The 69,013-nt window shown below is 61.5% G+C and overlaps 1 protein-coding gene across 2 annotated transcripts; it reads left to right on the top strand.

Moving 5' to 3' along the window:
* Positions 1–22,290: 22,290 nt before the first annotated feature.
* On the top strand, positions 22,291–63,557 carry FOXO6 (forkhead box O6). 2 transcript variants are annotated; one of them, XM_064471206.1, is made up of 3 exons: positions 22,291–22,689; positions 22,883–23,993; positions 58,609–63,557. In XM_064471206.1, exons 2-3 carry the CDS (start codon positions 23,553–23,555, stop codon positions 60,019–60,021), a joined length of 1,854 nt encoding a protein of 617 aa, XP_064327276.1. In that variant the 5' UTR covers positions 22,291–22,689; positions 22,883–23,552; the 3' UTR covers positions 60,022–63,557. The 2 variants fall into 2 exon arrangements, with proteins under 2 accessions (XP_064327276.1, XP_064327275.1); XM_064471205.1 differs by having other exon boundaries at positions 22,291–22,773.
* The last annotated feature ends 5,456 nt before the right edge of the window (positions 63,558–69,013 follow it).

The raw sequence follows: 69,013 nt of genomic DNA, 5'->3' as shown, positions 1-69,013 counted from the left end.
GCCAGCTCTGGGACAACCTGCCTGGCACCTACCCCTGCTCTCGTGCTGTGTGTCCCAGCCCTGCTCCCAGCCGAGGGCTTGCCAGGGGGTGCTGGCTGCGCTGGTTGCAAGGGATGGTGCTGTGCAGCCAGCTAGGATGTGCTGAGTGGGGCTGGATGTATGGTTGCTGTGGGGTTTGTTTCTCTGAACGGTGCCCAGAGCTGGGGCGGCCCTGGTTTGCTCATGGGCACAGGGCAAGTGCTGGAAGAGCAGGCGGGAGCCTCAAGGTGCTTCACAAACCTGCTTCATCCACCAAGACCTTGGCTCTGCTCCATCTCCCTTGCCACCCTGCTCTGTCTGGCATGCTTGTCTGTCCCTCTGCCATTCCCATCTCCTCCTCCTCACCCTGTCCCTGCCTTCCATCCTTTGGGGCATCCCAGACCGGTTTCTGGACTGCCTTACACCATATGCTGGTTCAACACTGCTCAGTGATGTCCCTAAGAACTGCTCCCCAACCACTCAGCATCAGCATCAAGAGGAGCACAGAGACAGGCTGGTTCATCAGGGAGCTCCCAGGCAGAAAAGCCATCTGGGTCAGGGGATGGGGTCCACTGCCGAAGGTCTACTTCGTGATGCTCCCCATCCCCAGCTCTGGTTCATCTCCTGTTCCTTCTTGCCTTCCCCACCACTAATTTTGCCTCTTTCTCTAGCCCAGACCCCTCTTCATCCTGACAGGGAGGTCACAGCCTGCAGCCACCTGCCAGTCCTTCTCCTCTACCCTGATCCTGGCCTTGGCCTTGCCAGTCGGGTTGTTGACAGGTGAGGCTTTTTCCTGCAGCCGACTGGACCCTGCAAAAAGAAATGCCTGGAGATGCAGGTGATTGTGGGCAGCATCCTCTGAAGAAGCTTGTGCAGAGCCCTCCCTCCTCCTTTGCAGCTCTGCCACTTCCCCAGCGGCTCTGGCATGCTCTGCTCTTCCCTTCCCACAGTGTGTGCAAACCTCACCCTGGGTGATTCCTGCATGGAGGGTGTTTTATGGGGGAATTTTGGGGTGGAAGTGGGCCACGTGCTTGGAGCTGCTTGCTCCTGCCTAATCGTGCCATCTCCAATAATACCCTCTCGTGCTGTGCTGGTGCTTGGGGCTCCTTGGGATTGAAAACCCAGGGCTGCTGGCAGCTTCTCCCAGTGCTGGTGGTGAGCTGAGCACTTGTAAATCCCTGGGGTTCTGATTAATTCTTCATGGTGTTATTTAACTGCTTGTCAGGGGGTTCACATGAACGACTCCAGAAGGATGAAGACTTTACTTCAGTGCACTCCAATGAGAGCTGCTGGTTTTGGGCAGTGCTGTGAGCAACCACTTCTCCACCCGGACAAGTGGAATAGGGACATTAAAGTCCAGAGCTCCTGGTCTACATGAGGCCATGTGAGCAATCACACACACATGGAATTTTTCCTTCTTGTGCCTTTTAGGCCAGTTTCCTCCAGAAAACTCCGAATTTTGATCCCAGACTGATGCAGACTCTGAAGTCACCTGGTTTTCAATCTCTGGTGAACTTTAATAGTCCCCCTGGTCCTAAAGGAGGTGGTAAGTCCCCACACACGCTCCTCCCCAGGCACCTTCACTTTGCCCTTCCCCGCCACCCCTCCAAAGCTGTTCCCACTTTGCAGCCTTGTCTGACTTGCAGGTCTCTGTTTTTTTCCAGGGTTGAGGTGACCAGTTCTGGACCTGCTCTCTGGGGTCTGGTGGTCTGTGCACTGTACAGGTTTGCTACTGAACATTATGCTTCAGCTGCTGCTGTCAGATCTCAGGGAGTAGTAAATACCTGTGCTGGAGGAATGGGATATTCCTAGGAGAAGGATATGGTCACAGCATTCCCTTTCTCTTCCTAGCTTGCTCTGCTACCTCCTGCTGCTCAAAAGTTTTGGGTGAGATCCCAAACAGAGCCTGAGTCTCTTCCCACCAGCTGTCCCCTTCTCTGGCTCGTGGGGAACCACCACATGCAGGAGTGCAAGAGGAAGGGGTGGGTGAGGAGATTTGAGATGGGAGAGCACTGTCCTGCTGGGGAACCCCCATCCACAGCAGGGCACCCGCTGGCTCACTGCTTTCTGGCTTTCATCGAGGCTGAGCCCTGCTTGGCTCGGGCACCAGGAAGACCCATGATCTGCAGGGTTTGAGGTGCTCAGGTCTTTCCAGGTGTTCTCAGCTCCACGAACCCTCAAAGAAAGGACTAGATGAGCTGTGCAGTCCTCCAGTGCTCTGCAGCAGCAGGAAAGGTCGGGGTTCAGACCAGTCACTTCAGACCAATGGCTTGAAAATCTATGTTTCTGTGAAATGCGGATCTCCCTTCTTAAGGACACATGACCTTGAACATTTCAATTTGATCTGGGGAAGGGAAGAAGGTAAGAAAAAGCATCTGACCCAGCAGCAAGGTGAGCGTACCCCGAGGAAGGCAGGTATGGTATTAGCTCCTATCTTTCTGCTATTGCCCTGCCAGAGGTTTGTGCCTGGCTCAGGATCTGGGAGATGACAGAGCTCTTAATTCAGAAGAGAGAACAATTAACAAGAAATAAAATACCAGTGAGCCTTGAAAATCACCTGGAAGATAATAAAGAGAAAACAAATCTATCCCTTTTCTTTGAGAGCTCTTCTCAGCTCAGCAGATTTATTGTTGCCTTTTGAAATTTTAACTTGTGAGGCCAATGCGCTGACTTCCATTACATTAAAACTTTTGCTTTTTGTTCCCTAATTCGAAGCAGAAGGGAAGCTAAATCACCAGGTAGTAAAAGCTTTGCATTCGACAGGCGCTGCTGTGCAAGGAAAGATTTCTTTTGCAAGGTGTCCTGTCTGCTGGGTGGCATGCGATGCGAGGGGGATTGCCTTCCTCTGGTCCTGCTGCTGAGAGGGGAGGAACAGCAGCCTTTTGGGGTCCCTGAAGTGAGAACCGCTCTGAGCATCTGCACCAGCATTTCTGTGTCAGAGGGAAGTGGCTGACTTGGCCACGTTGGGCACCTTCAAGAGTCGGCTGGACAGGGTGCTGGGACATATTGTCTAGACTGTGCTTTTCCCAGAAAGGTTGGACTAGATGATCCCTGAGGTCCCTTCCAGCCTGGGATTCTGGGATTCTGTGACTCTGTGATGTGTAGTTTCCAGGGCACAGGCTGGTTATGGGGAAGTGCCTCCTGAGGTGCATTGGCTTAGGACACCCATGCTTGTGTGGTGAGGTGGTTCTCTGTGAGACGGGAGTATTGCCCTGTGCTTGCATGGGCGTGGGGTCTGATCCCACCCCATGGTGAAGAGGTCTCAGTCAGCAAAGACAAGGTGAAGGAAGATGCTGTGCCTGGCCACTCATCTGCTGCAGGACCCTAGCAAGACACTTCTGTCAAGTTTCATCTACAAGAGGGACCAATAAAAATCTTTTTCCTTGAGTGTTTTGCAAACTTTCCTCCCTTGCCACAGCTTGGTGAGGCCTCAGAGGGATGCCCGTGGTAGTTCCCACGCCCTGCCTTCACCCACTGCGTCCGAGCACAACCATTACCCTGGTTGTCCATTGTACATTCAGAGGGGACCCAGGGCCCTGCGGGCACATATGGTATCTTCCATTGCCTTCAGAAGACCACAGGAATCCAAAGAGATACGCAGGATGCTCCGAGGGGACAGCCATGCGTTCAGAGCCCGATATCAGTGCGTGGCAGCTGAAGGCTGTAAGTGTGGTGCATGCCTGCATGTTGTCAGTGCACAGGTTTCCTGCGGTCGTTAGATTTGCTGGGGGTAATTGATGCAAATTGCTGAACCTGGTGGCAATACAATGAATGCTTCATTAATGAGGGGATGTAGACCTGGCAGTCTGTGCCAGTCTAACAAACAGGAGGCATCATATGGACAGTCTGGGACTTGCAGATGTCCCACACTGGCAGGGAGGAGCTGTGTCCCTTAGCACATCCTTGGGGCTGCCTCTCCCTGCTGCCTGTCCTGCCGGCCTCACCCGGGTGGTGCCTACAGCCCGTCCAACTCAGGACAGCTTGCTCCTGCTTTGCAGGACAGTCACAGCTGTCCAAAGCAAGCACAGATGCTCCCACCTCTAGCACAGTCGTGGCTAATTCCTGTGGGGATATTTTGGCCAGGATTCAGGGGAAACTCCCAAAGGCGCAGGTTCCCCACCCCCCTCCCCCCCCAATGCCTTTTTCCATGTGCTAGACACCAGTGTGCATCCCGACACCACCTTGGTCTCCTCCGGTGTCTCCTACCCCCGCAGCAGCGCGGTGCAGGACAGCCCCAGCCCAGTGACCAACTGCAGCAAAACAGCTCTGAGGCTCATCTGTGGGCGTTGGTGAGAAGGTAGCCCGCAAACAAAGATCAAGCAAGGGCTGCCAATTTTGTTTCTAGCTGGAGTCTAAAAGTCTTTAGAGTCAGGTCCTATTCCTTTCCACGCTAAGGATGTTTCACCTGGGAAACAGGTTCTCCTGGCCTGGGAAACCTGGTGGCCACAGTCCTGCAGGTCTCTTGAGTTGCCCATGTGCCACGTGGACCTGCCAGCACCAACCAAGGGTGATGCCTGAGCTTCAGATTTCGTCAGGGTGTAAAGGGAAGCGAGATGGCACAAGCAAGTGTTGTGCAACCATGTGGGGTTACTCATGGTCAGATGCAGCATCAAGAACCTGCTTTTCATGAGGAACTTGACTTGCTAATGAGCCGTGAATCTGGGTCAGGCATTTCCCACACTGGGGATGGGTGGACGCGGGCATCAGCACCCTACCAGGGAACCTGGAGCCACAAGGCAGAGCAGCCAGATTGTCTCTGGCTGCGACAACCACAGGTGAATTTTTGCAAAGGCCCTTTGGCTTCTGCCTCCTGCCAGTTTCAGCAGGTCGGGTGTGTGTGTCTCTGCTGGCTGAGAGCAGCCACGGTTGTGAATCTGGCCCTGAGATCATCACAGAAACTTGGCTCTTAACTGAAGGTGCCTGATGCACAGTGCGTGCAAGTCCCTTCAGGCCCTGGCTCCTCCTGGCACACCACTGAGGGTCACGGCTGCCCCTCTCCCAGGAGCAAAGCAAAAGCTGCTTTGGAGGTGACGCATTATTTTCTATAATGCAAGAAAAGTCAGCTGGACTAGCTGTCCTTCATGGGGTTTCCCTGGGCTGGGGGAGAGGTTGACCAAAGCTGTGTCACCGATCAGTCTGTGGCCCATGTGATACAAAAGGAGGTGCTGCCCCAGCTGAGCGGAGCAGACACCTCCGCGGGGCTGCTGCCCCGGTCACTGCAGTGCCCGTTTGATGGCCTCCAGCCGCGGGGGTGAGACGGACTTTCCCTGGCACTGCCCTCCGCGTCCCCGTGGGGTGCTCCGGCACTGAGCCCCCAGGGCTGCACCACTGTAACCGTGGGGAAACAACCCAGGGGAGGGTCTTCCTTCTGCTCCCTGTCCTGCGCCAGGGAACGGCTTGGGTGCTCTATTCCAGTGGCGCTCCACTCTTTGACCAGAATTTCAAAAATTAGGCACAGCAGCTTGTTTCATTTGTATGCACGTCTGGGCACCGGATTTGAATATGAAAATGGTGCGTTAAACAGGGGCTGAAGTACAGGCAAGTGTAATCAGATCTTTACATCCCGTGTGCCCTCGCCTGATTTGCAGGTTACTCTTTCCTTGTAGTCCTTTAATTCCTTGATCCAAGCAGCATATTTAGTGAAAATCAATGTAAATAAGGCTCCTGTGGTTCTGCCTCTCCCCATCAGAGTCCAGCACTTGAGTCAGATGGACCAAAAACCGCTTTCAGCCACTTATTTATTTTTTTAAATGAATCCAGCCTAGAGCAGGATTACATGGATTAGCAGCCGAGCATTCCCCTGCCTACAAAACATGCACAGCCAACCAGCCAGATATTCACTGATGGGAACCCTGTCCTCCAAACACGGCATGTATTTACATGGCCTCTTGGCTGCTTGCATCCAAGCCCATCTGTTCGGCTGATTCGGGGTCTGCCCGTCCTCCCGGGCTGCTTGGACCACTGCCCTGGGGGGATGCCAGCCAGCCTGGTGCAGGCGGGCGGGCAGGAGAGGCTATAAGTTTCTCTGTCTGCAGGAAAGCTCTCCTCACCGGCAGCCTTGCATGCCCACAGGGGTCACGGTGCAAAGCAGGAGACCTGCTCGGAGCAGGGGGTGCGGGAGGCGAGGACTCCAGTGGAGCAGCTGGTGCTTCTACCAGCAAAGCAGGTGGCATTTCTTAGCAAGGAGGCCCTCCCTGGTGAAACATCTGCAGATTTGGGAAGGAGGATGAAGCATGGCCTGAAGTTATCAGATCAAAACCCAGGCTAGGAGGGATGTATTGGGCTACAACAGAACTGGTGCTTTTCCAGACCGCTGAAGGCACCTGAGCACCTTGTGTGGGAGCATCACTGGGACATGATGTCCAGCATGCAAGGCTGTGGAAACAGGTAGGAGGTCCCCCACCCACAAAGACAAATCCCGGTGGGTCCTGCATGGGAGAAAACACCTCAGCTGCTGTTGTTGCCCACCCACCGATGACCGAAGGAAGGATTTCAACCCAGGCCTGAGCACTCTAAAGGGCTGGGCTGGCTCTGAGCCTCACAGAGCAGCACAGAGGGAGCCGGAGACATCCTCATGTGCTGGGAACCCCCTTGGCTGAGTCAGGCGGGTGGGATGGCTCCACGTGGCGTGGGGCAGGCAGGGCAGGCACTGTGTGGGCAGGATGGACAGAAGCTGCAGGGATGTAAGCTCCTTGAAAGGGCCTTGCTCCTTTGCTGCTGGGAGGATGCTGAGGTCCTGAAAGCACTTGCAATGTGTGGCAAAGCCTGGCTGGCCTGCAGGTCCCCCATTCCCCCTCCCCCTGCAGGGACCTGCACAGCCTCGAATGCTGATCCCACGGCTCTGCCTACTGCCAGCTCTGCTTTGCTCCCTGCCTGTGCCTGCCCGCCTGGCATGGGGTAAGAACCATGGCAGAGAGGGGAGCTGCCCAGCCCAGTCCCCGTGCCAGGGAAGCCCGCTTGGCTAAACAAGTTTTCACTGACACCATTTTTTTTCCTTCAGTGGAAGACTTCCAGCAATTTTAAAATTGCTCTCTGCGGAGCAGAGTGAGGCCAGCTCCCTGCCTGCTCCTTGCTAGGAGCAGACAGCTGGCTCCTGCCCTGAGCTGGCCTCCCAGGCTGAGTGCCAAGCGGGCAAGACGCGGGTCCCACGCTCCCATGCATGCGAGCAGGGTGCCCATGTAGCTGCAGAGGGCTGTCACGGCTGCATGCTCCAGCCTGGCTCTGGAGTGGGAGTGGGGCTGTGCTGGCAATCCCAGCCCAGGAAAGGATGCTGCACCCTCAGAGGGAGACCTGGCTCAGACCCCGGCTGCAACTCGCCCCGGGGGATCCCCTCCTGCAAGCCCAGAGCCCAGGCTCTGCCCAAGGGGTGGCACCTTCAACTATATGCTGGTGCTGACGACCTCCATCCTCTCCAGTGATGCCCCGGTGCAGGCTGCCTGGGGGGCTGCATCCCTCCCACCCACACAACCAGACCCTCTGCGCAGGACTGCCCTGCAGCCCTGACCAAAGGAGCTTCCTAGACCATACCCCTGGGATTAAAGGATAATTTTCTAGAGGCAGATGGGTGGGTGGAGCAGAGGTGAGAAGATCAGAGGTGGTTGGATGGAGGAAGGCAGAAATAACTGCTACATTTGACAGTTTCCCTTGTTAATGCATTGCTGGTGGTTCTTGCCTTGCTCGCACCAGGAGTGACACAGGCCCCTTCTACCTTGATCAGTGCAAAGTTTAGATGTGAACGAGGCTGTGATTCACTGAACAAGCACGAGGAAAAGAAAGTATTGAGCAGCGTTGTCATTCAAGATGCATCATTCCTCCTTCACCGAACAAGGCAGGAGCGTGTGCTAATAATCTGGGATCTTGTAATTAAATACCCTGCAGCCTGAATATGTATAAGAAGGTACAGTTACGGTTTCGTGGACTATCTCACTTGTGGCATTTCTGTGGGTTGGAGTTGCTTTGCTCTGAAGCTTAAGTGCTCATGTAGGGCTTGCTGTATGTGGCACACTATCAATCACAGGTGTGAAAAATCCCCCAAGCCACCAGAAAATGGAAACAATCTTGAATGTTCCTGAAGTGAAAGCAGAAAGCCATTCCCAAGACATTCCTTCAACGCCAAAATGGCTTTTAAAGGAATCCAGACAGAAGATGTAATAAGGGAAAAGCTGTACAGAAAAAGAAAACCTCATCACCTGCAGCAACACAGTAAGATAGGAAAATTCAGGGTGGAAGGGACTCTGGAGGTCTGTCATTCAACCTTATGCTTCAAGCAGGGTCAGACCAGGTTGCTCAGGGATATTTTTTCAAGACCAGTCATGTCTTGAAGGCCTCCAAGGACAAAGTCTGCACAGCCTCTCCAGGCAACCTGCTACGATGTTTGACTTTCCCCATGGTGAAAAAATTTTCCCCTATATCCAGTCCAAACTTGTTTTGATTCATGTCTGGTGTCTTTTGTCCTCCTACTGTGGACAACTGTGAAAAGCCTGGGTCTGCCTTCTCAATGACCAACTTGTAGATGGCCTTGAAGATCCCCCCTTGAAGCTTTCTCATCCTCAGGTTGTTCCCTCAGCCTCTCCCCACAGTGGCACATGCTCCAGTCCCTGGACCATGTCGGTGGCGTCCTCTGAACTCACTCCACTTTGCTGATGCCCATTGGTAGACCCAGAACCAGAGGAGGTATCTAGCTGCATCTGAATGACTGTTGAGTAGAACGAGGTCCAAACACCTCAGCTCCTTCATGAACACCTCCAGCCGTGTGGTCTGCATCTCCAGGCACGTCTCCTCCCATCACGACAGAGGTGTGCACAGGAGGAGGTGGCCACAGAGGGCTGTGTGGGAGATCCTGAGGACAACTGGTGAAAACCCTGGTAGGTGAGGGCTAAAAGCACCATCCTGGAGGCTGGCTGGGCAGACCAGCAACCAAGGATGTCAATGCCATTTCCAAAGAAGGTGACAGTCCAGGGAGATGATTTGTCCCCTCTGGGACAGCGCCTGGCACCCCTCAGAAAGGCTCCCTGGGGGAGTGGGAAGAGGTGACACCAGCCAGGGTGGAGATGCTCGGTGTGGGGAAATCAGCATGGCTGCGGCTACTCCACAGAAGAGAGAAAGTGCAGCACCACCCTCCCTGGGCGTGGGGCCAGCGGTCTCTGCACGAACAGGCAGTGTCCCGCGCGCAAGGCAGACGGCGTTTACTGGAAGGACACTGTCAAAAGCGTTTGAAGAGCTTCTCAGCCCTTTCGTGCCTCCTTGGAGGCATCTGCCCGCTTGGACATACACGCCGCTGCACCAAAGGGACCTTGCCCGCCATGATGGTTGTTGACTCAAACTCCAAATAAATACGCTTTGAGCAGTGTTTGCTACATAATTCCTCAGGTACCCACACACTCTTCTTGCACCAGCTGTAATGGGATGATCCAGGGCATCATGAACGGCCTTTGACATGTGTTTATAGCTAATGCTGAGATTTCAGAAGCGGCTTTGGGGGATGAAATGCTTAACTCCCACCCAATGCACCATATCCATCTTTCTTATCGGAGGAACAGTGACAATGTCCCACCAAACCAGTACAAACTGGGGCTCCTGTAACTCTACTTAATGTGTGGGGAAACATCTGGGAGGCTGATGGCAGCTGTGCTGCACATGGTGGGGGGGGTCGGTGCAGAGATCTCCCCATGTCTTCAGATGAAATACAGTGCACTATTATTTTCCCTGTCCAGGGGTTTACATGCCACCTTCAGCAGATACGGCCCATCGGTGTTGTCTTCTCTGGTGCCCGCCACACTTGCTGAAGGCCCATAACTATCTGCTGAGCTTTCCCATGGCTCTCCTTCAGACCCCTCTCTGTCCCTGTGCTGCCTGCAACCCTGAGCACGATGAGGCAGATGATCTGGAGGACCCCTTGCTCCCAGTGCTCCAAACATTTCTGTTTGGACCCATCAGCTGTCTCTTGCCATGTGCTGGGATCTCCTGGGAGTGGGGCAGGTCCTGCTGTGTTGGACATCACATAGGTGCGATATGGCTTGCAAGGGGAAAGGGAGAGTAATTGCATGGTGCTGAGTTCCTCCACGGCTGTGTTAGCTAGCCATAAATAAGGTTGCGTTGGCGCTGCCGGCTATGTTCTGTTACAATACACAGGGAAATGGGTGGGTTTTTGCTTTGCCTTTTGTAAGAGAAACATGTCATTTCTCCACTGATGGCCTGGCTGACCTCTTAGGATGTGCCACCAACTGGGAGCTGCCCATGCCTGAGCTCTTGGCCGTTTCCTCTGAGTGAGGACATAGTTCACATCAAGTCCCCTCACGGACAGGGACTTTCCTGTGGATTCCCATCCTGAAGTCTTCTGACATAAATAAGGTACCAGGTGGGTGTCAGGGTGGAGGCACACGAGGTGGAGGGGTGGTTCAGCCCGTACGCTGTCAAGAGGAGGAGTGGGGATGTTGCCCCACTTGGACCAGGTCAAGATCTTCTGCTGAGCAGGGGCCGAGTGCTGCTGGAGAGCTCAGGGGGCTGCAGGAAAGGCTGAGGTGGGTGTTCCGTGCTGGGGCAAGAGTTGCGGCGCACACCTTCACTGCCAGCTTCCCATCTCATGTGCGTTGCTTAACCAGTTTGTCTACAGCAGTCCAGTTTCTACCTTTTCATCCCTGGGTAGTGGTGCATGCAGTATTTAAATGCAGATTACTTGGCACCAAAACACTTCATCTCATACTCGCTGGTGCTTAAAGAGTTCTGTACATTGTCCAGCTTTTAAGCAGCTAATTGCAGAGCTATTGGCATGTCTGCAGTGCATCGGAGGCTCGAGACATACATTTTGTTGTAGGCCTGCAGAAGATTAGATAATCCATCCAGCTTTGCTGACAAGAACAGACTTTGACACAGACTCCCTAGCTCATTGCCAAGCCGAGCCCCTGATAGGCAAGAGGAGGGTTTTTAGGGAAGCGGAGCCTTTGCACCAAGCCTTGGAGAGAGGCAAAGCCCCAGGAACACAGTGTGTAAAGTCAGACGTCAAGGAATTCTGGGTTTCCACCACTGTTTAGGGAAAAACAGGCACAAAATGACTCCCTCTAAATTCACTCACCACCCAGGAGAAGTAGCTGAGCTCCTCTGACCCACAATACATCTCCAAAGCGCCAGCCCCCAGGGAGACGCCCAAGTTGTCTGGGGGAGAAGTGGGCTCCTGGATCCTAATTTACCTCCTTCACTCTGTCAAATGCCCATGGCAAGTGGAAGAAGAAGACTTATTCTGAGGTCCTAGCCTGGCCAAAGCTGATGGCAAATGTCCTGGTTCACCAGGGCCTGTGCTAGAAACATCATCACCACCTAACCAGGGTAGTTTACCACCACCAGGAAGGGTTTCCCCATAGTTGCACCCCCAGCAAAAAGCCCCAGACCGGGCAGGACATGGTGCCCATCTCACCCACTTTTCCTGGCCCTTGGCTCTAGCCCATAACCCCAGAAGTAACTGGCCACCAGTCCTCTGCGTGGGAGAAGGACGGGTGGAGAGCAGAACATGGGCTCAGATCCAACTTGAAGGATTACCATCTGCAGCTGGCTGGAGGCGACGCTTCCCAAAGGTTGGGTCAGGAAGCCTGGGCCATCCTGGCCCTTCACTGGGCTATGCGATGCGTGACCCCCCCCCGTGCTGCACCCCTCCCAGGCAGCTGCTACGGCACATCTCCGTGCGCTGGGTGCCAAGGGCATGCCGGGTTTTGCAAGGGGATTGCACGGGTCAGGGTTAGCATGTGTTGGTGCATGTGTGGAGTGAGGATGAGGTCTCAGAGGTCCCTTGTCCAGGAGCTCGCCTGTCACCCCTCTGTGCTGCAGCAGTGCCCGTTCATGCACCGCCCCTTGCACAGCACATCTCTTGCAAGTTATACCAGGGTTAGGGGAAACTGAGGCAGGCAGGAAAGGAGCGGGCTGGGGAAGGCAGAAGGTCTGCATTGCTGCAGGCTGGAAGTGAATAGCAAGTGGCACGAATTGACCCAGCTGTCCCCAAGGCAGTCAGGGAGCAGGGGTCCACATCCACCCGGCTTCTCTGTGCAGGGTAGGAACTCCTGTGCCGGGACCTGAGGGCTAAGGCCGTGCTGTTTATTTGCAAAGCTGCTGGAGAGGAGCTGGCGGGTAAGCACAGCTCTGGGATTCGAGCCACGTCTCAGACAGGGTTGGGGGGGGGCAGGCTTGCTGCCGGATGGGTTTGCCTTTTGGGATGTCTTGGGACGGGTGGCTTGTGCATGGCTGAGCAACCGGAGGAGACGCGCCTGTGTTGGGGTGTCCCGGGAGCTGCGCTCTCCTCCGGCGCTCTTGGAAAGCCTGGAGTTTCTTCCTCCCCACGGGCAGGGGCAGGGAACTGCATGTCCTCTCCCGGCTGACCTCTCCTGCTGGGTCAGCAGGTCCCCGCTGGCCCGAGCCACAGGAATGCTGGAGCGCAGGCCGTTCAGATGCCGCGCTGGTTAACTTCAGTCCGAGTGCTGCACTTGTTTAAAAATATCCTCTGACAAATACCTGCACAAACGGGGGGGGGGGGGGGGGGGGGAGAAAACCACACCTAACCCTTTAAAAAAAAAAGGCATCTGTAATTTTCCATGGGACAGAGGCACATTATTTGGCGTCCCTGCCCGGGAGCTGCTCCGAGTCCCTTGCCCAGCGCCGTGGGGTTTGCAGCCAGCGGGGCCCCTCCGCTGCATCCTTTGCAAGCAGGGCTGAGCTGCAAGGCTGGAGTGGGAGGGAGCGTTGCCTACCCAGCGTGGCCCCGCGGGGTGAGGCTCGCAGAGATGCGAGCACCCGCCTAAGACTTCCCGGCAAGCCTCTGGCACAGCAGAGCAGGGAGCGGGTCCTGCGCTGACCCGCTCGGCCGCACCCTCCTCCCCGCCTCGCACCGGCTGTTTTCCACTCGGGGTTGCTCCCCGTGCTCCAGCCGGGCTGGCAATGCTGGCAATGCTGGCGCTCGGCATCTCGCCTTCCTCCCACGCGGGTGCAGGTGCTGCCCGGCTGGCAGCCGTGCTCCGTGGGAAAGGGCTTCCAGGGGCTCCCAGTGGGGGCTTTGGCAGGTGAGGGATGGTTCCTGGCATAAACCTCAAGTCCAGGTGCGTGGTTTGGAGGTGAGAAATGCCTCTCAGCACCATTTATGCCTACTAAAGCTCTGGCTGGGTTTTGTGGCACTGGGGCTATGGGTGAGAAACTCCCAAAGCATGGCCAGGCTGCCCATCCTACTGGGAAAAGGAGGGGAAGCAGCAGCCCCACACAAGGGGAGAGTGCAGCCCCAGGAGAAAACCCAGTGGGGACCAGGCACAGGGTGCAGACGGACCAGGACAAGGCTCTGGGTGCAGGACTCAGCCCCATTTGGTGAGCTGGAGGCAGCCCTGGGGACAACCCCACTTTGCGGACACCCACCAGCCCCTGGGCTACAAGCACCGGCTCAAGGGGAAGAGCCACAGGGCTGCCCAGGGAGGATCTGTGTGTCTCTGCCATGAAGCACAGCCCTCCACCTCACCCAGGCACAGCAGAGAGTCCCGGGGCACTGGGAGACACCCAGGCATCCAGCATCTGGCCCTCCTATGCCTCGCCAGCGCAGCCCGGTCTCCTCCGCAGGCTTGCCTGGGGCTGTGGCATCACCAGTTGCATCTCTGCCTCTGGATGGGCTCTCCCACCCCTGCCCGGTTCTGCTCGGACCTCCTGCTCTCCTGCACCCGAATCAGGGCTGCCCGGGGGAGGCAGGACCCTCGGGCAGGATCCTCGGCACCAGCTGAGGGGGGTGTGTGGGCGTGGGCATGGACACAAGCCCATTGCAGAGCCCCAGGAGTGCAATGGCTCTGGCAAATCTTCCCTCTGGCTTCCCAGGATCAGTGCAGTGCTGGTGCAGTGATGCTCTCAGCTCCCTGCAACTTCGGGGATGCAGCACCCACCCGGGTCTGGCGCTGTGATGGGCTGAGACTCCCAGGACCACCATAAGAGCCAGGTTTGTGCCTTTGGTGGAGGCACCCTCCCTCCTGCAGCACAGCGCAGGCAGCAAAGCCCAGCAGAGTGTCCGTCGGCCGCACTGAGAAGTGCTCCAAGCGGGCTGGACACTGACCCGTGTTCATGCTTGCCCCCACACCGTCCCCCCCACACCTCACAGCACATGCTGATGAAAACCATGTTCCCCCACCATAGTGACCGGCAGCGCTGCCTCCCCCACAACCCCCCCCCACCCCGCCCCGGTCGCTGGCTCGCTGCCCCACGCACGCAAGGGATGCTTCATTCCTGGCTGATGACCGAGCCGCCTGCCCAGAGCGTTTGCTCTCCAAGGGGCAAAGGGAGACGGCCGGGCTGTGCGGCTGGCGCGGCGCGGGCACGTGGCCGGCGCTGCGGAGCAGCGGGAGCCCAGAGCTCTCCTCCAGCGCTCCCCGGGGAAGCAGCAGAGAGCCTTGGTTCTGTCCGCGTGGCACGGGGCTGGCTGTCCCCATGCAGTGGTCGGCATGGCTGGGAGAAGGTCCTGAGCACTGCAGCTGGGTGCTGGGTGCTGGATCCCAGTCTGTGCAGTAGACAGGACTGGGTGGCTGTGGAAGGGCATGGGAAGACCTGGATCAAGGGGTCTTCAAGGGTCTTGGGTGATTCTTGTCCTCCTCCTGGCTGCTGTGGGTACACACGGGCCTCTCTGGAGCCCATAGAGACAAGGGCTCTGCTTCAAAAGGGGACACAGCGCTGCTGCCAGAGCAGCGTGGCCCAGGGCAGGCAGAGCAACCTGGCCAGGGATGGAGCCTGTCCCAGCTGGAAGAACCAGGGCCTCTGGGCAGATGTATGCGTGTGTTTGCGTGGAGCATCTGCGTGCCCGTGTGCGTGTGTGCATGGACATGTACATGAGGGTGGGCACATGTGTATGAGTGCGTGTATGGACGTGTGCATGTGGCACACGTGTGTGTGCACATGGGATTGCATACACGGGTGTGTCAGCAAGTGTCTGTGTGCACATGTGCATGCATGTGTGTGTGCCCATGCTCCTACAGCCTTGTTTCTTTGCTCCGGGGTCCTGCCCACCTCCCCTCTTGACAGGCAGGGTGTGCATAGCCCCCAGACCCTTCCTACAGGCATGTAGTCCTGCTCTCTCCCTTGGAAATGCAGGTATTTATATGCGAAAATATGGAACCGTGTTCAGTCCCTACCCAGTGACCTTCAAAACCATCCAGCAAATGCAGCTTGGACCGCGAGCCCAGCCAGATGGCCCTTCTCAAACATGCTGGCCGTGCAAACTGGGGCTTTACTTTTGATTCCTGCTCCTGCTCCAAGGCAGGCTCGTGAAACAGCGTATTCAGTATGTGCTCTGGGAAGGCAGCCACGCAGCTCTGCTCCGAGGAGGAGGCGGTAGGGAGAGCGCCAAGCCGGGGTGGGGAGGGACGACGCAGCCGTGGGCTGGCGGCCGAGAGTCTTTGGGGTTTCTAACTGAAATGTGAAGCACGGAGTTAAGTTTGGGGGATCCAGAACTGGAGGGGAGGGGGCTGGATGCGGGTGTCCGGGGCTGCCAGCGCTGCCTCCAGCCGGGGCGGCTGCTGGGTGTGGGAGCAAGGTGGAGGGTGGTGGGAGACCTCTCCGATGCTGGTGGAAGGGAGCTCGCAGGGGTGGCTGGACCGCGGGGAGCTGGGCAAGGCCAAGGTGACCCCTGATGCCCAGGAGAGGAAAGAGCAAACCAAAATACCATGACCTAGTGGAAGGGAAGGGTTAAAAGACCTGTCAGAGCTGAGCCTCTCTGGAAACATGGGAGACAGCTGGAAAAGATTTAAATAACTCTTTGCTGTGTGTCTGCAAGCCATGGGTGCCAGTGGAAGGTAGTCTTATTTCTGATAATATCTGGTCTGACACACTCAATGTGTTTAACAGTTTTCAGTTTACTCAGGCAGATGAGACTAACTAGGAAGCGATCATGCAGGGATTCCTGGATGCTGCATTAGCATGCAACCTCCGAGAGGAATGTTTTCGCCTCTAAATGCAAATATAGGTTGAAGCTATTGAAGAAGCTGTGACTGATCTTCAGCTGAGGAATCAATCTTGCAAATTCAGGTGTAACCAAGCCCCTGGGGAGGATGCCATCGTGCAAAGCCCAACAGGGATGCTGGGGACCCCCCGGTGCGGTGCCCAGAGGGGTTGCTGGGGCTGGGGTGCCCTTTTGCTCATCTCCCCCCTGGCCACTGACAGCACCCACAAGGAGAGGTGCTGGGAGAGGTAGCCGATGCTGGTGATTTCGTCCAGGTCAGCAGGGCCCTGGCAGGGCGTGGGGCGAAGCAGAGCCTAGGGAGGTGGGGCACACCCCCCATATGGACCTGGGAGGGCGAGGGGCCTCCCCAAAGCAGCTCCGCTGCCAGCAAACACTTCCCGTTGGGATTGGCACAGCCCGGCTGATGACCTCGCGGGTGCTAACGGCGTTGTGGTGCACCCACATGAAAAATGAGGCTCTGGCAAGGGTTTCATGCCCTCGCCTGCAGGACGCCCGTGCTAGGGGCTGACTACACCCCGCTAAGCTCTCTTGCCAAAACAGTCCTCACTCAGATGATGGGGGACCCTGTCTGGGGAGACGGGGACTGTGACCAGTGGCTGCGAGCTGTCAGGGCGACGCTGAGCCCAGAGCAGCCAATGCCACCTTTTGGTGTGGAGACAGGGAACAGCGTGCTGGGCTGGCCAGATTTTACTGCCTTTGTGTTTGGCCATGCCAGGAGGTGAGATTAGAGGGTTCATGAACTTGTTGCATGACACACACCATTTTCTAGCAAGCAAAGGTGTATTTAAGCACATGGAATTGCTACCAGGAATTAGCATTGAAAGCTATTAATAAGCATTACTGTTATTAAAAAGCAGGTATTTTCCCGAAGCGCCGTTCTGGCGCAAAGTTTAATATCTGTAGCGAACGCCAAAGGTTGGTCAGAAATTTTCCACTCAACTTGTATCACAAAAAAAGGGAACTATCAGCTACACGAGAGTATTCCTAAAGCCACTGCTTGGCTTTTCAGTGGAACTCCAGCCCTTCAAAATTCAATTATTTTCATTTTCAACTAAAACCATTTGTTCATAAAAGTATGAAAATTTAGCCCCACTATGATGCACTTGGTTTGACATGACCATGACCATGAACGTGGACATGAAGGGGGGGACAAACCCTGCTGCTGTTGGACTGCCTGTGCCCCTTTCCTGGACTAAGGCTTCAGCATCAGCCCTTATGAGACACTGGGGAATCCAACCCCGAGGTGTGCAGGGGTGCGTCCACCCCTCCTCATCCCTCCCCTTCCCAGGCAGGATGGAGGCAGCTTTCCCTCCCTGCTGCAGCTCTGGGGAATGACTTGGGTGCCTGGCAAGTAGGTGACCCAGGTGTCTCCTGGAAACCTGCTCTCTGAACAGGGCTGCAGGAAATCATTGCCTGGCATGGTTTGCCATCAGAAAATAGGGTTTTATTGAAATTAAGTCTTTCCCTGGGAACTTGTTGATTTTGCTGCCATTTTCTCCAGGAAGAAGTCTAGCAGAATCACTTTGACTTTCTTGTTTCAGCGGTGTCAAAATGTTTATTCCGATCATGTCAAAACACCAAGCTCATTTCAGGAAAGTAAAAATATTTCATTTTGACTTTATCATTTCATTTGCTTAACTTCCACTTCATGTTCCGTGAGAGTATTTTTTAATACGTGCCGCTTGAGGTCCTTTTGCGCCGCGACATCCAGGCGCCCTGCGAGGGGATGACGCTGGGTCGTCGCAGGCGGCGTTTCAAAGGCCCGAATTAGCATTCGGGTGGATTTTCACTTCACAGGATGTGCCGCCACGTGGCTTTCCCTCTCCGTGCAGAGCAGACGCCAGGAACGCTGCTGGGATTTTCTTGGTACGTTCCCCCCAGCTCTCTGCAGACACCCGTGGGAGATCTTGTCCGCCGATTCCCATCAGGACCTGGGGGCTGGGGGGGTGGCCCGAGGTGAGGGTGATGGGCTGCGGGGGAAGATGGGCAGCAGAAGGTGCTCCCCTCTTCTCTCACCTGGTCAGACCGCGGTGCCAGGGGAGTGCCCTTGCAGCCTGGCTTGTGATGCTGAAAGCTGGATTTTTCCTTGGCGGCGAGACAAACTGGTCACAAACACAGCCCTCGGAGGCTGCTGGTGGTTTTTTGAGTGGGCAGATATCCCCATCTGCCTTCTAGCAGGGCACTGCCCACCGTGGTCCCTCCTCGGCTCCTGTGCTGGCTCCCACAGCTCCATCCCCACCTGTGGGGCTCTGCTCTGGACCCTGGGAGCTGCTGGGCCCCCCCCCAGCAGGGATGGTGAAGGAGGCAGGGGCTTCAAAACAGCCCTCAGGTGTAAATCTGGGGGTGGAAAGAGGGCAAAGGAGGTCTGCGTGGGTTGTTGCGGGCATCATTCAGGTGGAAGAAAGACCGAGGTCCTGCTGGCCTGGTAGGACAGGAGGTGATGCCAGCACTGGGCAAGGACACCAAGCCTTGGCATTGCCTGGCGCAGTGTGGGGACGGTGGAGCTCAGGTGCTCAGGCTGCACCACGCTGCCCAGGGTCCAGTTGGTGAGGCGATGCCTGGAGCATCAGACCTCCTCCTCTTGCGCCTCCTCCTCATCCCACAGCTAGCCACTCTCCCTTCGTGCCTCCTGCCAGTGGGTCTGCTCCTTCCCCAGCTCTGCCCAAGCCCCGCTGTCCCAGTTTCTCCATCCCAAGGAGGGTTTACCCTGGGGAGCAGGTGCTGTGGGGCTCAGCGTGGTGCACGCTGCAGATCCTCCTGGTCAGAGCATGCTGAGACCATTCAGACCCATTTTGCAGGTGACTTGCAGCAGCTGAGGCACATGGGCATCCGCCAGTCCCCAGGCACCAGAGCGCCCATCCTCTGATGGTGGGCACAGACCTGGTGCTTTCTGGGGGCAGTGCTGGGACAGGGCAGCTACACCCCCTGTGCTGCCACCCTCACATGCAAGGAGCAGCTCGCACGTGTGTGGAAGGATGTAGCAGAGCTGATCCTGCTTGTTCCATCCCCACTGAGCTCCTCTTTTCCCTTTCAGCCTTATTCTTCCCCCCTTGGAGGTGCCAGGCACCTTACAGAAGCTGGACTCATCTCTGTAAGGCACCCTTTCTCTCCCCCTCCCCAAGTATGAGCTTCACATGATAAACCAAGGTGTTGGGTGGTATCATCATCATTAGGAGCAAACTGGCTTCTGTCCCAGAGCCTGGGGGCCAGAGGAGCCCTGTTTCATTGCCAGCTGGGAAGAGAGGGGGGAGCACTGCAACCCATGGGATGCCTTTGCCCAGATCCTGCTGGAAGCTGGCAGGGAAAGGACAGAGCAGGGAGCTGCACCCAGTAGCTGCTGTGGGAAGGATGCTGAAGGGAGATATGTGCCTGGATCCTGTAACCCCAGCCACGCACATCACTCCCTTCCCTGCTGCTGCTGCCACCCAGCTGGGCTCTGCTCTGCTCTTCTCCCCCAGACCCACTGCTCTGGTGCTCGCCCCGGCCCCTGGGAAAACAGGGCTGGAGGAGCAGGTGAGAGATGTGGGAGGGTTTTGACTAATGTCTCTGAAATCCCAGTGTTTACCCTGCAGAACCCCCTCCCTTCCCCAGGCATGGCCATGCAGCGTGGTGGGCGCCTGGCATCTGGGATAGGGCACCCAGAACCGGGGGTACCCCAGGCTGGGAGGGAGGGGAGAGGCTGCTCAGTGTCCCCCAGCTCTGCTCCTAAGGCTGCCTCTTACCATAAAGTGACGGATGAGCAGCAAGGCCTGCTGCTTAACGGGGACGGTGGCAGCATGCAGCTGGCTTAATAGAGATGTTCCTGCCTGGTGCCAGGCGGTTAAGTGATAATTAACCAGGTGCTCGGGAAGGTGATGCTGGAAGCCAGCCCCGCGCTGCTGCTGTGGGGTAGAGGGCTGAACACCCACTTCTGAGCACCCCAAACAGATGGGTGCCTTGACTGGGGACATATGCACCCAGAAATGTGCTGCTCTGCACCCTCAGGGCTGAGCAAAGGGGCCAGGGATGAGACCCTGGGTACGCCAGGGATGGGACTACTGGGCAGCTTTGGTTGCTTTTGGGCCCAAGGAGCCACAAAGCCATCCGACACCTGCCTGCCACCATCACCACGAGCAGCAGCCTTGTCTGTAAGGGTAAGTACTGCTTTACAGGTGAGGAAACTGAGGCACCAGGTGAGCAAGACCAGCATGTTTCTGCGGAATTAGGCACTGATAAAGCGCTGCGGTGACCTGGCAGCGCGCAGGGGGGGCTGAGCACTGTTGCCCAAGGGGTGAGCTGGCTCAGGGCGATCGTGGTGAGATGCCCCCGCTGCAGCGGAGGAGGAGAAATGCTGCTGGAGAAGCTGAGTGGCATCGAGGAGGGAGAGGCACCCACCGGAGCAGCACAGGAAGGGTTGTGCAGGCTGGGACCCTCCTGCTTGGCTCAGCACCGGGGAGCTGAGCCTGGGCTGGAAAACCAAGGCTAGGAAGAGCTGGTGAGAAATGTGGGAGGGTTTTGACTAATGAAGGCAAGGCTAGGGGAAGAAACACCGCTGGGCTCCAAGTGGGCAAAAGGCTGCCGAGAGAGTGGGGGAACGATCCTGCCAGGCCCCTGGGGTAGGGCAAGGAAACCGTGGGTGTAAACGGTAGCAAGGGCAATTTGGGATAGATCCCAGGAGAAATGCTCCAGTGAGGAGGAAGGCACAGGGAGATGTGGAGCCACCCCACCCTGGGGTCTGTAGGCTTGGGGGTGGGGTTTGGGGTCAGGTCTATCCTGAAGGTGCTCTGGCACTGCACACCCCAAGCAGCCGCAAGCCAGGCTGGCCAGGGCACATCTGGCACCCGCCTGGCTCAGCCCACCTCGCCCAGCTGGACCAGTAGATGAGGGGCTTGGCTAGCAGGTCCCTGTCCGCACGGCAGGGGCGGTCGGGGAATGCAACCCCTCAGCCCCCAGCTAGCTGGGACATGCCTCCAGGGGAGGCTGGGGCATCTGCAGCCACCGCTGCCGCTCGCAGGTTGTGTGAACAGGGTGCCTGTCGAGTCCCTCCTGTGTATTGCATTGTATTGTATTATGTTATACTATACTATACTATATTAATTACATTATATTTATTATATTATTAGAGCTGTCAGGCCAAGCACTTCAAGGCTGGAACCGTCAGCTTCACAGTTGCTTGGGTAACCTTAGCCCGTCCCCTTGGACAATAAATGGGACTGCAGGACAAGTATCACATGTGACTGTGGCATTTCAGTCCCGGTTCCAGGCCCAGCTGGTGGCAGTGGGGGTGACAACCATGGCCCTGGGGCGGGCCAGGGTGCTCCAGTGCTGGTGGCCCCAGGGCTGGCGAGGCATGGCAGGGTGGGCCCGCGGTGGGTGGGAGCAGGGGGGCGTGGGGCAGGCGGACACCGGTCCCTGGGGGGATGCAGGGGAGAGGGCCTCTGTGGGTGGGGGGTGGGGGGCAAGGGTGGGGGGGGCAAACTGCCGCGGACGCCTCTGTCCCCCGTGGGTGCGGGGCAGGCGCGGGTGCATGGGGGTGCATCCCAGTGTGGTGCAGGCAGGGAGGTGGGTGCGGGCAGGGGTCAGGCGTGCGGCCCCAGCCGGCGCCGGGTGATGCGTGGACACGTTTGCACGCTCGTGGGTGCCAGGGGAGGGGCGGGCTGTCAGAGGGTGCGGGGGTGGCGGGGTGCGTGCAGACGTGCAGGGCAGCACCCCCGGTGCACCGCACCGCCCTCCCGCCTCGCCCGGCCCGGCCCGGAGCAGGGGGGGCCGCAGGCACCCGCCCCAGCCCCGGGTGGGCTTCGCCCGTGTGACCTCATCGGCACCTCATACCCCAGTGGTGACATCATCGGGCAGTCAGCGGCCCCGCCGGGAGCCCGGGCTGCCGGGACGGGTCAGGGGGCGGGCTGGGACCCCGGCGGGGGCCGGGGGGCTGCGAGCGGGCGGGGCCGGGCAGCGCCGACCCCACGGGGCCGGGTGGGCGCTGCCACGGGGGCGGGGCGGCGGGGCGGGGCTTGCGGGACGGGGGCGTGTCCTCCGGGCAGGGGGCGGGGCCTGGCGCATTAGTGGGCGGGGCCCGCTCCTTGGGGTCTCCCCGACGGCGCCGTAGGGGGCGCGGCCTCGGCGAGCGAGGGGCGTGGCCCGTAGTAAAGGAGGCGTGTCCCGCCGCCCGGCCGCGGCGGCGGCGTTGCCCGGGGTGACGCGAGGGAGCAGCCGGCACCCCTGACGTCACCCGCGGGGAGGGCCCGCTCTCCCCGCCCCCACCAATCACCCCTCCCCCCCGCCCAGCGTCCCGCCGGCGCCGCGCCAATAGGCGGGCGGGGGGGGCGTGTCCGCCGGCCACCTCCCGCCAATGAGGCGGTGGCGGCGTCTCGGGGCAACAATGGGGGGCGCCCGGGGCGCACGTGGGGCCGGCGGCGGCGGGGGCGCGCGGCCCGGGGCGGGGGTGCAGCGCCGGGGCGATCGATCGCTCCGCTCGGCTCCGTCCCGCCCCGCCGCTGCCCCGCGCGGCGCCGGGGCACTCCCCGCCCCCGCCCTCCTCCCGCCCCTCCGGGCCCTCCCCCTGTGTCACGGCGGCGCCCGCATTCGGGGACGGGCACGGCGGAGGGAGGGAGCGAGCGAGAGAGCGACCGAGCCACCGGAGGAACGACCGACCGAGCGAGCGAGCGACGGCCGCCCCAGCATGTGGCCCGCCCGCGCCGTGGCGGCAGCGCGGCGGCGGCGGCGGCGGCGGGCAGGTGCGCGGCCGCTGAGACGGAGCGGGGGGGCGTAGGGGCGGGGAGCCGCCCGCCGCCGCCGCCGCCCTCGCCCGGCGCTGTCAGGTGCGTGCCGCCCGCCAGCATGGCTCCGCCGCGCCGCCGGACTTAGCGCCGGGCCGCCCCGGGGGGAGGCTGCCTCCCCCCCACATCCATCCCGCTTCTCCCCGCCCAGGTGCCCCGCCGCCCGGCCCCGGAGCACGCCGGTTCCCGGCCGAGGATGCTGCCCGCCGCCGGTCGCTCCGGTTCATCTGTTGCTGCCTGACCGCGCCGCCCGCCCGGTGCAGCCTCCGCCGATGGATGCGGCAGCCCCCGCGCCCTGCCCGCCCGCAGCCGCCCCGCTGCCTATTGTGCCGGGAACGACTCCGGAGCTCCGCGGCTGGTAAAAAAAAAAAACAAAAAACAAACAAAACAGAACAAAACAACAGAAAAAAAAAACCAACAACAACAAAAAAAACCAAACCCAAACCAAAAACCGACCCCCCCGTGGGGGCCGGAGAGGCGACCGATGAATATGCAGCACCCCCCCCGGCTCGTCGCTCCCGTCGGCCTCCCGCTCCCCGGCGCGGAGCCGGGCAGAGCCGCCTCCTAGAGCTCCGCCGGACCCGGGGCTGCTCCCCCGCCGCCTGCCCCCCGCCAGCACCCGGAGCGGCTCCTCCTCCCCTGCTCCCCGCCGCCCGAGCTCGGAGCCCTTCTTCGCACTCCTCTCCCTCTCCTGTTTTTGGTTTTTTTTTTGGGGGGGGGGTTTGTGTGGTTTTTTCTTTTTTTTTCTTTTTGTGTGGAAACCGACCGTAACTCCGGGGAGGGGGTTGTTGGGGTGGGGGGCGAGCGGCGGGGAGGGGACCATGGAAGAAAAGCTCCAGGCGCATCAGGTGGAGATCGACCCGGATTTCGAGCCGCAGAGCCGGCCCCGGTCCTGCACTTGGCCTCTCCCCCACCCCGACTTCGCGGCGGAGGAGGAGGATGGGGGCGCGGCGGGGGGACCCCCGGCGCTGGCGGCCGGCGGCGGCGGGGAGGGAGCCGAGAACGCGGCGGCCCCGGCGGAGCGCAGAGCCGCCGCCGCCGCCTCCCTGCCGCCCCCCGGCGCGGACGTCGGGCAGCTCCGCAAGGCCAAGACCTCCCGGAGGAACGCCTGGGGCAACCTCTCCTACGCCGACCTCATCACCAAAGCCATCGAGAGCTCGCCGGAGAAGCGCCTCACCCTCTCGCAGATCTACGACTGGATGGTGCGATACGTCCCCTACTTTAAGGATAAAGGAGACAGCAACAGCTCCGCTGGCTGGAAGGTACCTGACCCCCCTGACCCAAACCCCAGCGCAACTTTCCCCCTGCTCCCGAAGGCGCACCGTGCTCCCGATGCTTCCCCTGGGGCGGCCGGAGCTTGGCCCTGGCTGTGGGGCTGGGGGGATCCCCGCTTTCCTCGCGGTTGGGGGTGGGGGGGGGATAAGGGCTCGGTCAAGTTTTGGGGAGAGCCGGTGCTTGGTGGCGTTGTGTGTCGGAGCCGGGGTGAGCTTGTCCCTGGCCCACCCGTTGGCCTCGGGCTGGGTGGCACGGCAGAGCCGCCGTCCTCCCCGGGGAGGTCACGGAGAGGGGCCTGGCGGTGGGGAGCGCGGCCGCGGCCGGCTCACCCGCTGGCCTGCGAGCACCGGGCTACGGTGAACGACAATCCCGCCGCCACGGCTCTGCCTGTCCCTGCCCATGAGCACCCCAGCCATGCCAGGTCCCTGAGCGCCGGCGGCGTTCCCCGGGGAGGACAGCCGGAGGGAGGGCTGGCCCCAAACAGGTGTCTCTGGGCTGGCTTTTACCCAGTTCTGGGTAAAAACACGTACTTTTACCCCCAGTGTCTCCCTTGTCTCAGCCCCTGCCTTCCCCAGAGCCACATCCCCCTACTGGGGGGCCACGCAGGTGCGACACGGCCCCCACGGCCCCACGCTGGCTTTCCCCGGCTCTGCTCCCGCCTGGCACCGTGGGCTCCTTAGAAATCCCTGGCGCGGGCAGCAATCCCCCCTCTTGCTCGGTGCCACCTGGGGCTGCATCGCACCGATCATCGTGGCACTGGGCAAGGGTGTGGAGGGTGCCGGGTCCTGGGGGGGCTCACAGTGGCCCCAGCCCCTCGGGCTGGCGCTTGCCCGGCTCCGCGCTGGGAAGGGGGAAGAGATCGCCTGTGTCCAGATGGTGTCAGTAAAAAGGAGACGGTTTCTCTTAAGCCCTCCCCTAAGCCCTGTCACCTCCAGTGTGATTAGTGTGTAACGAGGCTTTGGGGGCTATAAAACCAGCCTGTGGTCTTGGCATGGCGTGCCCTGGCTCCGTCGGAGGCGGCTGGACCCGGTCCGTTTCGGGGGTTCATTCTTGGTTGTAAATTGGGCTCTTTTGGGGCAGGGAGGCCGGGCTCTATGTCTGCAGCACCTGTGGCCGGGCCGTGGGAGATGGCATTGCGTGGAAACTGGGCACCCTCTCTGACTTGCCCTGCTCGTGATGGGGGGGCAGGGGGCAGCCAGTGTTGCCCTGGTGTGGAGAGTCACTGGGGAAGGGTGTCGGGGGCTGCAGAGGCGGCAGTTGTGTGGGAGGCCTCTCAAACCTCCACCTGGGGTGAGACCTTGGGCGCTTGCCAGGGGACAAGGGTCTCCTCAAGGCTCATACCCATTGGGGACAGTGCAGGGGCATGCACTGATGGGGTCTGGGGACACGGTGGGGATGTTTGTCAGGGCTCTGTACTGGTGGCTGGGAGGGCTGGGATGAGGAGCAAAGGGATTCCCGGGCAGCTGTTTGTATCTCCGGGGGGAGCGGGATGCTTGGGGATCCCCCTGGCTGGGTGTCCCTGAAGGTCAGCCCGGGGGAATGAGGGGACGGAGGGTGAGGGGACGGAGCCATCAGCAAGTTTGTGTGCTCAGTGGCGGCCAGGCAGGAGCGGGGAAGGGGGACGCTCGTGTCTCCCGGTGCTGGCAGGTGACCAAAGCCATTGAGCGAAGCCCTTCCTGGGTGGGATGGACCCTGGCCGGGGACGGTGGGGCCAGCAGCTGTCCTTGTCACAGGCGAGAGCTGGGGTTTGACCCACCTGCACCTTGCACGGGATGGAGGAGTGACCCGTGTCCTCTCTGGGTGTGCCAGGGCTTGCCCAGGGGGACAGCGGCAACGCGCGGGTGTGTCTGCGCGGGTGTGCAAGGTGGCACAGGCTTCCTGTCCCGCCTACGCCGGCACCGGCTTTGGCCCCCGGGCAAGGATGGGTTGTGACGGCAGCGTTGCCGGCCCACATCCGTCCTGGCAGAGGCCACCCTCGGGGGCATCTTCCCAGGACAGCAGGAGAGGCCTTTCCCCCCGTCAGCCGTCACCCGGGGGGATCCCTGCTGTGTCCCAGAGGCGCGGGAGGGCCAACACCTTCTCCGGGCAAAGCCTCCACCAGGGAGCGTGTGGGAGCAACGTGGGTTGTTCAGCCCTGTCCCTTGCCCCTCACGCCCTTCCTGGTGCCCCTTGGCTCCCGGGGTAGGGATGGTGCCTGGCCTGTGTCCCTGTACCGGCACTGCCTGGCATGCTACCAGCAGAGCCCCATCGCCCGGTGTGGGGTTTGGTGGCTTTCTCGAGGGGCCTGTGTCCCTGGAGGCTTCGTGGTGCGTGATGTGCAGGGGGAAGGGATGGGCTCAGGGTCCAGTTGCTGTTGGGCACAAAGGGGCATTTGCAGGGGCTCCTCGCTCAGGTGGGCTCACCTGGGTGCACCCTGGCATGGGATGCTCTGCACCTTCCCGGCCCATCCCCAGGCCAGGCTCTGCCCATCTTGCCCCGGGCTGCGGGCAGGTGGCTCCGCTGCCCGGGCTGTGCCGCCGCTCCCTGCTTCCTCCTGGCAGCCCCCCTTGCCCCTGCGTTGGCACTGTGGCTTAAACCTCCCGGGCCAGCCCAGCGCTCGGCCGCTCGCAGGGCGGGTGGCTGAGGGCTGCCAGTGAAACGCCCAGCTTGACCTGCCTGTGCGCCGAGCCGGGCAGGGACCCTGGGGTCCGTCCTGATGCTGCAGGGGCCCGATCCCCAGCCGGGGCAGGCAGCGTGAGGGCTGGCAACAGCCCAGGGAGCACGGTGGCATGCAGAGACCCCCTTAGCTTGGCAGCCTCAACCGACAGCAGCGTGCCAGGGGTTTACCACCTTCCCAGAGCCTCGTGTCTCTCCTGGCTGTCCCCTGCCCCGGACGCCCTGGACGCCCCTGCGCATCCCTCCCCGGGGCAGGCTGGCAGTGCGTGGTGCTGCAGGAGCACCCAGAGCCCTGGACAGTCAATTTTGTAGTAACGAGCTGCCGGTGGCTTATTAAAGAGCCCCTGGAGATGCCATGTCCCTCCTGCCCCAGGCCTGGGAGAAGCATGGTGGATGTGAAGCGTTTCATTACTCAGCACAGTGGTGGTGGAGGGGGGTCTTGGGTAGTGGGATGCTCCTTTAATTAGCTCCTTCGCAGCCTCCCCACCCTGGGGAGAGAGGGATGGTGGTCTGGGAGCCCGGCTGAGGGCATGGTATCCCCACGGGCGCTGACTGCGCTGCTGCTGTTCCAGCTGGACTTCTCCAAAACCCATCCTGCCCTGCTCCAGCATTGGGGGACTTTCCCAGCTGGACCCCTTCTTGCATCCAGTCAGCCATGCGGGTGCTGCACCCACACCTGGCCGTGGTGTCCGATGTGACCATCAGGGATACGTTCCCCTAGGCTGGTTAGTTATCTCTTGGAGGGGAAGGATACGGGCGTGGGGGTGCATTTTGGGGTCAGGCCTCTCCGTCCCTGCCAAGCTGTGGGTTGCATTACGTGGTCTTACAGTGAGGTAAACTGCGGCACAGGATCCAAACACCTTGGCTGTGCTCAGCGTCACAACCAGGACCCAGCCCGGGGTGGGGGGGATGCTCTGGCTGCTTCCCCCCCGGGCTGTGCGTTCCCTGGGGCTCCCCGTGCCGCAGCGGGCTGGGCGGGCGTGCTGGGCTCGTGCACTGGGAGCTGCTGCTTCCCGACGCAGGGCAGCAGGCGCCTGTTGACTGACAGTTCTGCTTAATTAGGGAGTTGTTATTTTATCAATTCCAAAGCGCTTGAAGTTTTCTGCTCCAGCTCACGCTTTCCACTTGTTAATGGGAAACCAACACCCTCCGTCAAAAAGGCAGCAGCACTGATGCATTTTAAAGGTTTCTGCTTGCTCCGGTTTGACATCCAAAATATAACAATCAAGCAATCAGCTGGTGGATGCCTGTTTGATACAGCTCTGACAGCACTGAAAACCTTAATTTCCCAGCCCTCCTCTACACCTCCTCCTTTATATCCCTGGGTCGGTAGCGTGGCGGCTGCTCCCGGGGTGGGGGACGGGGGCTGCGGGGTCCTGCTGGCCCCATGGAGCACGGCGTGTTTGGGGCGGGGGCCTGCCGTGCAGAGACACCCCCACATCCACCCAAGTGCCACCTTCCCCTTGCAGGGCAGGGCAGAAATGAATTAGGGAGAAAAAGGGGTAGAAAGGGTGTTTGGGTAGGAGCATGGTCTGAGTGCCCGGTGCTGCCCGTGGGGTTGGGGTGTGCCGGGGTGCTTCTCCTCCTTGCTGGGCATGGTGGCCCCCGAGGGACGTCCCCATCTCTGTGCTAGCGAAGGGGCGCAGAGCCTTGGCCCAGGGCACAGCCCCACCAGGCACTGTGCGCACATGGGAAGGTCGTCCTTTAGGGGAGCTGCTCCTGGCTCTGCATGCTCGGGCACTGATGCCACCCCCTGCCCCAGACCCTGCCCTTCCCCTCCTGGATAGGGGCTAGTGCACCTGCCGGGGATGTTGCCCCGTGTGGCTGGAGAGGCTTGAAACCAATGCCTGGGACTAATGGGGACGACTTTCCCCTTGCAGGGGGCAGCTTGGGTGCCAGCGAGGGAGCGGGGGGTGCCACGGGGGCACTGGGCTAAGTGCGGGGGCTGCCTGGCCAGGGCTCCCATGAGGTGGTTTGGCTCAGCTCAGCTCAGCTCACGTATTCCCGTCCTCTCCATATATGGAGATTTTTCCAGTAGAACGGAGAGCCCAGTGCTCCCCGGAGAGCTGCCCGCAGCTGGGAGCAGAGGGGCCGGGAGAGCCCAGCATCGGGGGTGAGCAGGGCTGGGAGGAGCTCCTTCACCTCAGGGAAACCCCTCTGCTTCATCCCCCAAACAGCCCCCGATAAACTGCCCCGGGTCTCCGATCCCCAAAGGTGCAACATCCCTGGCCTCTCCCCAGTACCAGGGGACCCCTCCACCCTTTTCTGCGGCATGTGTGGGGTCCCCCTGGGGTGCTGGGCTGGGGTACCCGACCCTTTGGCATCCCAGGGCTGGAGCAGGGAACTCCTCGCCTGTCCCCAGCTTCACACAGGGATGGGGGAGCCTGCTCGCTTCCCCGGGAGCTGCCGTGATGTGCTCCGCTGCTGCTGGTGGCATGGCTGTGAGGAATCCCCCGGGCTCCTCTCCTCCTTCCCGCCTCATTTTTCTCTCTCCTTTTGGAGATTTTCATCTTCCTTCTGATTTTCCGCCCCCCCCTTCTTCTGGAATCGCTTTTCATGCAGCGCTAACTGCTGAAGTAACACAAACCTGCTAAATGGTCCGGCTTTATGATAGCATAAAAATGATACTACAGCAGTGAGTGGGGCTTTATTAAACCCAAGGGAAAGGCTCCAAATGAACAGCTTGCTCTGCTCTTAGCTTCCCCACTGCACCCCCCACCCCCCCCTTTATTTTTAATAACCGCTGGAATATAAACTACAGTTAAGATCCTGCGGACTAGAAGCCCGCTCACAGCCCGGCTTATCTCTGTCCGTCCCTGTGCGCATCCCTCCCTCCCGCTTGCCCAGTGCTGTGATGGGAGGACCAGCATCCTGGGCTGGGAAATGAATTTCCCTTGTGCTTGGCTTTGTACTTGAAAAGCCTCATAAATATTTTGCAGGGATGCCGTGCAGCCAGTGGGTCAGGTCAGGCGTGATGCGGGAGCGAGCTAGAGCTCCTTCGCCCGGATTCTCATCCCAGTGGGATCCTGACTGCGATGCTGCTGGCAGCGGAAGGTCCCCTGGGCTCCGGGAGCAGGGTTGGACCCATGTCACCACAGTGTCCTTGTGGAAGGAGCATACAGGATGAATCTCCCCTCCCCACCGCCACACCGGGGTCTGGAAAAGGTCAGACCCCCTGCCCCAGACTGCCCCCTCCATCCCCAGGGTCCACTCGAAGCCATGGTGTCACCGTGCCCTTGGGGTCCCCCGTGGGTATGCTCTGGAGCTGGGTATGGGGTCTCCCTCTGTCCTCCCGCACCCACCGGCAGTGGGCTTGCCGCTCTCCCATCGCATTACTTTTAATTAGCCCGACACTTCCCAGCGGCTCCTCTCTCCCGCTGAAGGTGCCTGATTAGTGCCGAGGTGAAAGGCACTTTGGGTTACGGAAGGACACGCGGAGAGGCTCGCCTGTCTGCCGCTGAAGCTCATTTTGGACAGCATCTGTTCATTATTATGTGGTGCCTTGGCCGGGCGCCAGCCAGGAGAACTGAAAGCCCCGGCACAAAGCTTGCTTTCACCCGCTGTGGGGAGGAGGAGGAGGAGGAGGCAGCCGGTGTTGGGAGGGGGCACGGGGACCCCCAAAGCATGGTGGTCCCTTCCCTTCCCCGCGGGGATGCTCCAGCATCCCGGAGCATCCTGAGCTGTCGCCGGCTATGTTCTGGCTGTGAGGTGTCCAGCCCCCCTGGGACCACTGCTGTCCTGCTGGGTGGGGGCTGCAGCGGGGGGCTGCCCTAGATGGGTTAGCAGCAGGACAGGGTGATGTTGGGGTCTGCATGGCTGGTGCGTACTTTTTCAGGAGGGTCCTCATCCTTCCCCTCCCCATCACCCGACGGCTGTGCCCCTTGGGGCTGCGCGCTGTGCTGGGGCTCAGCGGCAGGGATGCTCCGGGGCTTTGGTGCCTGTTGGCCCTCTGGGTTCGGGTGCCGGGCTCGATGGCACTTTGTACCCACCAAGCCAGGGATGCAGCAGCGATACAGCCTGGCCTGCTGCTCCCCTGGGGCCTGCGGGGCAGAGGAGGTTTCCCAAAGAGCCCTGGGTGCTGGCAATGGGGACGTGCAGCGGGATGGCTCCGCCACCTGGATACCCTGGTGCTGTCAAACCCTTGCCCATGCCTGCCCGCGGGGCTGGGCAGACCCCGGGGAGCTGCAGGCAGCGATGCTGGAGGGCATCCACCGCCTGCGCGTGCACGTCTGAATTTGCACGTGTTCCCTCGCACGCCTGTGCGTGTGCGTTCGGGGCGCGGCGCGCGCACACGTGGCTCACGTGCGCCGGGCTCGCCACGCGTGCGCCCACGTGCGCTCGCTGCCGCGCGCTGCAGTCGGGTGCGCGTCGGGCGCGCAAGAGCGGCGCGGGGAGGGACCCTCCGGCGTGCCTTGGGCTGGCTCGTGCTGCCCTCCTGGGAGCGCGGGCTGGTGGCAGCGTCCCCCTGTCCGTGGGGACCGGGGGGGACAATGTGGCCTTGCCGTGGGATGGTGGGTACCGCAGGGCCTGGGTGCTTTTGAAGGTATGGCTGTGGCTCGGTGGGTGTGGGGGAGCCCGAGCTGGGGCGCTGAGCAGCCACCTTCTATTTGCTGGGAAGGGGAAAAAAATACAGCAAAAAACAACCCAACCCCCCCCCCCCCCCCCAAAAAAAAAAAAACCAAACCAAAACCAAAGAAAAAAAGCCAATCCCAAGAAAGAGAAGAAAGGCGAGGGTTGTTCGGAGCCGCCTGCCACCTGGCGTGGTGCCAGCCTGGGGATGCTCTGGAGCAGACATGCCAAGCTGTAATTGCAGACAGGCTCATTTCAAGAGACAAGACGGTTATTTTTAACTCGCGTTAAGGTAATGCACTGATCTCCTGCCTACTGGTTCAAAAGTTCAAACCCCGCCCGCTTTGCTCGCCCACCCCATAGCGGTACCCCCTGGCCGGGCTCCGGGTGCCCCCCGGGAAGGCGCAGCCCCTTCCCCGCAGCCCTGTGGTCGGGCAGCCTGGCGCTGCCAGCCACCCTCGCCCTCCCCGGGGCAGCCTTTGTGTCTCCTGGGGAGTCTGGCTCCTCCTCTGCGGGACTGGGAGGAGGCTGCGGCCGAGGCCAGCCCTGGGGTACAGAGGAGACGGGGGTTTGGGGGGGCCGTGCCAGTTCTGTGCCCAGCCTTGGCGCTGCCGAGTTCCCCTAGGGATGATGTTGGGGTTGGGCGCTGCGTGCCAGGATGCCGGATCCTCCCCAGAGCCCGGCGGGAAAGCCTTGCAGTGCTGCGACTGGTGGCACTGCTCGCTCGCGAGGTCCCCAAGTGCTTCCCAGTCGCAGTCCCACGCGCTGGTGGCCGTGCCGCCCCGGGGACTGCTGGCATCTCCTCCGGCAGCCGGGGCTGGCAGGGTGGTGCAGGGGTGGTGGGACGCGGGTTCCCCCCTCCTCGGCCTCGCTGGGCATCATGGTGGCGGAGGGCTGAGCCTCTGGGCCACCCATCGGCTGGATCGGCTGCTGAGCCTCATGCTCCCAGTGCCGCTTGTCGGTCCATGCTGAGGACCCCGCAGGTGCCTTGGCCCAGGCTGTTGGCAGCGGGAGAGCCCAAAAGCCAGGTGTGGGGTTTTATAAACTATTTTTTTTTCCCCTTAAAACATATTGCAAAGTGTAAGGGGGGCCTGTCTCTGGGTGCCCTGTGCTCCTGGGGGAGCGGCTTTGCTCCCCATGGCTGGGGAGAGGGATGTCACCAGCTACGTGGGACTCAAGTGGTGCCAAGCCGGGGTGTGTGGGGACAAGCCTGGCACCTGCTCCCCGACCCTCTGACCAAACCATCCAAAGCAAAAGGGGAGGAGGAACACCCCACAACACATCAGGTTTGGACCTGTAATAGCTGTAATTAATCCTTTGCTCCCCCCATCAGCCTCCCCCAGGAGCTCAGCCGCTCAGAGCTGGCGGGAACAAAGCCCTGGGGCGCTCCTGAGCAGGAGCAGCGTGTCCGTCCCCCTGTCCCCAAATGCCCTCTCGCCCTGCTTCGTGGCGTCAGCAGTTTGCCAGACGGCTGGGAACTCCCTGCATGGCTGAGATGTCTTTTGTCCTCGTCCGTCACATGGCCGGGACCGCCAGCTGCAGGCGCTTCGCTGCTCCCCGTTCCCGCTGCCGTGGTTCGGCATTTCCCTCCCATCGGATGCAGCTGCTTTTAGCAGGAGCGCTGAGGTCTGGGGGGAACCGAGGCGAGCTGAGACCCACTGGCCACGATCTGAGGCATTTTGCCGCTCGTCCAGGCTCGTCGCTGGCCCCCTCGCAGCGCATCGTCTGTCGGAGCTGATAAACTGGGGGGAACAGCCTGGCTGCGTCAGCGGGGAACTGTGGGGCCATTACATGTAATGAGTTCCACAAGGATGGCATGGCGCGAGCCGCAGGGGGAGCCTCGCCGGGTTTATCCCTGGACTGTGACCCCAGCAAGGGGGGGACATCTCCTAGCCCAGCGGGGCGGCCGGCTCCACGCGCTGCGCTGCTCCGCTGCGATGGGAAGGGCTGCCCGCGGGGACGGGGAGCGGAGGGGGACCGGGGGGCCACGTGGGTCCGTCAGCCACGTCCTGGTGTCCGCCGATGCTGGGGGCGAGTGCTGCGTCAGTGTGCGCTGATGTTTCAACCGCCCCCGGAGCCTGCCCAGGCTCCTGAATGTGTTTGGTAGCGTGGGACTGGAAATACCCGGTGCAAGCCCTGGGGATGGGAGAGCTGGGGAGGCCAGACTGGGATGTGCTTGCTCAGGACCACGGTTGTGACCTCTGTTAGCAGGGGGTCCGCTGGCTCCTTCCCTCTGGGTGCAGGGCGCTGGGAGCCCTCCCACCCCATGGCAGCGCCGCTTGGAGGTGCTGAGAGCCGGTGGCTGTGGGGAGTGGGTTTGTACAGGGTGAAGAAGGGCTCTGCAGTGCCGCGCCGGTGGGTTTGGGCAGCCAGGACGCCCGCTGTCACCTCCTGCCTGCAGCCTGCCCGGCCGGCAGCGGCCCTCATGCCCGCCCTGCCCCAGGTGGAGGGCACGTGCGGAGATGCAGGGAAGGAATTAACAAGCTTGCGGAGCGACAGGCTCATAAATTTCTGCTTTTTTTTTTTTTTTTGAGACTGTCAAACCGATGCCTGTCCCAGGGATGTAAGACAGCGTTTTATTGCTGCCTGCTTGATGGTTGTTCCCTTCTCCTCTGCGGCTGTGATTTATCTCTGCACTTTGCGCTGATTGGATTAGAAGTTTAAATGCTAAGGGTGCATAACAATATATTTTTCTTATTAATATTAAAAAATCATTATTGGATTTTTTATAGTTCTGTTTTGAATTGAATCCCCTTGCTTGATTTATTCTCTCTCCCAGAGTAGAATTTAATGCTAATAGGAACAATCATTGCTTTGTTTTGAATCTTTGACTGTTTGGAAAACTTTCCCTGCAAAGGGAAATTACAGCATTATTAAGAGTCCATTAAAAGAGGGTTTGCCCATTCCTGGCTATTACCTGCGAGCTGGAGAGAAAACAAAAAAGCAAAGACAAAGAGTCTCTTTTGCAGGGCTTTCTGCTTACACCCTTCCCTAGGTGTAGTGCAATTATTGTGCCAGTTACCGTAATCAGCTCTATTCTATCGCAGTTATTAATTGCAAGTCCCGTCCGTTCGATTTCTTGCGGGATGCCGGGCGGTGAACACGCGTGCGTGGCAGCGGAGCACGACTCGTCCGCGCTCCCCTACGCTCGGGCGAAAGGCATAGCTTGGCTGCCCGTGACAGGGACCATGGGGCTGCTCTGCTTCCCGCTGGATTTCCTACTTGTACGAGGCTGCAAGGCTCCAGCAGGCAGCGGGGCTGGGCACATGCTGCCCTGGAGAGCAGCGGCAGGCAGGCGGGAATGGGGCAGGGGCCGGGGTGGGGACACGATGCCAGGCAGCTGGAGACGTGCCTGGGCTCCACGCACGGCGCTGGGACGGGCGCAGCGGCAACGGGGAGCTGTGCCAGGCTTGGCCCGCGGCCGGCAGCCTTGGCAGGGGGAGCGCAGCCTGCCCGGGCACGGCTGGGGCAGGCCTGGTCAGCCGCGGCCCCGAGGAGAGCCGCGGCGCAGCGGGGAGCCTGGGGTGTGGGGTGGCTGCTGGGCGTAGGTGGGAGCGGCAGGAATGTCAGCCCGAGGCACGCAGGGTCCCGCGTCAGCATGAACCTCCCTGCGGCACCGCTCCGTGCCAGGCCACCCTCTGCACCCTGCTCCCCAAAGCCTGCACCCTGCGCCCTGCACCCCGCGCCCTCCACCCTGCACCCCACAACCTGCACCCTCTACCCTGCACCCCGCGCCCTCCACCCTGCTCCCCAAAGCCTGCACCCTCTACCCTGCACCCTGCGCCCTCCACCCTGCTCCCCAAAGCCTGCACCCTGCACCCTGCACCCCGCGCCCTCCACCCTGCACCCCACAACTTGCACCCTCTACCCTGCACCCTGCCCCTCCACCCTGCACCCCACAACTTGCACCCTCTACCCTGCACCCCGCGCCCTCCACCCTGCACCCCACAACCTGCACCCTCTACCCTGCACCCCGCGCCCTCCACCCTGCTCCCCACAACCTGCACCCTGCGCCCTGCACCCCGCGCCCTCCACCCTGCACCCCACAACTTGCACCCTCTACCCTGCACCCTGCCCCTACACCCTGCACCCCACAACTTGCACCCTCTACCCTGCACCCTGCCCCTCCACCCTGCTCCCCAAAGCCTGCACCCTCTACCCTGCACCCTGCCCCTCCACCCTGCACCCCACAACTTGCACCCTCTACCCTGCACCCTGCGCCCTCCACCCTGCACCCCACAACTTGCACCCTCTACCCTGCACCCCGCGCCCTCCACCCTGCACCCCACAACTTGCACCCTCTACCCTGCACCCTGCCCCTCCACCCTGCACCCCACAACCTGCACCCTCTACCCTGCACCCTGCACCCCACAACTTGCACCCTCTACCCTGCACCCTGCCCCTACACCCTGCACCCCACAACTTGCACCCTCTACCCTGCACCCTGCGCCCTCCACCCTGCACCCCACAACTTGCACCCTCTACACTGCACCCCGCGCCCTCCACCCTGCACCCCACAACTTGCACCCTCTACACTGCACCCCATGCCCTCCACCCTGCACCCCACAACTTGCACCCTCTACCCTGCACCCTGCCCCTACACCCTGCACCCCACACCCTGCACCCTCTACCCTCCATCCTGCGCCGTGCTCCCCAAACTCTTCTCCCTGCACCCTGCACCCCACACCCTGCACCCCCAAGCTGGCATCTCATACCCTGCACCCCACACTCTGCACCCCAAACCCTGCACCCTGTATCTTGCACCCTCCACCCCTCACCCTGCTCTCCAAACCCTGCACTCTGCACCCCAGAACCTGCACCCTCTACCCTCCACCCTCTACCGTGCTCCCCAAACTCTGCACCTCGCACCCCACACCCTGCACCCCACACCCTGCACCTCGCACCCTGCACCCCACCTGCCCAGGCTCCCACCCAGACATCTCTTATCACAAACCTGTACCCACTCCCACTGTGCACCCCATACCCTGAACCCACACACCCAGAAACCCACCCGTGCTTGCTGGACACCTTGTACCTGCACCACCGCCCGCCTACCCCCACCCAGCCCAGCCCATACCTGGAGCTCAGCTACCCACCGTGCCCTCCCTGCTTACCTCGGGCTGCTGGGGCTGGCAGGAGGTGCAGGCAGGGGGGCTGCGGGCAGGAGGGCCCCCTCCCACACTGCGCCATGGCCGTGGCTTTCCCCGGAGCTGCCGGGCCCCTGCCCTCTGCCCCACGCATCTTGTCCTTGGTGAGGTCCGAGGCACTGCCTCAGGCACTGCCACCTGCCCTTCGGTGGGATTCACAGTTGGCCCAGTGCGCCCTGAGCACTGGGAAGCTCCATCTTCCCAGGCCGCTGTGCCTGGGTGATGATGCCCACGAGCCCTGGCGTGCTCAGCTCTGCCTCCCTGACCCTTCTGTTCTCTTTGGGTTACGGGGTGTCACTGCAAAAGGCATCAGCTGTGGGGGGACACCCCTGTCCCCCCTCGCCCTGTGGCATGCCAGCACGAGCAGGCAGTAGGACGTGCACCCCCGTGGGTCGGGCGGGTGGCATGCCATCCCTTGGGGACCACCCTCTGCTGTGATGGGGCAGGGGTCCCCAGCACTCCTCTACATCCTGGCCCACACCGGTGTGATGGGTGTTGGGCGAGCTCTGCCACTCACCCTGCTTTTCCCCCGCCTGCTGCCAAGCCTGCAAAGTAGGTTTTTTTCCACCGCTGTGGCAATGCACGCAGCAAAACAGCAGCCCTTACTGTAATGAGAAAATGCCAGACGGGTGCGTCAGATGCCGGGCTGAGGGGAGCTAACCCCGCCACGCCGTGGGGTCTGGCTCACCCTGGGGATGGGGCGAGGGGGTGCCGCCTCAGACCCCTCTGGAGCTGCGGGATGGGCCCCTCCTTGCATGCCGTGCCGGGAAGATGCTCATTCAGAGGTGGTCCGGCCACCTCCTCGCTGCTGCCGACACAGCGCCGCGGGGCACACCTGTGCCCCCCCACCCCGTGCTGGCGGGTGGCACCGGGCACGGCCCTGGCAGGGCTGCTGGTACCCGCACGGCATCCCTGGCTTCCCAGCAGCGTGTCCTTAGGCATCCTCCCACGCACCAGGATCGCCTGGCCGAGGTTCCCCGCGCCCCATTCATGGTCAGGCAGTGCTGAGATCCCGGTGGTAGGATTTGCTTGCCCTCCGTACATATTTTTTGGCTGAACCCCTCTTGTTTTTCCTTCATCCCAGAGCCTGAGCACGCCAGCCAAGGAGCGGCTCTACAGGGAGGCTGCCTGCCAGGCCCCCGAGCCGGCTGCGAGGCCGTAGGATTTATGGCAGCGGCAGCCCCGCACTGGGCTTGTGGTGGCGGCTGGGAGTTTTGAGGAGGGGTCCTGGCATGGGGGGATGCAGGGGGTACCCCCTGGGATGCTCGATGAGGTGCTGGCATGTACCTCTGTGCCTGTCCTGCTGCCCATCCCTGGGAGGCAGGGACACGTCTCCCAGCCCATGTGGGGCTCGGGGGGGTGACCCCATTGCTGGGGTTTGGGGAACAAGACAGGGAGATGTGGGGTACGGTGCTGTGGGAAGGCTGGGAGATTCGGGTACAGGACTATGCAATGTGGGGTGCTGCAGCCACCCCGGGGCAGCAAGGAGAGACATGGGGTGGGCAATGCTGGCAGTGTGGTCCCAAAAGCTCCTGGGTCCCCAAAGCTCCCAGTATAACCAGCAAGGCCCCAGCAAGGTACGGAGCTGGGGGGTCTGGGGGAGGCCCCCCCAGCCAAGACCCACAGGTGGCTCAGCAGGGGGGTGGGATGCCCGGGGTCCCCTCCTGCCTTGCTGGGGCACCCCCATGGTGGTACAGCCCCAGCGAGATGGGGCCAGTGATGGCCTCGGCCCCTGGGACTCCCCCTGGCCCCAAGCCCCCTCTGCAGCACCCATCCTGCTCGTGCCTGCAGAGAGCGAGCAGAGCCAGGGGGGTGCTACAATCATCATCGCGCTCTGAATAACTCATAGCAGCATTACTCCAACAAAGGCTCTCCCTGCCCCGGCTCCCCACCACGCACTGGCTGGCTTTGGGGGTGCCATGGAAGGGGGAGGGAGCAGGCTGGCTGGCGTGGGACAGCAGGGCGTCACTGCTGCCCGCTGCCAGGGGTTGGGGGTGTCGCGGGCAGGGGATGGAGGAGGGGGCTGGCGCACGTGCCCCCGGCAGCACTGCCATCCTCCCCGCTGCTCCCCCACGCTGCGTGCCTCACTTTCCTCCTTGTCACTGTGCCAGGGATGCTGGGGTGGGTAGAACAGGCAGGCAGGTTGGTTCTCGGCCTGGCTCGGGACACCTTGGCTTTTGAAGGGGGGGTTTCTGCACAAGCACACAGCACCGCAATCCCTCCAGCCGTTCCTGCAGGGCTGCGTTTGCCCCAGGGCGGTCGAGACCCCATCGGCTGTAGGGCCGGGAGCTTGAGGCTGGGAGCAGCGAGGGGTTAAACGCAATAAAGCCGGTGTGAAACTTTTGGCTGGGGAGCTGCAGGCAGAAAGTGCATTTGTAGCCGCAAGTGGCCGCCTTGAAGACGATCCAGATCTGTCTGGGAGCCGTCTGCTGCTAAAACCCTTTGATCCACTTACTTCTCCCCGGGGAGCTCCCTGCAGCTCTGGTGCTAATGCCCCCGTGGCGACAGGGGTTTAGCTGCCAGACGGATGCAGGAAAGACCCCCCTCCTCCCGCTGCCAGGGAGGAAAGCAGCCGCAAAAAAAAAAGGGGGGGGGGGGTGTCAAAAAAAGAGGTGCTTTGGGACACGGGAACGATACCACCAGGTTTAACCTGTGGTGTCCTGGGGGTGGGAGCAGGTTTGGCCATTCCCAGGCTGGAGCAGGGATGTGAGGGGATGGAGGGGTTGGAGGGAGAGTCGCTGGGTGATGTCGGGGCATGGGGGAGGACAGTGGTACTGTTGTGGGGAGGGTTTGCATCTCCCCAGGACTGCAGGTCGGGGGGCTGCTGTTGTACCACTTGGCAGCCAGACCTGCTGGTGATTTTGGGGGTGATGAGGGCCCTGAGCAGCTCTGCTTGGATGAGCAAGTCCCTTCTGCCTCCCTGCCAAGCCCCCAGAGCAGGATGCACCCTCCCAGGGCTGAGGAGGCAATGGTGGCATGTGTGGCTGTAGGGATGCTCTTGGGGATGCAGTTCCTATTCATCCCCACCCTTTATAGCCCCACGGCCTCGGTTTGTGGGGCAGGAGGACCAGCTTCATGCCAAGCTGCGCCCAAGCGTTTGGGGTTTATCCCGGTGTGTATTTGTACCTGTTCCCAGTGTGTGCAGCACTGGGGCCCCCGTGCTGGCCGCGCTGTGCCAAGCCAGCAGGCATGGGGGTGGCTCTTGGGGTTAGTGAAGGTCTGGGGCGTGGGGTTTCGAGTCAGCTGGGGAATGTTTGCTGGTGGGGAGGTTTTTTTTCCACAAAGGAAAAGCAAATTTGGGTCAACTGGCCCAGATAGCAAATTGGCTGAAAGGGGAAGGCAGGAAAACTGGCAGCGCTGGGTAGCCAGGAGCCGGCTCCCGCAGGGCTGAATGACATATCGGCAGTTTTGGTGCGTAGCGATTACTTTGCTTTTATTATAGGAAATGTTTAAAGACCGGGAAGCTGAAATAAGCTGCTGTACTGGACCTCAAATACCCATTTTCCAGTTAGTGTCAGGACTTGAAGGACGTGCTCAGCTCTCCTGCGTGGGCAGCTCTGTGTCCTGCCCTCCCCAGACCCTGTTGCGGGTGGGCTTCACCCCTGCAGCAGCAGGGATGGGTGTCCCTGGGGTGCCCTGGGAGGGGAGCAGCGCTGCACAGCTGGGACAGCATCAGCGTGGGGAGTGATGGGGCTGGCATGGCGCCGAGCCCTGCAAGGGGGAGATGTTCTCGTGGGCTCTGTCCTGCACCCCACATAACACGCGTGGGCGAGTTAGGGATGCACCCGTTAACCACGGGCTGCAAGTCTGTGCACGGAGCAGGGTGAGGCCATGGGCAGGAGAAGGGGCACCACGTTGTACTCCCTCCCTGGGGGTGGTGTTTGGGCGCTGGTGCCCTGGCGGGTACCCGATGCCGCCTGTGGTTTCAGAGATGCTGGGCTGCCCTGCCAGCACGATGGCATCGCCTCCGCTGCTGCCAGCAGCCCCAGCCATGCTCGCAGGGAAACAAAAAGCCATGGAAGCAGCGATGGCGCTGTGGGAGAGGCCAGGGGACAGTCGTGGCTGGGGACGGTCACGGCCGGGTCTGGAGGGCACGCAGAGGGGCCAAAGGGGTGGGATGGAGGTGTGAAGGGAGGCGAGCGGGGAGCAAACAAAAGCTGCATTGAGCGACAGCACCCGGCCGCCCCGCCGCCAGCGGAGCAGGAGCCTGGCCAGGAAAAACAGGGCCTGGAGCGGGGAGCACATCGTGTCCCTGGCTGGGGCCGCCGGGGCCCTCGGTACATTCTGTAGCGGAGGAAGCTGGCGCAGGGACGGGCTGGCTCGCCGGCCGCCGCAGCGCAGCTGACCCTGGCGGGGAGAGGCGTGGGGGGCTTCCCGCCCCCCCGGGTGCTGCACCCTCTGACCGCATCGCTCGCCAGGGCTAATTGTCAGTGTAATGAGCCCCACTGAGACCGGCCAGACCCCCCCACTCGCTCGGGGGGGGGTCGGAGGCTCCTCGGTTCTGGGTCAGCACTGAGGGAGGAGGTGATGGGGTTGGGGGGGGCCCGGGGACTGGCTTGCAGACAGTGAGCGGGCGCCGTGCCCAGGAATTCGAGGATGGTTTGCAGGCTGCGCTGCCCAGGCAGCAGCGTCTAATTCAATTAAAGCTCAGTGTCACAAAGCCGGGAGGCCGGCAGCGCGTGGGAGCCGGGTGGGGGCCCCTGCGGGGAAGGCGGCCGTCTGAAGGGCTGCCAGGTCCCCTGGGAAACAGCCTGGACGTCAGTGGGCTGGGGGTGTCCCGTCCCCCCCCTCCAGCTTCTGCTGGGAGATCTGGCACACTGGGCACAGGGTCGTACCCGGGCCGGCGCCGCTGGCAGGTGCCCACAGCTGGGGGACCCATGGAGCTGCTGGGGGTGTCACTCGCCTCCCCATTAGCAGGTATTGAGGCATGGCCCTGGGTGCTCGGACCCCTCGGGGTGGGCTTCCAGGTGACAGGAGTTAGGAGCAGCTGCCTTTTTGCAGTGACATGTGGCTTCCCGTTGCTTCCATGCCTCCTCCCTGTGCCCCAGCATCCCCCGGCCCCTTGCCTGGCTCCCTCTGTACCCTGTACACCACCTCACCTCCCCAGCCCCACAAGCCCCATCCATGTCTCCCCACTGCAGCCCTGCCACAGTCCCCATCCCTTTAATCTCCCAGAAAAACCTATAATAAACAACCAGGAGGGTTGCGGATGGGGTTCAAACCCCTGTGGTTCAGGTGCAGGGCATCATCTCCCTGCAGTCCAGGGCTGATTTGTTCCTGGTGGTCCAGGCACCGGTTCCTCCTGCCCCTTTTTGGACATTTTGTGACCCCCCTGGACACCCTTTTCTGGTGGCTTTGTTTCCAAGTGTGTGATTCCTCCAGCCGAAAGACAAGACCGTGCTGGCAGCATGGACCCAGGAGGGTCCCGGGACCTGCGGCAGCGAGCAGCTGCGCCCAGCAGCCCATGGCATCCCTGCCAGTTTGCAGGCAGGGCAGGTTTTCAGGGGCTCTTGCTCCAGAGACACTCGGCAGCACTGAAAAACAGTCCCGAGGATGCTGCCTCGAGGCCTGACCTGGAGCATCTCCACCCGCCTCCTTGTCTCCCTGGCAGGAGGGGAGCCGGCCCCCTCGCAGCACCCATTGCTTGGGGTCAGAGTGGCCCCAAGGGGCTGTGGTGGACCCTCCCTCGAGCGGCTCTGGGACTGGCTGCTCCAGCAGGCTCTGGCTGATGTAATTTTTGCCATTACAGGTAAAATTGCTCTGCCTCGGGTGGCCAAACTCCTCCGAGACCAGCAGGAGGGGGACTGTTGTGTTCCTGTTGCTTTGCAGCATCCTGCAGGGAGCCCTGCTGCCTCCCCAGGTGTGTTTGGCTCCTGCTCGGGCTGCGTGCAGTTGCTGATTCATTTTTGGAGCTGCGCTGGGGGGCCAGAGGCTGCATGTGCCTTTTCATTCCCCGGCAGCCCCGGTTCCGGCTCCGCCAGCTCACTGCCCCTGGTCCTGCTGGTTCTATACCTGGTCTGGATGCATCCCTGCAGCCGGTTACCTGCAGCCGGTGCGTGTGCAAGCACAGCCCAGAGACCACCATGGTAGGCTGTGGCTGTGGCTTCCCTGCCACCCTGTGTAATCAGATAGGGCTCGGAGAGGGGGGCCACCCTGCCCAGGGTAATGGTGCATCCCTGGTGGGGGCAAGCAGCGGAGATTTACAGCTGGGAAAGTTTCGGGCATCAGGGGAAATCTTGGGGCGTCCCTGGTGCTTCTGAGCCCTTGGAGGGAAAAGCAGAGACTGTGATTAATCCAAAGGCAAGCCGGGAGTGCTGTTGGGGGAGCAAAGCTCCCCCTCCCTGGGGTGGGATCACTGCCAGCCCCCCGGCAGAGCAGTGAAGGATGGGGTGATGCTGGGGAGCTGCAGGCTCCCTTCGGGGAGACACACAGAGGTAGCGGGGGTAGCAAAGCACTTGCATGGGGCCAGGGGCGCAGTGCCGCCTCCCTCCTTGCTGCCACCAGCCCAGGAGAGCAGCCCCAGGCAGGGTGGCAATTTCCCCAAGGGGAAAGCCCCTACCAGTGCCTTGGAGGGGTGGCAAGGTGGGGGCTGACCCTATCAGGACCCCCAAGGCACATGCCTATGTGGTGCAGGGCAGGGACCCACTTGCAGGAGAAGACAGGCGAAGCCGGGGTGCATCGCTGGGCCCCCCCGCTTCGCCACCTTCCCTTACCTGTGGGATGTCGCCCGCCGTTTCCCTGGCAACGGCGACGGCATCCCGAACACCTCGGGCAGAGTTTCCCTGCCTCCCCTGCGATGTCATCCGCCGTTTCCCGGGTAACCCAGCATCCGGGAGCCGGCTCTGGCAGGCAGGTAGAGGAGGACCTCAGCCCACCCACCGCCTTCTGCTGTGCCCAGCCATTCGCCACCTGAAAGCAGAGCACCCGTGGAAGGGCCGTGCCTGTGCGGTGGCCTCGGGTGGCCTCGGGTGGCTCTGGCCGAGCGGTGGTGGTGGGCTGGCTCCGCTGACTCGCTGCCTCTGGCCCTGTTGGTTTTATACCTGCTCTGGATGCGTCCCCGCAGCCCCCTGCCTGCCCATTACCTGCAGCCACTGCGTGTGCAAGCGCAGCCCAGAGACCACCATGATGGGCTGCAGCCGTGGCTTTTCTGCCACCCTGTGTGATCAGATAGGGCTTGGTGAGGGGGGCACCCTGCCCACCCTGTGTCCCGCCCCATCCGTGCACAAAGGGCTGGGGACTGTGGCTGGGCTCGTGGGGAGCTGTGTTCCCAGGGGGAAGAAAGCCAAGGGAGGTTGGAAAGTGTCTGGGTCAACAGGTAATTCCCTTCCTGGTCACATTTGAGCAACTGGTCAAATGTGGTTAATCTCCAGGAGGGCACTGATGTGGCACGTTGAGCATCCCACTCTGTGCTGGTCCTGGGGCTGTTTTCCTCCAGGCGATGCCCTTCATGCCGTGAGCCCATCCTGGGACAAAGGCACTGTCCTGGCAACTGGCATTGCCCCCCCTTGCTCTATGAGCAGCTTTGCTGCTCGTTCCCAAAAGCTTTGCTCCATCCCATCCCAAGTGGCAAATCCCCCTGCTCCCAAGGCAAGTCTCCGAGAGACCAGGAGCCCTGCTAAACCCCGCCGCAGCAGGGTTAAGCGCTGGGTCCTGGGGTAGGGGAGGTCGGGAGCCCCCCGGTCGCCGGCTGGGAGCACCCTGGGGCGGTGGCAACCCCAGGTGCTTTCTCCACCAGCAGTTCAGGAGCCTGGAAAGTCCCTCGCTGACACAGCAGTCCTCAGCCCAGCCCGGGCCAGCTGCAGGGGCCCCAGCCCAGGCACCGAGGCGGGGGGGCGATTGTATTTGGATGAAACTGGAGCCTGCGGCGCGGCAGTTGCCAGGATTTCCCCGTGGATCCTGTGCTCTGCCCTGTGCGCTGGGGCTGGGGATCTGAGCGCAGGCAGGGACTGTCTGCTGGGGGGTTTTGTGGGGGTTCCCCAAACCCCCAAACCCGTGGGGGTTCCCACAGCCCTGCTGGCAGCCAGCCCCTCTCCTGCATGACCCCTGCTTTGGGTGCGTTGCCTGGGGCAGGAGCTGGCTCGCTGTGCCCCTGCCTGTGCTGCCTGCACCGAGGGCATCCAGCAGCCGTATCCTGCTGAGTCCCCAAGGCAGGGGGATGTCCAAGGCGGGGTCCCCCCTTTCCAGATCCACCGGTGGGGCTATGCTCAGAGCACCAGCCCTGCAACGTACGCATGCGTCGGTGCAACCCTGCGTGCGCGAGCGAGTTGTATCGGTGTGGGGTGATGCCAGGAGTCTGTAGGCTGCCCTGTGCCTTGCTCAGCCGCGGCAGCAGGAGTCACGGCAGGGCTGTGCAGGAAGCCCAGCGACCCAAAAGGGCTCAGCGGGTGCCCGGAGGCTGCAGGGTGCCAGCAGTGCCTGTGCACCCTGTAGGTGGGGAGCATCAGGGCACAGGAGCCGCCCGCCCCGGAGGGTTTTACCCTGCCCTGCAATAAATGGCACAAGTTCCCACGCTCGCCAGGGCACAGGGCGGGCTTGCAAGCCCACCCGGCTCGGCTGGGCAGCTGGTGTGGATGGGGGAGGCCTCCACTCCTCCTGCTCCCGGCACTGTGAGTAAGGCAGGCTGGCGAGACCCTGGCACGAGGAGCTGTGGGGGCGGCAGCGGGGGGGCCCTTAATTAGCAGGTGCGAAGCAAGCTGCCGCCGGTCGGGTCAGCTGAGTCACCGCGCAGACGGCATCCGTGCAGGGGCGTGCGCCGGTGCACGCAGGCGTGGGTGATGTGGGGCACGGGGGGGTGGGCGCTGGGGATGGGGGCTGTGGGCTAGGGTGCAGGGAGGGGGTGTGTGCATCGTGGGGAGGAGTTGGTGGGTGTGCTGGGGTGCACGTGTGCAGGGTGGGTGTCCATGTGTGATGGGGAGAGGTGTGTGATGCCCCACTGCAAGCTGGTGACATTTTGAGGAGGGCTCAGGCTCCTCCAGCCCTGGGATGGTGGCTGCTCTTGCAACCCTCCCTGGGAAAATGCACCTTTTTCCATCTCCCCTCCCAGAGCGCGTTTGCTTTTGGCTTCTGTCCAGCCTCAAGTGGGGGCTGGGAGCTCGCTGGCTGGAATCACGTGAGGCACTGTGATGGGTTCCCCTCCCAGCTACACGGGGCAGAGCAGGGATGGACCCTCCCATCCCTTTTTGCCTCCAGGACCTTCTCCTGCCCGTGAGCCCTGCCAGCTGTGAGGCCCTTGCCCCCTCTCCGTGCCAGTGACTCCTAAGAGCATCCCCTTCTGACCCACAGGGCACCCCAGGGTGCCACCAGCCCCCTGGCCATCTCCATGTACGCCGCAAGCTGTGAGCAGGCAGCAGGGCGTGAGGGCTGGGGAGGGCTGGGCTTCCCTGCGGCACGGCCTGGGGTTCTGGGACATGATGGCTGGGCAGAGAAATGGCCATGGAGCCGCTCTGCCAGAGACTTCCCCTGCCACAGCCCCCTCAGTGCCTCAGTTTCCCTCGGCTGCAGGCAGCCTGGGCTGTGTGGGTGGGGGCAGCATCCCCCCTTCTCACAGCTGATGGGGCTGAAGCTGCAGAAGCATCCCCGGGGCGCTGCAGTGACCTTGCTACACTTGCGTGACTGGCTCACCGAGCGTGTGCTGGGGGAGCTTCAAGATGCGATGAACACACCACGCGGGATGCTCAGGGCGAGCGGGCTCCAGTTGCCCCCCCCCCGATGTCTCGCCGTCTCTCCCAGCAACGTCTGCGTGCGGCTGGGGACGCGCAGTGCAGCCCTGGGCACAGACCCAGGCTTTTTGGCTGCCTGAGCGACATTAAAGGCGTGGTGGGCTCAGCCCTGCCAGCAGCTCCTGTCCTAGTGCATCTCGCCCTGGGGTCTGCGTGTGCGTGCATGAGCGTGAGCGCACGGCGCGGCAGGCAGCTGAGCCTCCCTGCCTGCGTGGGACGAGCAGGCAGCGATTCGCCTGCTGTTGTCACCAGCAGCCGCCTGCTCCGCATGATTTGGGGGGACAGGGCTGCTTACCAGGGGCTGTTTTGGAGGTGCTTGATGTCCCTCAGGGCTCTGGGGCAGAGGGGACCGCACTCGGTGGCATCTCAGCCATGCCAGCATCTCTGGGTTGCCTTTCCCTTGGAGGGGATGTGGTGCACGGATCAGGACCCAGCGCCTTTGAGCTTGCCTGGGCCAGGAGGGACGTCAGCGTGAGGCCTTTTCCCGCTGTGCTTCTGGCTGTGCAGGGATGTGGTGACAGCTGTGCCAGTGGCTCACACCACTGCCTCCCTGTCCCAGTCCCCGTGGGATGCTGGCTCCAGGCGTGGGGTGCTCGCCCCCTCAGGCGGGTGGTCACCGGGGTCTCTGTTTCCCACCATGGCTGGTGCTTGCCTGTCCTAGGTGGCATGGTGTCCCTGGTGACATGGGGGTTTGTGCCCTCAGTGTCAAACGCACGCATGAAAAAAGGAAGTTGGAAGCGGGAAAAAGGAAGTTACATGGGTTTTGGAGGGTTTCTGTGCTACTGCCGTGGGGTGCTGTGGCTGAAAGAGCTGCTGTGGGGCCAGCCCGGATGATGCTGGGGGTTGCGACGTCTCACAAGGCTGATCTAGGTGGGGGGGCTGGATCCGGCCCAGGGCGGCGCTGCCATGGGCTGGGGTGTGGAGCAGTGTCCTGCGAGGGGGGCGGCAGCGTGGGGATAGCAGGGGAGGCGCAGGAGCCTGCCAGGACAGGCAGGGGTGCCACGGGTTTGACCAGACCAGGTGGACCCGATGCTGCCGTTGGCTGGAAATTGCTCAGTATTTTCACAGACATTTTTGAAATAGTGCCTTCTTGTAACGATTCTGCAGGTCCCCATGATGAATATTTTCTCCTCTCACTAAACCCTCCCCTGCCCCACTTTTGTGGCCTAAAACCCGCAAACTAGCACAAATATTTGTTTTCTTGAACAACTGGGATTTTTTTATCGAAATAGAACTGTTCCATGAGACATCTTTCAGCCAAGAGCGTTTGGAGGCAGGGATGCCTCTGCTGTCCTGGCAACCTGTCTGGTCCCCATCCACCTCGGGACTGACAGCCCCAGTGCTCCCAAGTGTTTGCCATCCGTGCTTGCTGGTGGCAGGATGAAATCTCTTGTAGGTATTTGAGAAGCAAAAGGCACCTTTCTGTGCACGGCCAGACCAGCCTCTCATTTCCAGGGTTTGCTGCCCTGAGATGACTCTCCATGCGTCTGCCCAGGGTTTGCTGCCTTTGCCAGGGAGTTTGCAGAGCACGGGGAGCCCGCCCCTGCTCTAGCAGCCAGTGCAAAGCTGCTGAGGCCCCGGGTGGGCAGCTGGGACACGGCATGTCACGAAGGGTTTGGCTTTGCTCTGTGAGCCCCTCGAAAGGCCCATGGCTGGAGCTGGAGGGACTGGCTGCTCCTCCGAGCAGCCCTGCAGGGCTGGTCCCTGGGGATGGTGCGGGGCCACGGGGCTGGCAAGGAAGACCTGGAGCAGAGCAAGTCCTCAGGGGACACGTGTGCCCCAGTGCATGGCTCCATGCCCAGCTTTCCATGCTTTTTTGGGTACAGTCCAGCTCTGATGTAGATCTCAGGCTGAAAAGCAGGGCAGCCTTGACCGAGCAGGCAGGGGAGAGGACAGGGCTGGATACAAAACCCACCAGGGTTTGGAGCTGAGCCGCTGCTCAGGTCAGCGTGGTGCTGCACGTGGTCGGTGCGTTCGGGCAGGACAGCAGTACAAGAGTGATGTGTGGCTGGGACCCACGGCTTCTCCCAGGCAGCCAGGGGACCCAGAGATGGCATTTCATGGCACCCCATAGAATGGTCATCTCCCATGGGTGCCTGACCATCGTTCGTAAAGCAGGATGTTGCAGGCTGAGCCCCACTGCTTCCCTCATCTTCCTCCTGCGGGCTGCAGGCAGTGAAGAGGAGGTGAGTTGTTTCCCTCCTGGGAACAGCCAGCTCCTCTGCCCAGTGGGGTTTGGACCCCCACAGGGGCTCAGCATCCTGCTTGGGGTGCCTTCTGCATCCCTTGTGGGTGCCGGGTCTCCCCGGGGTCTCTCAGCACGGTTTCATCTGACTTGCCTTCACATCTGCAGCAGCTCTTATTTGCTCTGGGTGTACCGAGCGTGGGTACAGGCAGGGCTGCCTGCGGGTGCCAGGGCACACGTCCCCAGCCAGCCACAGCCCCGGTACCAGGCCAGCGGGGGTGGGGGGCAGCCAGCAGGGAGTTAAAATGGTACCCGAGGAAAAGCGAGTGCGGCTGCTTTAATTATTTGGCTGCGGTGAGAACTTGGTGTGGAGGAAATTGAACCCAGGGGAAAAAATACTGTAATTTCATGCAAAAATTACATGGCAGCTCTGAGTGATTTACTGCAGCTATTTTGGTGGCCAGCTCTGGGGTGTAATTAGAGTATTACTGGATAAGTGGCTGATGGTGGAGAGGGTCTTTCCAAGGCATCTCACCTGGTCTCGTATGTTGGAGAGGGGTCCAGACAGGCTGGGATTGGGATTCTGGGAGGGGGCATGATTTGTCCCTGGAGGCAGGGGGGCTGGATGTCTCTCAGCTGGATGTAGGCACCTTGCAGAACATCTCTGGCTGTGCTGGCACCTCGTATTGCACAAGCACCCCTGGCACCCTCAAGGGCGGCTCCAGGTTTTATCCAGCTCTGGGGTGGCTTGTGTGGGGGGACGGTGCGGCCGTGCTGTGTGGGTTTCTCAGGTAAGGGGTTGTGTAGGCTCAGCCTCACCAGGTGGCTGTGCTTGAGGGGGGTTCTCAGCACGTGGCTTGATGCCATGGCATTTTATGGGGAGCTGGGAGAGCACCCCAGCTGTGAGTGGTGGGATGCTGTGATTTGGGATGCTGGGGCTGGCTGGGCACTGTGTTGGACCGGGAGGGCAGGTTGCTGCCTGGGGCTCTCGTAGAGCGCTGCAAAGGGGGGCAGAGCTCAACCCCATACTCGCCCTGTGCGCAGCAATCCCCTGCTATTGCTAGCCCCACAGCCCGTCCTCAGCATCACCCACTCTGAGCAGGATGAGCAGCAGGGTATGGCACGGGTCTCCTGAGCAGTGTCATGCCCAGCAGCATGGCGAGGTCCCCTTGCCATCTGGCCAGGGCAGGTGGCCCAGCAGCCTCCGGTTCTGCTGCAGCCCGAAGGCGAGCAGACAGCCGTGCCAGGGCCAGCCAGCTCGGAGATGTGCAACGCAGAGACACAGCTCGTCTGGTACCTAACCCTGCTTCCCTCTTTTGGCATTGGGTTACAGGGCAGGGATATGGGACACATGTGGGGCTGGAGGCAGGCAGGGGGTGGGCAGAGGCTCCGGGCTGTCCCCTGCCTCCCGCCAGCCCCACACTGGCGCCGCTGTGCAGCCCGCAGGCAGGGACCCCAGAGCCAGGGAGCGTGTGCCCGTTACCTTGGCGTTGGGGCACGCTGCAGCGCCAGCCCAGCTCTGCCTGAGCCCTGTCTCTCGGTGGCACCCGGTGCCAAGGCGAGCCTGCAGCTGGGCTCTGTGCACTCACTGCTACGTGATTGCACCCGTGCGATTCCTGCCTGCTTACAGGGTGCTGGGAAAGGACAGGCTCCCCTGAAACATCCCTTGCTAGGCTCAGCCCTGGGCTCTGCACCCCGAAAGCGCAGCCTGTGCCTTTAGCAAGGGAGTCTGTGGGGACAGTGACACCATATTGGGGCCAGGCCACCACGTGCTGAGCCCCCAGGCTCCCACAGAAGAACCCCCAAGCTCCCCAGCCCTGCCTGCTCTCTGCCCGCTTCCCTGGGAGGCCAGCGCTCCTCGTTAGCTGCCGCCACCCTGGTGTGATCTAACGAGCCCTTTGGGGAGCACGCGGGGCGGGCCAGGCGGTGCTGGGGCGATTCACGGAGGCAGCAGTTCTGCCAGGGATGCAGAGGGATTACCGCATTACACATCGCAGCCGGGGCTCTGCCTCTGCGCCCACAGCCCCGCTGGTCCCCCCGGCAAAGCCCGGTAGCACCGAGGGTGATGGTCCTGCTGGGAAGGCAGTGTGGTCCCCGCGGGGTGATGGTCGGGGCTGCCCGGTAGGTCAGGGCTTGGGATGCTGCGGGGTGAAGGGACCTCTCCCCTGCCAGCCACGCCAGGGACCGGCTCTTCTGTCCCCTTCTGTCCTGAACCAGCTTGGGAACGGCCATGGCTGGAGGAGGAGGTGTCACGCAGAGCCCCAGCAAACTCAGAGTGGGTTTGGGGGCTCTGCTGGCTCTGTCAGGAGAAGCCCAAAGCTTTGGCCAAGGGAGGAGCAAACCAGAGCTGGGGGTGTCTTTGAGCAGGCTGTGGGAGCTGAATTTACCATCCAGGTGTCCCGACAGCACTGAAATCACCCCATGCCAGTCCTGATATTGTCCCCATACCTCCATCCCCTTCTTCTCCCTGGGCTCTGGGGGCACATCCCCTGAGCCACCTCACCAGGACCCGGTGGCTGAGCTGGTGTGAGCTCCACTCTCCATGGTGGGAAGTGAGGAAGATGCTGGTGCTGTATTTGTCCCGTTTGGACAGCAGGGAAAGGCTGTCCCACAGGGCATGGGTGCTGTGGGTGCTCCCTGGGCTCTCAGCGAGGTGCCCAGGATGGGGACAAGGCAGGACCCGCCAGGGCAGGGAGGATGCTCCTGGTTTTGAAGGGGACGTGGAGTGATGACAGCTGGCTAAAATAAACCGGCTGCCATGGAAACGGCAACACTCCCATTGCAACGTGATAGCAACCAGCTGTTTGGCAGCGGTGGTAACCAGGGCCGGGAGAGGGATGCTCGGCCGTGCCTGCCATCTCTGCTTCAGTGGCACTGCTGCCACTGCTGGGATGGCTCCAGCCTGGGGGTAAGGAGTTTCCTGATGTGGCCGACCTGCCCTCCGCCAGCTCCGTCCTGGCTGGGAGGTGTGCAGGGGGGCGTCTCACCCTGCTCTGCAGCCTCAGTGTGCAGAAAAGGCTGAGCCAAGCACCCACCCATGGCTCGGCACCCACCTGGGGTTCTCCGTGTTGAGCCAGGGTGCGTGGAGGCTGCAGAGCAGGGATGCCCGAGCGGGCATCCCCGGCCGAGGGCTGTGGAGCAAGTGCTGGGCATGGGGGGCTGCCCGGTGGGGGGGCATGGGGAGCAGTGTGTGGTTTGATTTGCGTCAGTCATGTCTCCAGTGGGTTTGGGAACCGCTTGCAGAGCTCGTGGTCAGGAGCGGGAGGGAGGCACCGAGCCAACTGTGAAACACAAAATCAGCTGCCAAGTCCACAGGGGTGGCGAGGGCGGGAGCGCTGTGCCAGGGCGCAGCCTGGGCTGCTCCGGGGGGGCTGCACCGGGGATCAGACCTGCTGCGAGTCACAAGGAGCATGGCAAAGGTGGGCCAGGACCGGCATGGGGCCAGGCAGGGGATGGACTTCGTCTTGGGGACCCATCCAGCCACCACAGCACCAGCCTCTGTCCTGAAACCTGGCCCTGAGCCCAGGCAGCCACGGCCAGGCTTAGGACGGGGCTGGCGAGTTCTGGCAGTGGGTTTGGGAATTTCACTTGGAGCTCCTCCTTCAGGAGAGGTTGGTCTGCAGCACACCATCACCCAGCCCTGGGGAACAGCAGAGGGACACGGGCAGGGGGCCGGACAAGCATCTGTCACAGCCTGGCTCTATGGTGTGTGTTCCCAGCTCCAAGCCCATGCCCCAGAGCATGGGGCTTGCCTGGAACCATCCTTTGCCCCACAGCATTGTGGATCTGTGGGGCAGTGCAAGGCTGGACCCCCCCCGCCCGGTCCCTGCCAGGCTCTGCCCCTGCTCTGCCCTGAGGGGTGGCAGAGAGAGGGGCTGTGGGGTCCCCCGTAAGTCCCAGCTGTCCCTCTCCCCCCGCCCCAGCACATGCCTATGGGATGATTAGCCTAGGGGCTGATTAGCTGCTCCTAATGAGATGCTGGCTGAGCGTTGAGCTGGCCGTGATGTGTGAGGAGGCGGGAGATGCTCTGGCCCGGCCATGCTGAACAGCCTTCAGGCTCCTTGCGTGTCAGCCACCTGCGACGGAGGGCGCGGGATGGACACGGCCCGTCACGCCTCTAATGGGCATTTGGTTCAATTAGCAGCATGTCAGACCGGCTCTGCTCAGGCGACGCGCTGACCCGAATACTCTCGCCTCCGCTCGGCAGCCGCCGGCGAGACCCCCGTGGCGGGGAGGCGGGCGCCCTCCCGCTGCCCCCGCTGTGCCCTTTCTGGGGGCACTGGGCAGCCTGTGCGGACCCCCTGCCCAGCTCCAACAGCAATGCCCCAGGGAAGGACGTGCTCGGGGGGCACATCCCTGGCTCCCCAAGGAGGGGTGTCAAACAGGACGCGGGTGCCAGCTGTGGGGCAGCGAGCTGGCTTTAGGGTGCCCGAGGGGGGCTTATGGGGGGTTGCGGGGGGTCTGGATGTAGGATGCTATAGGGCACCGCAGACAGCTGATGGAGCAGTGCAGTGGCTTTGCTGTAAGGTGCTACAGGGCACTGCAGAGATATGGCTGTGGGGCACAGCACGGGGTGCTGTGGGGCACAGCACGGGGTACTGTGGGGCATTGCAGAGAGCTGGTTTGGGGCCCTGTGTGGGGCGGCACAGAGGTCCAGCAGTGGGGCAGGCACATGGCTACAGGGCACTGCAGAGGGCTGCCAGGGGTAGGAGGGGGCGGCGGGGGCTGCGATGGGGCAGTAACGCTGTAGGGCAGTGCAGAGCACCGGCTGCAGTTTTGGAGCAGAGGAGATCCCGTGCACGTGGCAGCTGCTCAAAACGGCCTTGCCGAGCCCTGTGCTGGGGGCTGCTCCTTCCCATCAAGCTGGTGTGTGCTGGCCCAGCCCCGGGGGCAGCGGGGAGACGGGGACATCACCCGGGCCACTTGCAGCAGAGTGGCAAGTGGGGATCCACAGCCCTCCTGAGCCCCGTGTGCTGCCGGTGCCAGGCTGTGTCCCATCCTTGGGGAGTTGGAGGAACCTTGTCACGCGTTAGGCTGGATTTACAGCCACCCAGCTGCCCTCTCCCCTTTTTATCCTCTGTGCCACTTCCCGCGGTGTGAAGCTGCGTTCGCCCACCCGTGGGAGGAGGGCTGCCGCGGAGCAGGCTGATGTGCCTGCAGCCGCCAGAGGTGATGGGGGGTCTCATCCCGCTCCCTGCCTCGGGCTCGGCGCAGGGGTCTGGCTGCTGTCAGCACGGGGCATCTGTCCTGGTTGCAGGCATCTTGGGGTGATCAGCGTCCTCCTGGCGCGCGGGGCGCGATGCTGCGGCGTGCCAGTTGCCATCTGCTTGCCAGGCAGGCGTGGGCCGTGCTCGGCATGCAGCGCTTCAGTGCCAGGGCTGGTGGACTGGGCACAGCCACCAGCTGCTTCAGGCAGGACGGAGGGGACAGAGCCATGCTGGGGTGGCACAGTGACGCCAATGGCGGGGAGTAGGGCTGGCCTTCCCCGGGGGATGATGCCAGGAGGCCATGGTGATGGCCGTCCTGCACTTAGGTGCCAGTCCCCATGGGCAGTATCGTTTCTTGGGCAAATACGATGTCTTCGGGGGTATCGCTGGCGACCGTCCCACGGCACCGCCACCCTTGGACGACATCCCCCGGGATGAGGCACCATCAGGGCTGCCAGCAGCCTCTGACCCCTGGAATATTTCCTCCAAAGCTGGCAATTTTTATGTGTGAGAAGTAAATAAGCATCAATTAACCCCCGGAGCCATCCTCGTGCTGCCGGAGAGCAGCCGGCAGAGCGCTCGTTAGTGTCCCTGTCGCTGCTTCCTCCTGTTAACCGGTATATGAATCTCCTCCAGGTAACAGGCTCATTAGCTGGATGGACCAGCAGCCTGGGACAGATGTACAGACCCCGGCTGCGGGGCTGGGGCTCGCTGGGAGCGCACAGGGTCTCTGAGAGCAGGAGTGGGCTGTGCTGACACAGGGAGGGGAGGAGGCTGGGGTTTGGGATTTTGGTGTTTTGTGGTTTTGCTCGAAAAAAACCCCGATGACGTGGGGAGAGCAGGCAGGGCTGGCAGCCCAGGGACAGTGACAGGGACAGCAGATGGGTGCAGGGGATGTGGCAGGGAGGGGGGCAGGTCAACAGGGCCCCCTCATTCGCTCTCCCCAGCTCTGGCTCAGACCAGGGCTTGTGCAATCCTGCTCTTGCTTGAATTGCAATTGTTTCTCCCGCCCCGTGCTCTCCATGGGGCAGGCGGGAGGACGTCCAGGCCCCCCTTGCACCCCAAGACCTGTGAGCACCCCAAGGCTGGAGGAGGGACCGCCGGGACACGCTGCTGGGGTGCTGCTGGCGGTGGGGATTAGCAGGGTGCTTGGGATCCTGCAAAAGGGCACCTTTGGGCTCATCTCGGGGTCCACCAGCACCCCGCGGCTGTGCCAGCACAGCCTCACCAGACAGCGTCTGTCCGGTCAAAAGGACACCGGGAAAGGCTCCCAGCACAGCAGCAGCAGCATCACTGCTGCCAGATGCAAATTGATAGTCAAGTCACTCATCCAAACAATGGGGTCCGGCTAATCCTTTTACAATGGGACTAATTGCTAATCAGACCGATTTCACACTGGCTGTTCCCCTGACAATGAGGCTCCGTGGAGAAGGGCTCCTGGGGAGGGGGAGAAGGCTCCACGGGCTCCCACCAGCGCCTCCATCCCCCTGCCAGGCCCTGCAGCAGGGCCAGCCCCCAGCAGATGGGCACCGGGGTCTTCCAGGTTGGCAAAGCCTCCAGCAGCCGGTGGCCAGGGGCTGGCATGGGATCCATCCTCATCCTCCCTTGGTGTCAACCAGGGCTGAGCAGGGCTTGGGTCCACCTTCAACACCTGGCAGCCCTGGGGCCACCTCCAGCCCTCGCCTCCACCACCCAGATCATCTCCTGCTCATCCACAGAGCTACGGGGGCGAGGGCAGGTGCCTGAAACAGCGGCATGAGCCCTGGCACGGTCTGGGTGCGTGTTGGGCACTGATGCTCCTGGCCCTGCACTGCTTGGGTACCACAGGGCTGTGGTGCCACGTGGGGCTGGGACGCTGGGAGGGTCTCTGTTTTTGTGAAGGGCCTGAGCCATTGAGCAGGACAGACAAGGACGGGGAGGGAGACATGGCAAGGGTGCAGGGCATGGCCAGCCCTGCAAAGGTGCAGGTTGCTGCAAGAAGTTTTGCAAGACTTTGGGTCACAGGGCAGAGAGGGGCAGGGGCGCAGGTATCTTGGGGACCTTGGGCCTGGTACCAGCCTTCGCCTGCTCCCCCTGCCAAAATCTGCCAGACCCTGGCGCACACCCCTGCCAAGGCAGCTGCTGTCAGGGAGATTTTGCCAGCCCTGATGTCCCCTGCACATCACCCCACTGCCAGGGGCTGGCCGGGAGCGGAGCCCCACGTTTCGGGGTGTGCAATCATGTGCTGCTCCCGTCCAGCCTGGGGCTTGGGGCCATGGGACGCCGGATGCTCGTGGGGCTGCCGGGGCGGTGGCGGGTGAAGCAGGTCCCTGCCTGTGTGGTGTTAATAAGCTCCTGGCCCGCCCCCGTGCAGCCCGCTGCCCTGCGCCGTGCACCCCGAGCCACGGCCAGCCGAGCGCGTCGGGGTGCTAATGAGGAGAGAGCCGGGCTCGCCGGGCCTTGCACTTAATTGCTGCTGTCTTTTGGCTCTTAATGAAGCTCCGCTGCAGAAGAGCCAGCAGCCTTCCCTCTCCTCCTCTCCCTTGGGCAGCCTGACCCCACCAGCCTCCCCCCAGAGCCATGTCCCCTGCCTGATGCCAGACTGGCCCTGGGTTCATGGGTGGTGCTGGGTGCCCTGCGCTGGTGCTGTGACATGGGAGAGGCAGTAGCAGAGGAGGAGAATAGCACAGTGCTGGATGTCGCCCCTGCCCAGCTGTGGTGTTCCCAAACACCGCAAACACCATCCCCTCTCTCCATGCTCTGCACGGCAGGTCGGTCCCAGCGCAGAGGGCTGCAGGATCTCCTGCCTCCCAGGATGAGCAGACCCTGGGAGCACCAGCAGGGAGGGACAGGGGCCATGCGGGGGGTCCCCACTCCTGCCTGGCAGCAGCTGGGCATCACCCCAGCAAGCCCTGCTCAGGCACCCCCATCCCCCTGGGTGACCGTGTGTGTGTGCGAGGTGGCACCACGGGGCTGAGACGGCTGGTGGCTCTGGCTCCGCGAATGTGGTGACGGGCAAGTGCTCTGCTCCTGCCCCTTGCAGTGCAGCTCAGTCACATGGAGGGGAGCTTGGGTCATCCCGTGGTTCAAAGGAGAGGTGTTTGGAGGGGAGTCAGGGAGACCTGTCCCTGCCAGGCAGGCTGGCCTGGAGCTCAGCTTGCTCCAGCTGAAGGCAACGAACATGGGCATGAGCAGCCACCACCGTGGAGTGCAGCACGTGTCCCAGCCTGTTCCACGAGCCACAATAGGCATGGCCTGCCCTCTCCCAGCTGTACACGGGGCTGTGCAGGAAGGGGTTAACGGCTAGCCCATACCTGCAGTTGCATTTTAAAGATGTGAAATTAAAGCCCGTAATTTATTCTCCCCACACACGAAGGAGCAATTAGTTCTAAACACGGCTTAATCAGTCAGCGCGAGATTGATTTCTGTAGACTTGGATTTGGTGGCTGCTGGCGAGGAGCCAGCCTGGGAGCAATCTCCAAATAAATGAAGTGCAGAGAAGTAAGCCATTACATAATATGATAGATGAGGCTGGAGCTCACTCGCCTCTTCATTAGTATTCCACTGTACGCCAGCAATGGCACCAAACTTTCTCCCTGGCACCTTGGTTTCTTGCTCCTCCTTGTCCCTCTGCCCCTCCTGCAGCTCGGCAGGGGCAGGAGGAGCTGCCTGCCTGCCTTCAGCAGCCCCTGCCGAGCCCCGAGCCCGCGGGCAGTGCTGGAGCAAGGGTCTCTACACCACGGACCGATGCCTCTTCGGGATGCTCTTCCCTGGGTCCTGCGTCTTGCCGTTCCCCTCTGGGCCCTGGGGAAACTGAGGCGCAGGGAGCTGGAGTGGCATCCCACGACCTACAGATCAGCAGCAAGAGGCAGATGTCCTCATCCCCTCTCCTCCCCTGGTCAGAGCTTGGAAGGCATCACCCCGGGGTCACCCCAGCCTGTCACCCCACGGGGCGGTGGCAGCTGGGCACACTTGCGTTGTGACATGGCCCCTGGTGCGAGCTCCCTGCGTCCGCCTGCCTTCTCTAAGGGCATCCCCAGCGAGCTGCTCAGAGCCACAGCAGCAGGCAAGAGCAAGAGGAGCAGAGCGTTGCTCTCAGTAGGAAAACCCTTCAAAGAGCTGGATGTGGATGCAGGGAGCCAGAAGTGTCTGGGGAGGGAGCACTCCCTGAGCAGCCCTTGCCTGGGCAATGGGGGCTGTAGCGAGGTTTGCAAACCCGCCGTGCTGTGGTGCGTGAGCCGCTCGGGCAGGGTGCGTGCCTTCCGCCCCTGCCGCTGGACCCAGCCTGCAGACACGCAGAGAACCAGGCTCGCTCCGCCTGCGCCCCCGGCCCCATTTGCAGGGGGGGACAGGCCTTTTGGGGACCAGTTCTCACACGGCGCTGATGCATCGCTTTGGGCGGTGGCGGTGACAAAGCGCCCTGCGCAACGCGTGCTTCTCCCTCCCCAGCGATGAGGGAGGAGGGGGGCACATCACAAAATGATGCCAGGCAGGGAAAAAGCGGTTTGGAGCCAGCTCCAGAGGGTCGGTGCCTGGCGGCGTGTGGGCAAAGGGGGGTCCCTCCGCCTGTGGAGCTGGTGGGGTTTCTGGCAGTGGGGAGAGTGGGCTGGGACCTCTGCAGGAACGTGCCGGGGCAAGGCTGTGCTGGGAGCATCCTGGTGGGCTCTGCTTGGAGCGAGGGTGGCCAGGGCTGGGAGGGACGGAGAAGACCTGGACCTCTGCACGGGCATGGTGCAAGGCCTGACTCTGCCGCTGTTTCCATTGCCTCCTCACCCTGTCCTTCCCCAGGCTCCTGCCAGGGAAGAAGAGTCTCCTGAGACCTGGTGCAGGTCCCCAGGGCACGTGCTGAAGACTCCCCCCCACTCCCTGCTGTGACACTAACTGTGCTAACGATAGATATCTGATGGATGCAGCAAAGGGCCATGACCCATGGGCTCCCAGAGGTGAAATTCCTGGCAGTGCTGTGGGAGAGACTCACCAGCTGAGCTCCCTGAGCCCTGACCCCTCCAGCAGTGTCCCAGGGGATGGAGCCCAGGTCTCCCACGATGCCCCGTGCCCCCCCAGCCCTGCAGTCATCCCCCCACTGCCCAGGGTGCTGGAGCCGCTGCTGACCATCCCTTCTGTCCTTGCTGTCTCCACAGAACTCCATCCGGCACAACCTCTCCCTGCACACCCGCTTCATCCGTGTGCAGAACGAGGGCACCGGCAAGAGCTCCTGGTGGATGCTGAACCCCGAGGGCGGCAAGACGGGGAAGACGCCCCGCCGGCGGGCGGTCTCGATGGACAACAACAGCAAGTTCCTGCGGATCAAGGGGAAAGCCAGCAAGAAGAAGCAGCTGCAGGTGACGCAGGAGCGTGGGGAGGACAGCCCTTCCTCCCAGCAAGCCAAGTGGTCAGAGAGCCCCGCGTCCCACGCCAGCGACGAGTACGACGCCTGGGCGGACTTCAGGACGCGGGCCAACTCCACGGCCAGCACGCTGAGCGGGCGCCTCTCGCCCATCATGTCCAATCATGAGCCGGATGAGCTGGAGGAGGACGACGGCACCCCCTCCTCTCCGCTGATGTACCCCAGCCCCTCCAGCACCATGTCTCCTTCCCTCAATGCCCGCTGCTCCGTGGAGCTGCCCCGGCTGACCGACCTGACTGGCACCATCAGCCTGAACGAGAGCCTCGGGGAGAGCATGTTGGAGGACCTGCAGGATGGCTACACCATGAGCCCTTCGCAGCAGCTCCCCCCGGCCGCCCTGCGGCAGCGGAGCTCCAGTTTCACCTTTAACTCCAAGTGCTCCACCATGGGGGCCGCCACCAACACCTACTGCGGGACTATCTACAGCCAGCCAGCCATGAGCCTCATGCGCCGCCTGCCCATGCAGACCATCCAGGAGAACAAGCAAGCCACCTTCTCGCCCGTCAGCTCCTACAGGAACGCCTCGCTGCAGGACCTGCTCTCCTCCATCTCCTACGCGCACAAGGAGAGCATGGTCCCGGGGGACCTGCCCCTGCCGCAGGCCAGCCCCATGGTGCCGGCCCGTGGCCACAGACACAACCCGCTGCTGTGCGGGAGCGGGGAGCAGGGTTTGTCCTCCTACCCGTCCCACTCGGGCTCTCTCATGAAGAGCAATGCTTTGTACCACCCGTCACCAGCCGGTCACCACCCTGCGGTCAACACCAGTGCCTTAGCTAATCCTGTCAGCCTTATGAGCTTGCCCAGTGACACGTGCAGCATGACAGCCATGCCGCACCACGGGCATCTGCATTCCTACACTAATAACCAAGGGGCACACATGAGCTTGCTGGATTCGCTGCAGGGCCCCTACCCGGGGGCCGTCCACCCCCCCGTGTTGGGCCAAGACAGGTTCCCAGCAGACCTGGACCTGGACATGTTCAACGGGAGCCTGGAGTGCGACGTGGAGTCGATCATCCTGAATGACTTTATGGACAGCGACGAGATGGACTTCAACTTTGACTCGGCTCTCCCGCCGCAGAACGGGCTCAACGTGCCCGCGCTGCCTGGGGGTCCGCAGCCCACGAACCAGAGCTGGGTGCCCGGGTGACGCCCGCCCCGGGGTGGGGGGCTCGCCGCCGAGAAGCCACGAGGGGAACATTAAGACTAACTTTTTTTTTTCCTTTCTCTTCTGCCTTTGTTTGTTAAGATGGGCTAGAGCCATCGGTCTGAGCTTGAGGTCGATACACGAAACACAAACCGTAGGGTCAAATACTGAGACGGGGTAGGGACCCCAGCCCTCACGTGTGCCCAGTCCTCCCGTGAGCATCCTCCAGAGGACGCAGGGCAGGCGGGCGGGAGAGGCAGCCAGAGCCAGGCGGGTCCAGGGGGAGAGCAGGAAGGGAAAGCCTTTCCAGACGGTCCCAGTGCTCCGCTGCGATGGTGCCGGTTTGATTTGTCCTTGGGCTGGGTGACGGAGCAGTGGTGGCTGGTGGCGCAGGAACACCCTGCATGGGCATCCCTTTCTGGAAAGGGACCATTTTCTCCAAGCCGCCTCGGGAAACTAGTCCTCCAAGTAGAAGTGTCAGGAGTGGGGACCTTGCCGCAGGGCAAGGAGGGGCTCGTCATCCCTAAATCCTGGTGGAGATGTGAACTCTGCCAAGCCCACACGCCCAGGCCACCTCCGCTGCGGGTCTCCTTGCGTGGCTCCGGGCAGGTTTTCTTACCAAGCAGTGAGAAGCGGGGTTGATGATGGAGGGAAGGGTGTGCAATCGGCAGCCCTTGGGACAGCATCTCGGCAGCCCACGTGCCCACCAGTGCCTGGGGGTACCACGGTCACGCCTGCCCATGGAAAAGCTGCGGGAACCTGCCTGGAGCAGGCGCGGGCACCCTCCTGCATGTGGTGCACAGCCATACACAGGGTCCTGCCGTGAGTGATGTGCTGCTGGCCTGGGTCCCCCATGCTGGAGGCTCAGGGGGAGCTCAGAGGGGTGGTGGGGGGGGGTGTATTTGTTTGATTTCATGCACTCTTTTGCCATTGAGTTTTTGCATTGGAAGGAAGAAAGGGTTGAGCTTAGGGAGACGAGGAGAGAGGCCATGGGCAATGCCGGGGGCTGCAGCCCATCGCACATCTCATCTTGGCTGGGTCATGGCTTCGGGTGTCAGATGATGGGGTGGAAGGTGGGGGGCTGTGATGTGGGTCATCCTCGAGAAGGGGATGTGTGCGTGTGAGGAGGGGAGGGATCTGGCGGCCAGGCCTCCGCAGGCAGGTGGGGTCTACCGTGCCCCAAGCCTAGGTGACCCATGCTGCTGCCCCCTCAAGCGGAGCTCAGGGAAGTTCCACAGGGCTCACAGCCAGGGCTGTGGGGCTTCTGCGGGGTCGCTACTGGTTTCAGGAGTGATTCCAGCCAGCAGCCCGCATGCCTGTCCCGGAGGGCTCGCTGCCCATCCCCAGGGTGCCAGGAGAGCTGGTCCAGGGAGATGGCAGCAAGAGGGGTCAGCCCTGGTGCACCCAGCTGCCAAGGGCCGGTGCTCCATGGGGGTGAGGACCGTGAGTCACAAGTGGTCCTGCCGTGTGTCAGGAGCCCAAACCAGCCCCACTGCTCTGCTGGGCAGGGGTGGGCTGGGGACCCACTGCCGCCCCGCACAGTGGGGGCGAGGGCTCCCTGCTGTGGGGCAGCTCAGCCCTTGGTGCAACAGGCTTTTTGGAGTGGGGAAACCAGGCAGGCTGATGGGCAGCTGGAGTGGCTGGTCCAGAGGAGATGGATGGGCTGGGAGGAGAGGCTGTGGGAGCTGCTGCTCTGTCCCACGGGGCTCTCTGCACAGCCCGTCTTCCTCCTGGGCACCACAGGATTTCTCTAGGCCTCCAGCCCCTGGGTTGCAGTAAGGGTTAGTCCACTGAACCAGCACATTTTCCTGGCCCAGCTCCTCCCTTGCTCCAGCACCACCTCCTCTACCATGGTGCAGTGGCTGGGTCCCACCGAGCCATAGGGGAAGCGTGGCTGCTCGGAGCCGGGGCAGGGTCGGACCCGTGGGTGGGCACCTCCTGCTCCCCTCCTGACCCACGTGCCTGTGGCAGTGTGACAGAGGAGCCCCATGTGCCACCGTTCACCCTCACCCTGGGCACACGGCGGACGTAGTCTCTAAAGACATTCTTACAGGTTAATTAATTATGTTTACATTATTTGATCATGTACAGAATTTAATATATTCTATTATATATAATCTTTCTTGAATGCTTTTTTAAAAAGGATTATTCTTTGGTCAGGATCATTACCACATTCATTTTATACACCACCTCTCGTTTCAGGCATATTTAAAATTGTTGGAAACCAATTGCAAATGGCTACTTAGTACCCGGCACCCCAGCTCTGCACACGGGGTGTGAAGGACTGCTAGCGAGGAGAGGCACGGAGGGCAGCTGGGGCTGCCACGGCAGGAAGGGGGGCTCTGCCCCCCAGGCACGGGAGAAGGGGAAGGGGTCCCGGCTCTTCCAGGCGTCCGATCTCCAGGCACACATCCAGCAGCACACCAGCACGCCGGGCAGTGCAGGCCAGCGGGGGCTCCCCCCGGCGTTCGGGCATTTGCAGATGGGATGCTCAGGCACAGGGACCCCCCCCACACCCAGAAACCCCTTTGGTGTTGCAGATACGGGCTGACCATCGTTGCGGAGGGGAAGCTGCACCAGCAGTAAGAGAAAAGTCCCCCCCTTGTGCCGCGCCTGCCCCGCTCCCCCCCGCTCGCCTCCCCCTGCCCTGCGCGTGGTGCCCCCGGGCATCCACCCCCGGGGCACGTCCCATTGCGAAGCTGTCTTTGTGGTTCGTGACAGTGGGGTTGTCGTGTGTGCGGTGGAGTCGTGTTGGTAAGCGTCGTGTGTACAGTCGTCGTGCGGTGCGAGGGATGGCGGGCAGCGGGAGGTGGGCACAGAGACCCCCCCAAAAACGGCTGGGACCCAGGGAAATGGGGGTGGCTGGAGGGGGAGGCGAGACGGGCTGGCCCCGCCATGGCAGAGGGGAGTGGAGCGGAGGGGCTGGGGGATGCCAGGAGCACGGTGCCCAGGTGGGGTGGTGGTGATGGCACGCGTGTGACAGGGCCATGCTTCGTGCCCGTGGGGCAGGCAGGTCCTGGGGGGGCCGGCGCCGCCGTGCCCCTGCGGCTCCCACTGCCAGCACTGCTGCGAGCACGGGGAAGGGGAAACCAGGGCCTTATTTCACTGTCCGGCGGTGGCAGAGGCTCCGTCTTCCCTCTCTGGAAACATCTCCCCGAGCACAGGCCACCTCACATCCCACCTCGCTCGGCTTCAGCCTCCCCGCTCCATCACCCCCTGTCCCCCCCCGGCCCCCACCCTGCCCTGCTCCCTCTCATCCCCAGCCCTGCCCGGAGTGAGGAGCCGGCATCGAGGGGACGCCGAAGGGGCCCCACCGGTTTGCTTCATACGGCGGTCTTCGGTCCGTCCTTTCCCTCGTATTTATAACTGTACAGACTGGGGGGGAGGGTCTCTGACAGGCGTCATCTCTCACCACGCATCTATCGTAGGCAATGGTAACTTTCTTGATCGTGCTATTAGAGTTTGTGTATGTGGCAATGTAAAGAACTGTGTATAGTGCATTGTACAGCATATTTTCATGAATAAAATTGTTTTAAATATTACAAGGCAGGGCTGCTGCCTTCAATGCTTGCCGGTGTCTGGGCTGAGGCAGGAGGGACGGTGAAGCTGGGGGAACCCAGGGCGAGCCGCTGAGGAGAAGACGTGATGCTTGATGCTTGCGCCCAGCCCGGCGACGGTTGGGCTGTGGCGGTGTCCGTGCAGTCCCACCTGGACACAGACCTCTGGACATCGCTCTTGGCAGCCTATAAATATACACATTTACTGACTTACCGATATTTTCTGCAGCTGACAGCCTGCCTCAGTGCACCGCTGCCCGGTGCAGTGGCGGGTGACAATGTCCAGCTCATGGAGGTGCTCATGTCCTGCGCCCACTGCCCCAAGCCCCTTCGCCTCCCAGCAAGGCTCCCTGGGTGCAGCCCCCCAGCCTGGAAATCCCCTTTTTCAGCAGCTGTTGGAGCCGTTTGGACTGAAACTTCCCCTTTTGTGGGTGAATTTATTTCCTGCCCTGGAAAAAAATGCCAAAGTGACTGGAGGCTTTGGCTTCTATTTTGGGTGATGATTTAGGGTCTTGGGGCAGAATGGGTTGGGAAAACACCTTCAATGTTCTGGGCTCAGGTTCAGGGATGGGTGTCTGCTCTAAGACCCCTCAGTCAGCCCCAGAAAGGGGATTTGGCCACCCAAGGGGCTCCCCAGCACCCATTAAAGCAGGCTGGAGAAGCTGAAACAGCTCTGAGGTGCTGTCAGGAACAGAAAGCTGAATATCGCCCTGCTGCCAGGCATGAAATGGACTGAGGGGACGGGTCCCCTCCGAAATATCTGTGCCCACCCCAGTGGGCACCATGTGCCCATCCTCCCTCTCCTTGGGGAGATTTTTGGATGGCTTCTCCGAGGGGTCTGCAGGGAGGGTGGGACTTGTCCCAGGCCACTCAGGGAGGACTTGAATTCAACTTCTCCCTCAATGAATAGCTAAAACAAAGTGGGGAAACTGAGGCAGACTCCAAAATGTATTTTAAAAAGTCCCTACCACCTCCTCACCTACGCGGTGCCTGGGGGAAGGGGCTGTTGGCTGTGGTTTGCAGGAGTCTGTGCATGCCACGCACAGCAGCTGGGTTATATGCCTCCATATAACACATTGCACTTGTGGCCAAGTACCCCAGTGTCACCAGTTCAGCCACCTCCACTTGCTGGTGATTCAGGTGGAGTATCTTTCTGCTCTTGTGGATCTGGCATTGTCCCCATGTCACTGCTACGTAGGGAAATGCAGGCACGGGGAGTCCTGGCGAGGAGGCTCGAGGCACCCAGTTCTTGCCTACTGGTGGTCTTCTGGTAACTTGGAGAAAAAGTCATTAGCATGGCAGTCAGAGAATCACACAGGATCCCAGACTGGTGGGGCTGGAAGGACCCTCTGGAGCTCACCCCGTCCCACCCCTGCTGGAGCAGGCACCCCCAGAGCAGGGGCACAGGGCCGCGTCCAGGCGGGGGGTGAATGTCTCCAGGGAAGGGACCCCACAGCCTCTCTGGGCAGCCTGTGCCCCTGCTCTGGCACCCGCACAGGGAAGGGGTTTGTCCTCATGTTCAGGGGGAACTTCCCGTGTTCCAGCTTGTGCCCGTGGCCCCTTGGCCTGGCGTTGGGCACCGCTGAAAAGAGCCCGGCCCCGTCCTCCTGACACCCGCCCTTCAGATATTGATAAGCATCGATGAGATCCCCCCTCAGCCTTCTCTTCTCCAGGCTGAACAAGCCCAGGTCTCTCAGCCTTTCCTCCCAAGGGAGATGCTCCAGCCCCTGATCACCTCCGTAGCTCTCCGCTGGCCTCTCTCCAGCAGTTCCCTGCCCTTCTTGAGCTGGGGGGCCCAGGACTGGACGCAGCCCCCCAGATGTGGCCTCACTGGGGCAGAGCAGAGGGGGAGGAGAACCTCCCTCGCCCTGCTGCCCACACTCCTTTCCATGCACCCCAGGGCACCGCTGGCCCCCTTGGCCCCAAGGGCCCGGTGCTGGCTCAGGGTCACCTCGCTGCCCCGCAGCACCCCCAGGGCCTTCCCAGCAGAGCCGCTCTCCAGCAGGTCCCCCCCAGCCTGTGCTGGTGCGGGGGGTTGTTCCTCCCCAGGGGCAGGACCCTGCACTGGCTCCTGTTGAATTCCCTGAGGCTCCCCTGGGCCCAGCTCTCCAGCCTGCCCAGCCCTCGCTGGGTGCCAGCACAGCCCTCCGGCGTATCAGCCGCTCCTCCCGGCTCGGGATCGTCAGCGAACTTAACTCAGAGGAGCTCCCAAAGGCCTGGCACATCCTTGTAAGCTGGTCCCTACAGGTCAGTCCTGGACAAAACGATGAAGGGAGGAGGGATTTCAACCACTCATTTGCACCGCGCTGCCTCGGGGCACGCGGGACCCGGCACGGCAGTGCTGTGCTGTGTGCGCTGCACCGGGAGCTGCCTCAGAGCCAAGCACTCACACCAGGTGGGGAGTGTGGGGTCTGCCTCGGTGGGGCTGGAGGAGGGGTGCTGCAGGGGGACCCCTCCACCTGGCCGGAGGGAAGCGGAGGGGCCCCTCTTTGGTGTCTGAGCTCCCTGGGACAGGAGGGTGCTGTGGGACGGGATATGGCATTCGTGTCCTGAGTAGGCAAGGGGTGGGAGCAGCCTGAATGTGCTGCAGGCGAGCTGCAAGGGCCCAACGGGATGTCACCCTGGTCGTCATGTGGGGCTCAAAGGCCAAGGGCAGAGGAACATAATCCCAACGTTATTTGGGGGAGGATGCCGGGATCCAGGTGTTTCTCATGGGTTTCCATGGGGATTTGCACTTGACATGAAGCCACTCACACCTTGCTCTAAGGAAACGTGCAATGTAACACAGGATCCCCGCCGGCAGCATCTGCAGAGGTTATACGGCTGGCAAAGCCATGGTGATCACAGCAAGCCATCGGGTGCGGGTCTCGCCTCTGGGGTGGGTTTGGCTCAGCATTTTGTAGGAGCACGGGGCAGAACTGAGGACAGTGCAATCAGGACTGGAGCAAAAGAGACACCGGGAAGGGTTTGGGGGCTTGAATACCATTGCATGAGCTCCCACTGTGAGGCAGGGGCGGAGACAGCTGCTGCAAACGGAGCCCGGAGGAACAGGCACCCCCTTAGCACACAGCACAGAGATGGACACGTCCCACATAGCAGGGCCAGGAGGCAAACGGGGCCATGCAGCCCCTTGCTCCTCCGTGTCGTCTGTGCTGTGCAGGCTCCAGTCTCACCAGAGGCATGAAGCCAGGATGTGCTTTTACCAAGAGAAGATCCTTCACTCTTTGGCTGTGTCCTCCAGGGTCCCTGCCCAGATTTTACACCATCCACCACAAGGCATGGCCACTGGAGAAGCAACTCCAGAGAGCAGCAACGGAGGAAATGTAACTTTTATTCATGGTATCCCTTCCCACCAGCATGGTGGTTCAGTGTCCAGTGCTCCCCAACCTGCAAATCACACCCAATGCCCCCCCAAGCCCCACCAGTGACTTCCCAGAGGGACCTCCCTCCTCACAGTGGGTGCTGCTGGGATGCAGACAGCCCAGCGCATCCTCCCCATCGCTGTTGGGACTGGCTGGGAAGACGAAACCCCTGCAGAGCTCTGCAAGGGCAGTTTCAGCTCACTGCTGTGCAGCCAAGCCCATGAGCTCCTAAATGTGGTCTTAGACCACCCCACATGGGGGTTTGGGTTTTCCATTTTTGTAAGAAGATATCACACGGCACCCAGGTGACCCACTGCTGTTCTCCGTGTCCTCAGCAAACCCCACTACCTCTGGAAAAACTTGGAATCCTGGTTTTAAAGAAAAAAAGAAAAAAAAAAAAACAGGAAGAGAAATGTCAGGTTGGTTTGACAGGATCTATTTTCCATAAATCCCTGTTGATTGGCATTAATTATATCACCCTTTCTGATTCTTTATTCATTGCATTCCATATCAGCCGTTCCATTATTTTGCCTGGGATCAATGTCAGCCTGACAGACTTGTAATTACCCACGTCGTCCTGTTTCCCCTTTTAAAATATTAGGCCAACCTCCACTTTTCTCCCAGGGCCCTGGAAATTCCCGTGTGCTCTGCACCATTCCAAAACTCAACAGCAGCAGCCCAGGATGTGCTTCAGCCAAGTCTCCTTGCTGGTGGTTGTCCTCCCTGGAAGACTGCAAACCCCCAGTGCTGGGCATCTCCTGTCAGCTCCTGAGCACAGCCCATTGCTTTGCTCCCCATGGTTGTTCTCCTTCCAGATGCTCAGCAGAGCTGTGTGCTGACAGCTTCTGCCTGCTCTGCACGCACTGACCTTCTCCAGTGCCATCTCCTAATGCCACCGCTGCCACCAGGAGCCCGGCAGGCTCAGCCTTTGCGCAGCTCTCCGTGCACCCACAGCCCTCACGCAAGCGTGAGTCGCAGCCAGCTGTGAGGGTGGGATTTGATGTTGTGCCAAGAGGTCGGACAGGAGGGGTCAGTGGTTGTTGTGGTCTGAAAGGCAGTGGGAATGCAGCCTGGCTTGCTTCCCACCCAACCCCACTCCTGCTCCAGTGACACTCTCACCCCCTCTGCAGCAACACCCTTCCCAAGGAGCCGGTTGCTCTCCTGCAGTCATTTCAGCCCAAACTTCACTTCTCCCAGCTTCCTTTGACCCAGTGCTCAGCCCCACTCTTGTCCTCAACTCCATCTGCTCCCGGTGCTCTCACACTCCCAGCTCTACCCAGAACTGGCCTCCACCTCGAGCCTCTGCTCCCAGCCAGCTCTCACACCTGCCTGCTCCTCCCTGCAGTCCCTTCTGCCACTCTCTCAGCCTCACAGCACCCGATGGGAAGACGAGCATCACATTAGGGTAAAGAACAGGTTCCCACCAGTACCACTGTCATGGTGCAGGGACGCTCTGGAGGCAACCAGTCCACCATGCAGATTTAGGAAGCCAGGGTGATGCCCTGGCGACCTGCTCTGTGGATATGCCTTCCCAGCCATGAGCTCAAAGCCACCCTGCAAATGCACAAGCCATCAACCAGACGTACTTCCCAGTGTGACTCTCAGGCTATGGATGATTTCCATCTGACTGGAAAGACGGACTGCTCTGCACATGTCCCGCCCTCTGTCCTGCTCTGGAGGAAACGGTGGAGCAGGACCGTGCGGCAGCTGCATGGATTTGAGTCAGGAACAGCTGCACACAAGGTGCTGGCAGCGCCCTGCTCCCGCAGAGCAACAGAGATGCTCGCAGTGCCGGTGACTGCTGCTCTGCCAGCTCTTCTAGTGTCCCAGTCCACAAGGATGCACTGTGGAGGTCCTCAACTGGGACGGACATCAGCTGGAGGTGAAGGGGATACCAGATCACAGTTAGCTGGGCAGAGACCTGAGCTCAAATTCAGCTCGGGTCTCAAAGATTCCATCTGGGGATGTGGAACAAGGCTGGGAGTCAAGAGCTCACCAGCTCATTCAGTCAAGAATCCGCCAGCTCATACAGGACTGCCCTGACCTGGAGCCCTTCGAGAAGTTGCATAAATCCCA

The sequence above is a fragment of the Phalacrocorax carbo genome, chromosome 22, assembly GCF_963921805.1.
Source record: "Phalacrocorax carbo chromosome 22, bPhaCar2.1, whole genome shotgun sequence".
Classification (NCBI taxonomy): domain Eukaryota; kingdom Metazoa; phylum Chordata; class Aves; order Suliformes; family Phalacrocoracidae; genus Phalacrocorax; species Phalacrocorax carbo.
This window is presented reverse-complemented; position numbering and strand designations above follow the sequence as displayed.

Bases quoted from the DNA above. Each gene is read 5' to 3' on its own strand.
- FOXO6 (XM_064471206.1), top strand. From the start codon at position 23,553: ATGGAAGAAAAGCTCCAGGCGCATCAGGTGGAGATCGACCCGGATTTC. The intron at 23,994-58,608 runs GTACCTGACCCC...CTGTCTCCACAG, and splicing joins ACAGCTCCGCTGGCTGGAAG to AACTCCATCCGGCACAACCT.